Raw genomic sequence first — 71,043 nt, forward strand, 5'->3', positions numbered from 1 at the left:
AATAAATTCTTAATATTTTATTGCACACAATTAAAAACTTTATTTTATTTTATTATAATTAGAACTTTAATGATATAAAATATCTAATTTTTTTGTTTAAATTTTTTAATTGAATAATTTAATTTGTAAAAAATTTTTACTTAAATTTATTTGGATAGGCCAAACAACAAATATTTAAGTGAATACTATTTTAAAAACTTTATCAATTAGACGTTATTCATCTAATTTTAAGATTCAATGAATAAAATTATAATTTTCTAAAAAATGTGTATAATTATAATAAGATAAAGGTTTATAATCTTAATTTTATATAATAAAAACTTGAGATCTTGTTTGCACTTTGAAGTATAGTCTAAGGGTTTATTTCGATATTAAACCTTTTATAAATGTTAATGATCAAATTGTAACTTTTTTAATAATGGGATATCAAAATAAAAGAAAAAACATTTAGAATGACCAAATGTGTAATTTATACTAAAATGGAAGTATGTAAGTTTGGCTATTTAGACCAAAAATTTTGGTTTCAAACAATTAATATTTGTACTCACAGTGTAAACTCAAAGATCAAACTTAGATTTTAAATTTCTAGCAGCATACTTCAGATTTAAACTCCTTGAACAAAATAACTTAAATTGGGAAGTCAAACTTAATTCTTGTTGAAGGTAAAGTACTTTGCAAAAGAAAGCATCAAAAAAAAAAAAAAAAAAAACTAGTATAGAAAAGATTTTCCTTTGTTGCATATAAAGATGCAATCGATCAAGTTTAGTTAATACAGTATTAAGTTTAAATTTGAGTTCGATTCAAAATTTGAGGTCTAAAATTTAATTTGAACTCGATTAAATTTTATTTTTTTAACTCAAACTCAATTTGAAATAAAAATCAAACTATTCGAACTCATTTGATTAAGCTCGATTAACATATAAAAATAAATTTGATTATTATATTTGATAAAAATTTAATTATTTGTGCTTGATCTTGAGTTCGAAATATTTTATTAATTAAAATATATTAAAATATAAAAAGCTCGATTAGGTTTGCGAGCTACTCTACTCAGATATAAAAATGCTTGAACTCGACTCGATTAATAAATTGAATTACTCGAGCTTGACTCGATAATAATTAAATTTTATTCGAATCGAACTTGAATAGCTTATAAGTATTAATATATTATTTATACTCCAAATCTTATATCTCTTATTGGTTCAAAGTTAATTAAGAAACCTAAATTATCATTAATTTAATTATTCCAAAAAATTTTAGAGGACATAATCTTAATCAAACTTAATAGAAAGGAGAAAGCTGATTCAAAGAACATTAGAGACAACAAGAGAGATGGCAATCCCTCTTACATGTCAAAATGAAAAATAAATATAAAAATAAAAAGTGACAATCTCCAAAACAGAGATATAAAATATGTAGCAAACTTAACGCTCTAGCGTTTAACATGACCAAGGCAAAGCAGAAAAGCTTCAATTCCTGGGAGATGGGTTGCTTGGATGGTTGGTGCTGGGGTTGGCTGTGGGGTTAGGGTTGGGGGCATTGGAATCATTGTCAGCACTGTTCATTCCCAAAGTGTTCTTTACTGCATCAGCTGCTCCTTGTGCCATGTGCTTCATTTGCTCTCCTGTCTGCACTTAAAACAGGTTGAAAAAAATTGCTCACACTAATTAATATCACGAAAAAAGGAAGAGAAGTCATGAAAGATTGATTATTTTAACTAAAAGCAACATAAATTTAAATTTGAAATAGAAACAAAAGAAATTGGCTGATGCCTGCTGAAGGAAGTTAGTGGCCTGTGAAGTATAAGTGGGGTTCTGATCAGAAGACTGGGAGTTGGTGGCCTGGCCGTGGGATGCCTGATTCATGATCTCATCCCTCTTTATCTGTATAAGGAAAAGATATTCAGGCTACTCAATTCATTGGAACAAAAACATAGGTAGAAGAAAAAACTATAATATGTAATGTGTTATACTCTGTTGTCAGATATATAAGTGAACTGACTACATTAATGGATGGTGATTTAACAATCAAGATATTGATCAGACAATCAAGGTGCATTATTAATTGATCGATAAATGTGAAATATGAAGAGAACCCATTTAATTAATTAGCCAAGTGCATATATTTTTGCTACATTTTTCATTTCTTACATTATCATCTAGATCATCAAACAAAAATTAATGTTTTTTGATAAGAAATAGAATTGTTACCTGAGCTTGTCCAGTCATTTCACCAGCCTGGTGTGCAATAGTCTGAGAGGTACTTTGGCTCGACATTCTTCTTAATCACAGCTTAAAATGTTTTAGTCTCAACTGTCAAGTGATGATAAAGAAATTTATAGGCAGCAAATGTCCCCTATTTTTGTAACTAGCAACCTCAATCCAAGCATTCACCGGCACTTGGCAAGTTATAAGTAGTCCCAGTTGAACATGGGACTTTATACAACGATGGTTGGAATAAATTGCTCGGTCAAAAGAGAGGAACCTTCGCCCTATATTAAGCAAAGAACTCGTCTTACATCTAGCATTAAGCATAGCCATATAGGGAGATTAATTATGGTTAGTTCTTTTTTCTTGAGTTATTTATTTATTTATATAGCATTGTAGTAATAATGGCATGGTGAGTTTAATTTATTTGGATGACAAGGAAAATATCAAGGAAAATTTCCTCGACAATACTGTACAAGTCCTAAATTCAAGTGCAAAATTCTCACCAGCTACAGACTTGAACATAACACAAATCCCTGCATAAAGAAAGTCTAAGCAACTTGATATTTGAAGAGCCGATTCAAAAGTTGAGACTCTAGATTCAATAAGCTGCATAAAAAACAAGCATTCACAGTATGAATATTAGTATATGATTGAAGTTAGGGACTAAAAGATCTGAGTAATGATTTATTTTTAGGGAAAAATAATCATCAGATTCCCTATCTAACCTGATATAAAGAGTTCAGAGCAAGCAGAGAGGATTCGTGGGGCATAATTCCACTAGCATGTTGAAGAAGTAAACTTTTTATCCATGGGAGGGCACATGCCATTATAGCGCCCCTGCTGTGAATTATAAACATAGCAGATATGTGAAAAACTACGTTATCTAACAACCTAAAGATAAAAAAGGCCCTGTCTTATTTATTTTCCTGAGACGTTGCAAATATCACGGCATCAAGGTTCAAGATCAGGCCCTATGGATTCCCAAGGACCAATCAGCAAGAGAGGCCAAGTTAAACTAATGTTTTTGTTCTGAGCTTAGAAATGATAGTTATCTAAGCCAATTTGGTCTGTGCTGCTTAGCATCATTGTCAAAAGTTACAAGCTGATTTAGTAACTTAATGTTTGACAAAAAGAAAAGAATAACAAAGCTTCTTGGAAACCATGAAAATTTCTAATAGCTAAATGGAAGACAACCGCAATTACCCTCTCCATGCTTACAAAAAGTGAAAACTTGCAGTTTAGACGAGTTAGAATCAAGTGTGGCAGAATCTCAGGAAAAGTACATTTCTGATTTGGTTGACAGCAAATACAAAAAGTTCCCAGCCCCCATCTTTTTTTTTTCCAAAAAAAAAAAAAAAAGGGCCATAACACATCATAGAGTATAAAATAAGCAATGAGCCACCATAAAGGAAGTGAATAGGCTTTGTTAACATCGTCACTCTTTTCACCAGAAGCAGCAACAAGGGTAACTTCACATATAGCTAAATTAGTAAGAAAAAAAAAAAAAAACAGAGTGCAAGCATCTTCAATGTAATTCATAGTACAACCTTAACTTGATTGAACATATAATACTTTACCTTGATTGCATTATAGATACAAGAGATTGTAAAAGCTTGAGGACATTAGATGTATTTAATTGAGAGACTGAATTTGCAAAAACCTGAAAAAGGAGAATGTTATCGTATCAGCATTGCTATTATACATATACGTCAAGCATACTTCCATCAATAAAAAACCCGTCTGTAGGACAGGACCTTCTGATCTTGGGTGTACAAGCAATCTAACAGAAGTGCACGATCACCACCATGCAGTGCCTGCATAAGTAGAATATCAACTGAATCTACAATGGGAGACTTAGCACAAGGAGAGGTTCTTCTCTTTCTTGCTTTTCATGGGTTTGCTATTAAATTTAAACTCACAAGTTTCTCACCCATGGTAGGCTCATTCAGATCAACACAAGTTTCTCTTCATGACCTATTCCAAAATCAAGAATGAATAAAATCTCCACGGAAAGAAGCAAGGGTTTATTTCAGCGACAATTATAGAGATCTGATATGTATTAAATTATGTATAATATTGGCAACCAGATGATTCAGTATGTTATATATACTGTGTTCTTGTTATTGCCTCATCTGACATATCACAATATGCTCCCTCAAAAGAAATGTTGGTGCATCCTAAGATGAAGGTACAACTATGAATATTAAAATCAATACCATGTAGCACACACACTACACAGATATATTATATTTTAATATTTTATTCTTCTTAAACATTGATATGTTGTGCATACGAGTATATGACATACACACGAAAGTGATATGCTAAGATCTTTATAACGAATATAGTTTGAAGCAAGATTGTTAATATTATAATAGATAACGTTTTGATTTTTTATAAAAATATGATATACATCGATATAAATTATTTCGATGTATTACTTCAAAATTTTTGATTTAGTATAAATATATTTATAAATATGCATGAATTTGTACACTAAAATATTATTAATAATCTACACAATAAATATGTAATATTTTAAAAAGTCAAACAAATAAATTTAAAAGTATAAGAAATAATATCATAAAATTTTTATGATATTTTTAAATATTTAATGTGATCATATGATATTTAAACAAATATTAATCAAAATAAAAACAAAGAAATTAAAAAATTAACTAAGATTTTATGATTTTTAAACTTTATAAAAGGAATATAATTAATTTCTTGAAAGTGATTAAAATATTTGGTTTGAAAAAATAAGGTATAAAATTACAAAATTATAAACTATGATTTGAAAAAATAAAATATAAAAAAAGTTATTATAAAAAATAAAATACTCAATTTTTAAGGATTATTTTATCAATTAATTTTATTTTTATTAGATTAAAAAAATTAAACAATAAAACACGTTTTATGTGCGCTGTTAGATCCTCTGAGAGGGAGGGGGAAGTGGAGGTAGCACATGTATTGGGAACAGATGTCAAGTTACGTAAAAGTTACCAAGAAAAACTGTTATATAGAAATAACTAAAATTATTTTTTTATTCAATATCGGGGCTCATTTGTTTTTTTTTAGATAAAAGGTTTCAGCTTATCTAAAAGTGTCGGTCTAAAAATTTAAAAAAAAATTATAATTTATAAATTTGATAAATTAATTAAATTAAAATTTAAAATTTAAAACTCATGCATCAGAGCATCTTATTATGCCCCTAACTGACTTACCTTCGTTTAGTACTCTTTAATTATTTTAGCGGGTTAGATTAAAAGTAATTTTCAACTTTAATATTAAATTAATCTTTACATTTTTTTTAAGATCAGAGCTTGTAACTACGAAAAATTATTCTACTCTTATTTTACTATGATAAATAATAAATAAGATGATAGAGTATTTTATTTTGAGAACAAATTCTAAATTTTCATGACGATTTTTTGAATACCTAAATTTAATTTATGAGCTTTGGCCAAAAAAAAAAATTACTTAATATAATTTATGAACACACCAACAGAAATCGTGATGTAATTTAGCTCTTGAAATTTGGTTTGATGGATTTTTTTTTCTAATCTTGGGGGTCATTTTTTTTTCTCAATAATTCAGTGGATCGTAATTGTTTTTTTTTTTTTTTTTACTTTAGGCTGAGTTTTTGAAACTTACCAAATCCCAAAGGAAAAAAAATCGTACACCTATCCAAAATAGGTATAATTAACAAAATACCCAAAAAGTCCGTGATAGAAGAGCGATAGGCAGGGACTTTTAAGTACTTTCAGTTGTTTCGTCTTCTCGATAAATAGTCCCTCTCCCTCGCTCTTTTTTCTCAATTAATTCACTTTCCATCATCCGGCCAAAAAATTTATGTACTTTCCAGCAAAACTCTAACTTCAAAAAGAATACAATTTCCTGTTTCCAGATAACTCTGGTAAGTTTGAACCCTTGGTAAAATCTATTATCGAATTTCACCTTATTTTTAATGAATAATATATTGATTCCTTTAGATTCAATTGAAATTTCATCTTGGTTTTGATTGATTTGCTTCTCTTGTTTTTTCTTTTTTTTTTTTTGGGAACTTTGACCCATACTTATGAACGAGGGAATAATTTACTTGTTCTTGATTAATCTCAAACCTGTGGTTTAATTTCTTTGTTTTTGGATAAAATGTTATTTTTTTTAGCTTATATGATCATAACTTTATCTGGGTTTGTTATAATAGGCTTGAATTTTTTGTTTTGACTAATTTTTCATGCTTAATTTCATTAAAATTAAGTGAAAGAAAGTTGAAAAAAATAATTCAAATAAAAATTTTGGGATTGAAGCATTGCAAATTTTACATTATTTTCGTGCTCATAATTTATTTATATATGTGACTTTTGATCTCATAAGTTGAATATCATGATTATCTAGGGATTCAAATATTGCTGTTTTGAGGTGTTGGAAAAAGGCAGATTTTTAAGATAATTGTTATTGATAATTTAAAGTTCCAAAAAATGCAAAAGGATAGAACAGTTGGTTCTTTATCTTTTGATCGCTCTAGGGTATCTCCTTACCCGTGTAGTTCCAGGGATGCCAAGCAATGCCAACCTGAGAATCCATTGGGATTGGGATTTGGATCAACCGATGATTTTAAAGAGTGGGAGGATGCAAGGTGCCCCATCTGTATGGAACACCCGCATAATGCGGTGCTTTTGCGGTGTTCTTCCTTTGAGAAGGGCTGTCGCCCTTTCATATGTAATACAAGTCACCGCCATTCAAATTGTCTGGACCAGTTTAGTAAGTCATCAGTGTCATGTCCTTCTACAGCTGTGTTACAGGAAATTCCTTTCGGAAACATGACCTCCACTTCTCGTAGTTGGAGGGGTTCGTCACCTTTTTATGATCTGACAGAAGCAGTTTGTGGTTTGCTGCCAAAGCTTCATTGCCCTTTCTGTCGAGGAGAGATTTATGGCTGGAGTGTAGTAGAACCGGCTCGTGAGTTTATGAATTCCAAAGCCAGGAGTTGTTCTTCTGAGACCTGTGATTTCAGTGGGACTTACAGTGAACTCAGGAAGCATGCTAGGTCTGATCATCCTTTGGTCCGACCAAGAGAAGTGGATCCGATACGACTGCTTGATTGGGCTAAGTTGACGCATGAGAGGGATTATGAGGACATGCTTAGCTCAATCCAATCAGTCACAGGTGAAGAAAGTAATGGAGAAAGCTTTTCAGATATAGGGGAGTTTCTTTCTTTGTTGGCTTCAAATCCTGCATACATGACATTTGAACCTGAGTTCATCAGTGATTCAAGGAATACAGAACAAGTTCAATTCAGTAGGAGATTGGGAAGTAGGAGCTTTAGGTATGATCGAGAGTCTGATCGTGGTACTAGGGAGCACAGTAGTTTTGTACCAGATAGAGCTTTCCTTGGGCAACGCAACAATCCTCGACCAGTAGAGAGATTTCACGGTAGACACCGCAGCTCACAGGACATGCTCCATTGGAGGCACCCCACTTCACCATCAGAGAGAGTTTTCCAAGGAAGTCGTCGTAGTTCACTAGCTGACAGAACACGTCGTAGCCAAGGATTGCAACGGAGGACAGCAAGATGGTCTACATTCAATAATGGACAGTGATTGGAGCACGTACTTTACGTGTGTCTCCCTGGTACAAAAAACATTTTCTGCTTGGTTTTGCACTGTAAATGGAATCAAAAGCAGGAAGCTAGAGTTATTGTTTTGGTCTATTAAGTTATGTTAGATTTGGAAGTAAAAAGTGAATCATTGTTATCCCTATATATATATATATATATATATTTTATCACAGAATCAATGTTTAATGTTACATGAATTTCCTCATTGAAAATTCTATTTACTCTTGCAAGAATTATATCCTTTTACTTGTGACTTAAAATTTTATTGATTAAAATAAAATTATATTCAATAATATGTGCAGGAAATAGTAATCCAATTTATATTTGGCAAGAGTCTTTCGTTTTTAAATTGCCATTACATCCATGGAAGTGTCGTGTGGCAAACAGACGTGTCACACTTTTATACCAAAAAATTTTGAGCTAAATTGCCCCCTTGCCACTCAATTTTAACTTTTTGTCATTCTTCTCCTCAAACTTTTTATGATACAAATTAAGTCTTTATAAAACAGAGTTTTTTGAATTTATCAATTAAAAGCTTTTGCTTTTTTTTTTTTAGTTTACAGCCAGCCCTAGAAAAGGTTAACAAGCAACATTTTAGGAAAATCAAGTGCCACAACATCCCCTAGATTAACAGGTTAATAATGACTTCTTGTGACGGTTCTTCAAAGGTGGCTTGCTATAGCTACGGATGGTAACCCAACTTATTTTGGACGAGTTTTGACTTGAACCGATATTTTGGAGTTAATTTTTTTTTTAAATCAAATTTTAGGTTAGGTTGAGTTGAATTGGGTAATAGTAAGAAAAAGTTAAGATTGAATTTTAAACAAATTTGATCTAACTCTATACATATAAAATAATTTATTTTTAATTATTTATTTAAATTTATTGTTATATATAATTTTATATTTATATTAAAAATAATATTTTATTAATTTTAGGTCGGATTAGATTTGAATATGAAAAAAAATCATTGAAATGGATCAAGTTTGAGTATTATGAGTATAAAATCAAATTAAATTCGAATTAAGTAAAAATTCACATTGACTCGACTCGTTATTGAGTATAGTTTCATTTAGCCATCAAGTCAACGATAAAATTTTGTTAACTTAGGAATATACTTTTAACTTCCAACTTCAATCTTTTATCAAATACTCCTCGATGATCACGATCAAGCAGAAGTGAGGCATTAAACCCTTTCTTGATCATTTTAATTGAGTTGTTGGAGCCATATTCAATTTCAGTAGCTCTAAATCCTCTGTTCCAAGCGATAGCAATACCATGGATTAAACACTTTGATTTAGTTAAAGCTACAAGAGACAAATTATCTTTATTTTTTATACAATACTAGGACTGTATGTGAAAAAAAATGCTTATGAGGTTTTTTTTTTTTATTTAAGAGGTCGTAATTTGAAAATAGACGAAGGCATTACAAGTATCATATTTAATATTAAATATTATCTATTAAAGATAGGTGTATTAATAAATTAATTTAAGTTTTGAATTCTAAAAAATGCTTGAGTTGCTTGAGCCTCCTCTGTCTCTTTGTTTGGAGATTGAAAAACTATTGAAGAAAAGAAAAAACCTAAGTATCAAAATAATGGAGAAATGATGTCATAATACAAAAAACAAGTTTTTCCCTCAAACAATTAGAAAAACCCTATGGAAAATATCATATAGCAATCAAATTATTATTGCTTTATATTTTTCTTCTTTTAAAATTAAATTAATTAACTATATATATTATACAGCTGTCATTGTCAAATTAAATTTAATGGAAATGGGTTAACAATTTTACCAAGGGAAGGATTAAATTGATGTGGACTGCAAAATTTAGGAACAAAAAAACACTTTCAAAAAGTTTGAGGGCAAAAAAAAATTTAAGTTAAACTTCAGGTACTTGGGTGAAATTCCCTCTTTTTCTTCGGACGACGCTGTAATAAACACCTCATCGCCCCATTGCCCCATCATTTCTCTCTCATCGTTTCTCTTTCTAAAGCCCTAAGCTTTTCCCGCTTAAGCTCTTTCTGTCCGGTAAACAAATGAAATCTCCGCCGTTCTTTTTGTACTTCTTCTGTCTTTCTGTCTCAGTTGCTATTGACTAATTTATTTATTGAAATGGTGTAGGTAATTTGAATAATCAGAAGTTGGAAGGTAATGGCTAGATTATTATCAAACGCTGTGTTCAAGGGCATCGCCACTCTTCCATCTGTTCGCTCTAGTAGAAACGTAAGTGCCCCAAGCTAGAGACCATTTTGATCTTAAATTTCTTGCTTTGCTTTCGTGATGTTTTGAAACCAATTGTTGGGTTTCACAAGCAGATGCTTCAAAACATTTCTTTAAAAAAAATTCAAGCATTTTGTTTATGACCAGAATATAATAATCTTTCTGAATTCCAATTTATGTTTGTTTTGGACCCAAATTGATGAACAAGCAAAAAAAAAAAAGAAAAGAAAATTTTGAGCTTTCCCCTGGTTAGATAACCGTCTAAACTCAACCAAGCTTTTTACTTTTGGTCTAAATTGTTGGTGATTGTCTTAAGATTCCGTGTGATGTAGAAGAAATCAAGAGATGAGTTTTTAGCAAACTATTTCATGATTTGACTGCTTCAAAATGTGGTTGCTTAGCTAAATCTTTGACTGAAGTTTAGCGTTTGATTAATTATTGCTCCTTCTGGATTTTCTTGTGTTGTTTTCAAAGGTTATAATTTGGTTTATGCTGTTACTAGGCACTTGGATCTTTCTATGGGAATAGGTTGAAATACTCCGCAAATGGCCCCAGTGACCCTGATACACATGAAGATTTTAGACCCACTAATAAGGTTCAGGGTTCTGCTGTTTCATTGGAGGATGTTGTTGAACAGGTAGATATGTCCTTTTAGATGTTTAATGTTATAAAGTTGAAGCATATGGGATCTTTTTGTTTCATTTCTGGCTAACAAAAGTTCTTTATTATGTTCTCTATAGTATTATTGATTGTGATTAACTGCTATCGTAGGATGTCAAGGAAAACCCTGTGATGATTTACATGAAAGGGGTACCTGATTTTCCTCAATGTGGATTCAGTTCACTGGCAGTAAGAGTTTTGAAACAATATGGTAGGTGTTAATTTAATGACCCCAAGCATTTCGCCTTTTCCCTGTTCAGTCTTTGATTGGTATTTTAATCGGTTCAGGGATAAGTTTGCATTTGATTACATTGCTTGTCCGTTTGTCTGTGTACATACACAAATGTCTTTTTGAGATCTGCTCCTTTAAAAGAAAATTATAAAAAGTGTTAACTATGAGCTTTATGACAGAAAATAGGTTTGTTTATGTCCAGTATTTGCCCAACAATTCCATGTGTGCTTGTTTCCTCTTGGTGTAATTTTTGAGGCTCTGATAGCAAAAGCATTTAGCAGTTTTGTATTCTTATCAAATTTCTGGCTGATACAGGTATTCCTTTAAGTGCAAGAAATATTCTGGAAGATCCTGAGCTGAAAATTGCTGTTAAAGCTTTCAGGTAAATTGGCACTTGCTGGTGTTTTCCTCCAAAGGCTAATTATAGTATTAGCATAAAACAAGTGAACATTCAAACTCTACCTCTTAGTCTGAGGTGCTCTTATGTATGGTTTGGGCATGATCTTTTCTTGTTATTTTTATTTTTTCATATAAAGATGCTAAATTTATTGTGTGAAGGCAATTGATTTAACATGTCAAAGTTTTGGTACATGACTTGCCAACTGCTGACACTTGTCAGTTAATGAAGCCTGTGTACAGGGTTTGTGTCAGCTATTAGTCTTTGTTCCGTCAATGTTTAATGTATCTAGTGCAAAGTGGAGAATCCCTTAAGGCTATAGATTTCCCACTGGTTTAGAAACGACCAATTCAGTAGTAAACACTTTAATGGTTTGCCAAATTTTCCTTTTGTTCCTAATCCTTTCCTTTTTGTTGATCTTGAGAAGTTTAGTGTGTCTTATATCTTAAACGTCTATCATTTTGCTTTTTGTTGAAGCAGAATTAAATAAATAGCAGAAACAAACTATTTTGTCTGGAATTCAATTCACATAAACAACTAAAATGCTTTTATTCTTCTACATCATCTTAGTTTGAACATGGGCATTTTGTGTACCTCTAACATGCTCAGATAGGGAAAAATATTTGTTTCAACAATTTTTGAGTAAAAATAGGTCCTGGTTTGAATACTGATATATCCATATATTGTTTGTCTATTTTTCCCTGGCATCAGACTTCTTGCCGTTTAGATCAATAAGTGTTTCTATTGCTGAAAAGTTTACAGATATGGCACTGTGTTGTTTTATAGTTGAAATTTCTACATAAAGTGTTCTTATTAGATGTAATTACGAGTAAGATGCCAAATTCCACATTGAGGATTAGCTGATTAGGCTTCCTTGCATTCAGTTTCATGGCTTAGATATAAACTTTTTGTTTCTAATTGTATTTGATGGATTTTTTTTTTTCCCGAAGTAGTCATTGATGTTAGTTTTACATTGGTTCATGCATAATATTATTGTGATAATATTGACAGATTTTCACCTCTCAAATGGTTAATTATTAGTTAAGAAGACAGGATGATAATCAAATGGTGTGCTTATTTCCTTCCATCACAAATTTTTTTCCTTGCAGCCACTGGCCCACATTTCCACAGATATTTATTAATGGGGAGTTCATTGGGGGTTCAGATATAATTCTCAATATGCACCAGGTTAATTCCTATTATATTTGGCCTTTTGCCTCCCTTTGTGTAACTTCACTTTTAACAGACCCCCTATGGACCATGGCTAATGCATTTGTGTATGTCATTGTGTAGACGGGGGAACTGAAAGAAAAGCTCAAGGATATTGCAGCCAGCCCCAAGTCCGAATAAATCATTGTTGAATGGCAAAAACCTTTTTGTTTGCTCCTCTTCTTGAGATGATAAAATGGGAGGTTTATGTACTTGTGACCTTGCTTTGTTAAATAATTTTCAATAGTAAGCTTATTGTTTACCTATTCTTTTTCCGGTGCCACATTTAAACTTTTGCTTCTTGAAAATAAATTGTTTCCGACTTCACTCCGGTCCGTTAGCATCATTCTTGTGCTTCAAATTGGAAGGTGAACACAAGATTTTATACCTAGTTGCTTTGCTTGTTTGATTGAAACTAAATTTGAAGGGTAATGTGTGATTCAGCTTTTAGAGCATCTCACATTTCATAATTTGGTATATATATATATATATATATATATATATAAAAACTTGACTTTTCATCATTTGATATTTAGAAAAAAATATTAACAATTATCTAAGTCAAGAATTTTATTTCCACATTAATTTTGATTAATGGTAAATTGATGTGATAAAACATAACAAATAATATCATATGACATCTTTATCGGCCACTATTTGTCACCGTATGTCGATATTGCAAAATGCTTAACGACGAAAATAAAATTTAAATGCTTCATTGTGATTTTTTATTTTATAAATATTATTAAATCATTAAAAATATATATATAATTCAAGTCAAATTACATATTAACCCTAAATTTGAAATCCAACCTATAAATTTAAAGCCGAGGCAAACATTGTAGAAGCTTGTAAAAGTCTAAAACTAGCTCAAATATTTCTGAGCTGTTCGCACGAGCCATACAAAAGGGGTTAAACCTGGGCATCAACTGAAAACGTCTGCTATGACTTGCATCGTGTTAAAGCTGCAAGGTTTACATGGATGTCATCTAATCACTCTGGATTGTTGCTGGAAGAGTAGGCAATACTTTCTAACTTCAATGATGCTGCAACATGGGATCCGAACACAGCATGTTCCTTTCAGCTGATTAATGCTATCAGGGTTCACATTAAAGTATTACAACACAACGCACGGTAATTATCTTTCCTCCAATATTTTTTGACAAAGTTTCAACCAATTAAAGAATGCTCAATTCATTTATTGTTGCCAACAGAGCATAAATATCGAAGCATATATTCATTGGAAGCACATATATCTGCCAAATCCTGATGGATTCTGGTGATTGCCTTCTGTAAAGATTTTAAAGCGGGCAGAAGATTTCTGGAATTCTGCTGAATAGAGTTACCATGAACTTTGCAGATTTCCTGCCGTAAAACAATCCAGACCTTGTCAGAGCATAACACAAAAAAATGTTAATTTATCTGGCAAAATGACAGAAAGCTACCTGACACCACCGAAGAACGAACTCTAAGTGTGGGCATCTTTCCAGAAGGTCAGCTAATGCCTCAATTAACCTTTGCAAGTATCTGTAGGGGACTGATGAAGCAACTGCTGGAATATCTACTGGACTGACAGCGAAAATACTTTTTTTAATTAGTGTATCCTCGTTCAAACGCAAGCTAAGAATTAAAGCTCTGCTTGGCTGATCTTCATTAAGTGCTGCATCGATGGCCTACGTAAAAATGAAGAAAAAAAAAATCATAAACCAAAAAAAAAGATAAAAGAAAAATCACTTTACATTTGAAGAAACATAATAGGCAAAATTTGTAAAACTCAAAGATTTAGAAAAGGAAAGTACCTCTGGCGTAACATCAATGTCAAGATCTGTGGGATCAAAAATAAAGGATTCATCGATTGAATAAACAAGAACACCTTCTGTTGTTGCTGCTGAAAAACTTCGTCCTGTGGGTGCAATTTTAAGGCACTTTGTCTGGATAACAGGCCTTCCATGATTAGGCATGGATCCTGGTAGATTATATCCTATATTTCCTCGGGTCTGTTTGGCAATACCTTCTTCTGTATCACTGTTATCGTCATCAATTAAATCCAATGGGCCAGCTTCTGTCATATTCTTTGAGTTCAAGAAGTCAAGAACTCCATCCAAAGAGAGGTTATGAGTTATTTGAAATCGTCGAAGTAGAACCTGTTCAATATATATAATTGGATTTATCATATATCCAACATTTTGACCAAAACAGGAAAAAAGGGACTCTAGGTGGACAAAAAAGCATTGGTTGAAATTATCACCCAGAGGAATGCGCATTGTATATCAAATGGAAAGGATGAGAGAGGAAAACATACTATAAGGACCGTACTGATGAAGAAAGTATGTAATGGAACAAGGTAACAAGCATGCATGCCCTAGTACCTCTTGGTTCAGAACGAGACAAATATAGGAAGAACACTAAATTCTTCTTGGTAACAAAACCCAAGTTTCAATTACAAAAGTGATTGCCATACATATTCTTCCTTCTGATTCTCAATCAGATATATTTGACTCTTTTATAAGACAATTAATGGTTGAAAATGATGTCTCCAAAATAAGAGGGCATTTCATGATGACTTTATTCTGTTCTGGATGTTGGACACATGGAAATTAAAGAGGGGCAAGATATAGATGTCAAAAGAAAACTATTCTCTAGATTTCAACAGTAAAATTCACAGGAAAAACAAAAAACCCCTTGCTATCTGTGTGGTTTTGAATGCCATTTTCATCATCAGATTATTCACGCACAGAGAAATAATTACTCAGAGCTCTATGATATCATGCAGAAAACACTATAAACATTTAAACTGCTGAAATAATAAATGGTTTAGTGACACCTAAAATAATCCAAAAATTATAATTATTTTTAAATGTGTAAATATGCTTCAAATTAAAGTATTTTTTAATTTTTATTTGGTAAACAAGGATTGTCTTTAAACTTACCTGATCAGCAACATCATACATACAGATGTATCTGCTACGTCCTCCAGCTAAGATGTAACTCCCATCAGCAGAGTAGCATAAGGTTGTGAAGCACTTTCCTGAACTTGAGTTAACTGCTGATCTTCGATCAGTCATGAGACGTCCTCCAGCAATATCCCTACGGCCCTCAATGGTGTACATTAACAAGCCATTAATAGGGTCCCAAAAATGAATTTGTCCATCTAATGTGCTGCAAGCCAATTGCTTTCCATCTGGACGGTAAGTAACTGTCAGAACGTCATGGGTATGAGGAAATGTTTCAACAGCGCCTTTTCCTTCGAATACATCCCACAACCGAACGGTTTTGTCCCATGATGATGAAGCTAATATTGCCTAAATATATATTTAAAAAAATTGAATCAATTGGTCCGATTAAAGGTAAAATAAGAAAAAAAAGAAAAATTGTGTATATACAACATATAATCATGAGAGATAGATTCAATCTATAAATCAGAGATAAAACATCATATCTTTAGGGCACATTAATGTAGATGACAAACAGCTAATAAACAATGTTAGGAGAAGACACAAATCCATAATAAAAAATAGGATCGAAGAAGATAAACAGAAAACCTAAATTCAAATCAGCAGAAAAGAAAGAGTGAAAAAAAGTAAGCTCACATTTGTAGGAGAAAACATCAACCCATGAACAGGACCTTCATGACCACTAAGAACATCCAATAAACGGCCCGTCTTCATTGACCAAACAAAAATCTGTAATACACAACAATGAATAAAAAATTAAGAAAAGTGAATGGTATGGGAATGTCAAAATTGTGCAGCACTGAACAATGTACCTCAAACGAATCCAGAGTTCCTGCACAAATCACTTCACCACTTTGATCAGCTGCCAAAGAAACAAACTGCCTAGAAGAAGGGGTAGTAAATGTTCTAAAATTTCGATAACGCAACAGATCCCATGCACGAACAGTCCCATCCAGGGATGCACTTAAGAGGCAATGGTTATTGGCCATAAAATGGAGTGCAGTAATTGCATTAGTGTGCTCCGTGAATGTTACAAAGCAAAAGCCGGACGAAACAGTCCATACCTGTAAAATATAAAATCCAAAATTTCAAGAGGTGTAAAAGTGAACTACATGAGGAAAGCAGCAGTGAGGCAATGATGTAGTACATATGAACATAGAATGTTTGCTCAAGATTCTTAAAGTGAGGAACCACAACCATGAAAATAGTCAGCCAAAAATGCATACCAACCATGTAAGATCTAAACCACCAAAACATCTCTCAAACATTCATTTACCTTCACTTTATTATCATCAGCTCCAGTAGCCAAGAGTTGTGAATCTGGCGAATAAGCCAGAGTATTCACATCAAAGTAATGTCCCTGCTGCTTTAATATATAACTCTCTGATCGCCACTCCCACACCAACAACTGCCCCAACTTTGCACAACCAAATGTCAACCAATTTCCAAGGTCATTGAACACAGCCGTTGTAATCTTCTCCCTCGATATAGACAACAAATGTATGCACACAAAATCCGGCATTTGATATAATCCGAAAACCCCATTTGAGAATCCCACCACAACAAGATCAAGCCCCCTATGATAATCACATGCAGTCAACTTCGCTGGAGCCTGCATAAAACAATCTTTCCTCATCAACTCCCATTTCCCTCCACTCAAATAGCCCTGAACTTCACCAAACCCACTTTCTTTACCATCAAAATCCTTCCTTTTCTTCACACTCCCTTCCCCACCTTCACCATCCCTCTCTGGTGTTCCGGGGGAAGGCGGCTCCTCATCCTCCAGACCTTCATCTCCAAAGTCATGGTTACCATCATTGCCACTATAACCCCAACTAAAAATAAAACCATCACGAGCAATGGTAAATGCCTTATCAACCCTATTACTCTTCTTATCAACACCAAAGAAGCAACCAACAACAGAATCTCTATGACCCAGAAACAAAAATGGTTTTTTATAACTACCCTTTATTTTATCCACAAAAAACAACCTCCCAGTCAAATCTTTAGACCCAACAATCAAATATTTTGATTCATTATCCCAATCAATTGCCAATATCTTATCATTACAATCAGCAAAAGTTCTAACCAATTCAAAACCAAAAACTTCTCTTTTAAACCCGGGAGATTTCCATATTTGCAACAATTTACCTGCTGCTACAGCTATGTATTTCCCATTGGGGCTAAACTTGAGGGCGTTTACGGGATGCTTAAAAGTTATGCGGTGCAACACCACACGTCGCGGGAGGTTGATGAAGAGGCAACGATTTTTATCGTCAACAGTGACGAGGAAAACGCCGTCGGGTGATGCGGCAATCCGAAGGATGTTGCTGGAGGACTGGATGGGTAGAGTTAAGGTTTGGGATTTGACAAGGTCCGTGACAGAGACGCGGTTGCCTACTGGAGAGATTAAGTTGGAGTTTTGTGTTATCACGGCGTTTCCACCGCGGTAAGGGGCGCCGAGGAGGTTTTGGAAACGGTAATTCATTTGGTGCCGAAGTGCGTTTGGACGGTGGGAAAGTGTCGGATTTTTTTGGGAGCGGTCAAAAAGGGCTTTAAGTAGGGTTTAAGAGGTTAGCAGAGAGAACGAGAAACCTTATTGGGCTTTCCATCCCGACCCGAAAGTATCTAATGGGCAATGAGCCAATGAATAACCCAAAAGCCCATATTAAAACCCATTTTCTCTTGAAATAAAAGGATGACCTTCCCGCTCGGAGGAAGATTTTAAAAAGCAGAGAAGGAGAGAACCGTGGATAGAGAGGATATTGTTTTTCCATGACTTTCTCCAGAAAATCCTCCAATGAAAAAGCAAACATTTTCCAAATCTTAATAACATGGAATCTCCTAAAAGTGATGGAAATTCCGTTGAGGCATGCGCTGCTAGCTCTCCATCCGCACAAGTTACGATCTCTTCATGCATTTTCTCTTCAAAGATGATTCTTTTAAAATGATCAATTTGATTCTTTTGTGTTTGTCTAACCATATATTCGTTTGCTTAAATTATAATTAAAGTAAACTGATTACTCATTAGTCTCAGGTTCACTGAAGCAGAGGATTTGGTTTCAGATAGAAAAGGATCATTATAAATTTTCTAAATCATTGTTAAATGTTTCTCTTTTTTTTTAATGAAATTTTTACTTTGATGGGTTTATTACATTTGAGTATTTTTTTAGTAACTGATTATGGTGGGTTCTTCACGTATGAAAGCATTGGGAGTAGTAGGTTTCAATTTCAAAGCAAAGTTTTGGTGTTTCTTGGCTTATCAGAATTTTGATGTCCTGTTTGATTCATAAGAAACCTCAAGTTCTATTTGGAATTTACTAAGGCTGTGTTTGGTAAGAAGAAAAGAAAGGGGAAAGAAAAGAAAAGTTCTAATCTAACTGTTGAGCTACAAAATAGTATGGTGTTATGTAGGTGTTTTTTTTTTTTTTTATCAAACAGAGTGTAAGGCTTTTCTTGACAGCTTACTTTTTATCTTTTATAGTCAGTTACCACATGTTCTGTTTTGTTTTCAGCATTGATCCATGATGGTTTGGATATCTTCAAAATCTTGTCACTTTGCTCTTCCTCGTCTTGTTCATATTTTAAACGTAAATCTGTTAACCTGTTTACATAAAAAATAAATGATGTTTTCTTTGTTCCTCCCTTCTTTCCATTGTAGAAATCTCCCTTTTCCAAATTTCTCAATAATCTCTCTCCGATAAAGTCAGCCAGGGCATCACGGTATACACAAAGGCTTTCTGAGTCTAGTTTCCCGACAACTCCATTAGTGTTTAGCTCACCTCATTTAGACTTGCATCAAGAAACCAGCTTCCTTAAAAGGTTTTGTCTTAACTCTTAAACCATTTTACTCTGAACAACTCTTGCTGTCAATTGAAAATTCATTTTTACATGTCGATAGAGAGGAGATAGCTGCTTCAAGTTCACAAGCTCATGGAAAATGTTATTCCCCATCAAACTCTGCGCCCATACCTTGCAATCAGAAGCATCTCCAGTCTTGTAGTCCCTCTGACTTTGTTGGTGAATGCCTAGCTGATCCTTTGAAAGCCGACAGAGCACAAAATGCTGAAAGATTGGTGCAGTCAGCTACTGATGTACCTCTACTACCAAGTTGTTTTACTGCCTCAGAGGTGACCATTGGAAAAGTTGATGTTACTAATGATGTTATTATAGAGGTTGGGGCACAGACATTGCCACATCTCGCCAAAAAACACTTGCTTTCAGGATCATTGTGTTTGGTTCAGGTTTCTGATGATCAAAGCATAGATGAAAGATCTGATAAGATCTCGGAATTTTCATCTGAAAACATCTGTGATCATGTTGAGTCTGATGATTTTCTAGAACATAATGTGGGTCAGCTAAATGATTTTCTCTCTTTTCAGTAATTTAAATAAAATGAATGTCACAGTGTGAGTCATGTAGTTAATCGAGTTTTCCATTATAGTAGCTTCTCTTGGAATTTTTGCAATGTTTATAAGTGAAGAGGTGACTTCAAAAGCATTGAAACTTGCAATATATGTAGGATTAAAGTAGTTCATTAGTTTGCAGGGTAAATTCAGTAGTTTACTATTAAATTCTAATACCATCGTTTCTGATTCATCTTTCTCAACCTGGCATGGAACGGATGAATTCAAGTATTTGTGAAATATTTTTAGGGATATTAAACATATCTCTTTTCTCCCCTCTAGTTTTATGACTAGGGAAAGACAGAAATAGACTCATTTCTAGTGGGACAAGACAGAAAAGTTTTTTCCTATCTATTAGTCTAGAAAAAGGTACAGAGAGTGAAATTCTATATTGTTTTTACTTGTTACTTATAAATTCATTTTTTGCATGCAAATACAGGAGGCATCTCAGCACCAACGAGGTATCCGTAGACATCTTCAATTTGAGGCTACATTGGACTGCAAATGTGATGCTGCTTTTAACTGCCATACTTCTTCTGGACCAGGGACTGCAGTTCCATCTCTCATTGAACCCAAAGGAATCTCTAAGGGCCTTCAGGCAATCTGCTGTAGTCAGACCATGGCCGCTCGGGCCTTTTTCCTTGGATCTAACTCTGTTAGTTCCACAGGCAATGGTGGAAATCATTCCATCTCAGCTCAGCTTCCATCTCATATTTTGCAATTAAATAATGTAGCCGGATCTGTATCTGTGGGCTCAGATGTAATTTCAAGCAAGAAATTGGCTGTCTACCAAAGTGAAGAGAAGCGTACACCTGGGAGGAGCAATAATTTATTGAAGAACATAAATTGTCTCTTCAACTCATCAGCTACCGAAGTTGGTGATCACGTTGTTATTGATCACCACAGCAGCGAAGCTGTTGTGGTAGTCAATGGAGGTCACCTACCCGACAATATCGAACTTCCATGGGATTCTCAGAAAGTGTCATGTTTTGACCAGCAGACACTTTCATGTAATGGGAAAATGCCTGGTCAGCAATTTGCTGACAGGGTTGAGGAACCATCCCAATGCCAAGATAGCTCAAAAGGAAAGAGGCAAGTCCACGTTAGTCTTTTATTAAAAATTTGGAAATTAATTTTCATTTTCACATTGCTTTATTATTATTATTATTATTATTATTATTATTGTTCACATTGCTTTATTAGCTTTGGGATTTCTTGTATTCAGGAAGAGGGAAACATACACAGACGAGAGTGAGGGCTGTAAACTCTGCAATTGCAAGAGGTCCAAATGTTTGAAACTGTAAGTTCACATGACATAAGAATAGACAGCTTGTTAAGCTTCAAAGTAGTAGCTTGCATCTTTTGAACAACATATTGGCTTATTTGATATTTGACTTGCACAATGAAATAGAAAAAAGATAGATATTTTAAGGAAATTGAAGTCTTTCAACATATTTTACATATATCCTCGTCGACAAGATCGTGTCAAGATGCATCCACTTAAATGCCATTCAAACATCTAACCAGGGATTTTCTGCAAACTCCTCTCATGATCTTACTTACGATGCTAGAGTAGATTGGAGTGCGCTGCTCTGTTTCTGCAAGACACTCAGACAGACCTAACTGGAAAAGAGATTAATTAATTAAATGTTTTCTTTCTGAATGGAGGCAATTTAAGGACGAATTGCATTGTGTATGACTTTATAGCATTTTCATATTTTCGATAAAAGAGGCAGGTATATTTGCAGTCTGTTTCAGCTGTGTCCTTTGTCATTGTCAGTTATTGCGAGTGCTTTGCAGCAGGAATTTACTGTGTAGATTATTGTGCATGTGAAAACTGTTTCAACAAGCCTGAATATGAGGATACTGTTCTTGATATTCGACAACAAATTGAATTGCGTAACCCTCTTGCATTTGCTCCAGCAGTTGTCAAGCAAGCCAATGATTCTCCAAATGTAGCGGTAATACCTTCTAGAATCTTACTTTTTAATTAAAATTGTGTATTTCAAATTATTTGACATGATAACATTGCAGGACGATGGAAACTCGATGACCCCTTCCTCAGCCAGGCACAAAAGAGGATGCAAATGCAAGAGGTCAAAGTGCCTAAAAAAGTATTGTGAGTGCTTTCGGGTATGCTTTAACTTGATAGCTGGATGCGTGGTGCTGCTAGTTATTCATCTGTTTTTCCTTTTTTTTTTTTTTCCTTTCGTTTGGCAACTGTATTATTCTTTCTGGCTGCTTTTATCCGGATTTCATATCTAAGCTGATGCAGCATGGAGCTTTAAGAACTAAATTTTATATGGCTGTCATCTTCTACCGTTTCTCTTCTGAATGGAAAGTGGAGTTTGACTTCGTTATGAAGATTCCTCTGATCATTCTGACTGCACAAATATTCTCCCTTATTTTAGGCTAAAGTTGGATGCTCTGATGGATGCCGTTGTGAGGATTGTGAAAATTCTTTTGGCAAGAAGTCAGGTTATTTCTAATCTCTTCCTCTTCAATTTTTTGATCAGAGATTGCCTTCAGGCAATGAAGTAATTTTCATGAACCTTAGTTGGTTGATAAGCACATAGCAGTTTAAACCAAATCAGGATCATTATGTATTGAGATGGAGAAAATGGATTCCCTTGATCACTTTCTAATAGGCTTTTGGGGTGTCTCCTCCAATCCCACCAACACAGTGAACTTTAAGTACTTATTTTTCTTGATTCGATTGTTGAATCAATTTTGATTTTTGTTACATTACAAACAAATGTGCAAAAGTTCTAATTTACGGAATTATACCAGATATTGTTCAATTGATGACAAGTATGTGAGGAGCTGACACCTTAATGTCATGCTTGCACGCTTGTCTTATATGCACCTTTTTCTAATTGCTAACTTACTACACTATGCTGAAACTACAGAACCAATATTCCAGAGAGAGAAAAAATTGAAGAATCTATCTCATGAGAAGCTGAATACAGCAGAGATTATGTCCGGTAGCATCAAGGTTGGGACAGCAAATCAGTTCTCACCAACATGGGAAGAACTTGTCGACATAAGCCATCCCACCCCATTGTCACATTCTCACTCAAGAGCAGTGCCTTCTTTGACATCACCTAATTTGGGGGACTGTCCAAATGACTCACAGGCTCAATCACAAAAGGGAAGTGGCTTACAGTTGTCACCTGGTTACCTTCATTGGTGCTCTTCTGCCTTGAGTCGTACACAAGGATGTGTGAGCAATGTGTCGCGTGAATTGGATTCTACAAGTGCACTCTGTGACATAATGGGAGATGGTTCGCCCGAAATCCTCATGGAAAATTCGAACCCCACCAACATAGTGAAAGCTGGCTCACCTAATCAGAAACGTGTCTCCTCCACAGCTTCAATCATATAAGTTAGGTTCAAATTCTACACCAGGTCTGCAAAGTGGCCGTAAACTTATTTTTCAGGCTGTGCCTTCTTTCCCTCTTCTTACACCATACTGTAACTCTGAAGACCATATTAATCAAACCGAAAATGATCATCATGGTAGCAGTCATGACAAGTGAATGGGGTTAAGTTAAAATTTTGTTATTTGAATGGACTCCGCAAGTAATTGGTAGAATATAGGCTTCTTAGAGAGAGCTAAGTGCCTGATCAAGATTTTACTGCTTTTCTCATTGACATGCCTAGAAACTGCTTCAATTTGCAGCTAAGCATAGCCCTTTACATTGCAAACAGGGCTATGAGTTTCAATGCTGACAGAGATGATGGTTCTTGGCCTTCTCTGGTTATTTATTGTTGCAGGTATTTGATGAAATAATGCATGTAATTACAAATTGTAAAATGATTTATAGGTTTCAAATAATTTAAAGAACTGAATCCATCAATATCTTAGAATCTGGTCAGTGCGCTTTACTTGGTGGTCAGGATGATTCTTTTACTTCTGGTCTACTCCCCCTTTAAGAAACATGGTAACAGCAATGCTGGTACTTTCTATTGATTGCTATTTTTTTTTTTTTTCTGTATATGGACATCTACTCCCTTTCTCGCAAAATTTATCAAGCAAACCCTATCTTTCTCCTCTATTCTCCAGCAACTTTTGATTGGAAAAGTCCAGAAAAATCAACAGGGATGTGTAGATCAGACAGATGCTCTTCTTATGGTCTGTGATATCTTGCAACTCAGTTCCTATTGTCACATAGTTCTGAACAACATGAAGAAGCCTCCATTTTTATAAATCATTCGACAAGGATAACACCAGAAACTGATTTCATAATTACTAGACACAGCTTCCATGAATGCTGACAAGCAATCAAGACAGGAAAACAAATGAAGATAGAAGCCAAAAGCCACTAGTTTTAAATATCCCGTTAACTAATACCAAAATGCTATGAAAGTACAATAGACTAGGCTATTACAATCTACATCCTACATTTAAAATGAAAAACAAATCCAAGACTTTATTATAAGGACAGGGCAAAACACAAAAAGGGATTCAAGAGGGCTAATTCAACTATACCATATGCCCAACAACCCATTTTGTTCACTACCTACTTGTACATAAGCACTTTTCTATCTTTTTTCGCCATTGTTGTTTCCCTGTTCTTTCTTCTTCCATTAGCTCCAACTATAAACTGATGCTGTGCTACATTTAGCGGAATCCCTCAAGCCCCAGCCTTGCTGTAAGCCAATTGCAGACCTCAGCCATCTCCTTAGGGACGGTGTAACGACCAATCCTGCACAGCCAAATTAACCAAAACTTAGAATGGTGCATGGTTTGTCAATTAACAATGAGCTAATTACAGACTAACAGTTATTGTAAAAGCCTAAATAGTTACGCTTCATATTTTTTAAAGGTGAGGTTCCAAAATATTGCTATATTCAAGGAATGGGCAGATTTTTCTCCACATTTGTAGGGGACAACATCATCACCTGCAATAATATTATAAGAGGATCAGTTCGGTTGACTAAACAATAATATCGGTTATGTTAATAACCGTCAGTATATAACATATTTATATTAACGGATAGTCATATTCATAAAAAAAAGTTTATTTATACCGACGGTTAAATAAAGTATTGGTATAAGTATAGTATATTCTTACGATATTAATAATCTGTCAGTAATAGGCTCTTTTACTGATGAAATTTGATCGTCAGTATAACCAAGAATCAGTATATGAAAAATTGTTTGTAGTGTGATGATTATTGCTAAGTTATACTAATTATATTTAAGCTTTCAATGATTAATTATTAAGTTATTAATTATATACTATTATATTATCATTGATTTATATATATCTAAAAATAAAATAGCCATAATATATGCTAAATGATATAATTTGTAAGATAGAGAAAGAAGATGCACAAATGACATGAAAAGAATGAGTAAATGGTTTTAATTTATTATTAGTAGTTTAATACGTAATAATATGTTAAAATTATAACTTTTTATAATAATGCAAATATTAAAACTAAATTAAATAAATATATACAATATAAATTAAGTCAACATTTTAAAGATATTTTTAAAAAATTTTAGTTCATGGTAAAATATTACATATTAAATAAGTTTTATTGATGATTTGATTGAATTATTGGTATTTGTTTTCATACCTATTAGCGAAATACAATTGCTATAAAAGTTTAAAATTTTTGAAGTGTTCTATCATCAATTGAACTAATAAACTTTGTCTTATATTTATATATTTAAGTATATAATTTTGGGTAAAAATTCTATTATATATATGATAAAAGTAATGAGAACAAATTTACTAAATAAAATTTATAAAAATTAAATAGACAATAATTTTAAAAAATTATTAAATTCACAATAATTACCTTCACATTTTTCATAAAATCTTCTTCTACTAAACAAAAAGAGAGTATATTTCTAATTGTTGCTTCATTCTTATTATCATCATTCAAAATGATTTTTTTTAATATTTTGATGTCAATTAACTTCTCCATTTGAAAGAGTAAAGTATATTGTAAGGGGTCATAATGACTCAAATAATGTTTAACTCTATAATGTTTTTTTGAATGAGTATACACTATATATCTCTTTCAAATGAAATATTTGAATTGTTTCCCTCAACTCTAATAGTATCAACTTGTTAACAAATGAACGATTACAAACTCATTGATCTAAATTAACACTTCTATAATACGAATTTCAAAATCTTTAAAAAGAAATATATCCTTTAATCTCTGCAAGACTTGGACATAAAGATTTTCTTCTAGAATTATTATTAGTAGGATTTTTTTCTAGAATTATTATTAATATCTCTATCACTTTTACACTTAATTTATTCATTGTGTTGTGTTCTCATTTAATTTTAAAATTTATTACTAGTGTCATAAAAGTATAGCCAAAATAACATAAATTAATCAAGTCAAACTTGAAATAATTCAAAACTCAATTTGAGTACAAATAATTTTTTTACTCATTTTAAATTTAAATTTCATTAAAAATAATATAATACACATAATTATAAAATAAACTAACTTGATTTGATTTCAATTGATTTTAAAGTTAACAACTTAATAGTTATTTAAAACTTGAAATGATTGAACATAACTATAACGCGAATTGAAATAGTAACCCAATCAAAATTCAATATCTCTTTTTTATCTTCCATAACAATTTAAAAGTTTCTTATTTAAGTTTTTTCCCTTTACCTTTAATTTCTTATTTTTATTGTCTTTATGGTTGAATTAGTTAATTAATTTTAAGAGTATTTTTTAAGTGGAATTATAATTACAAGTAATTGAAAATACTCATTTTTATTTGGATTTAGGACGATTTGAATCCAACTTTTTAAACAAAAGAAGCATGCACAAATTATTAAGTCAAAATTTCTAAGTTGCATAAGTGAATAATTGAGTACACTATAAATAAAAGTAGATGATAGAACTTAACTCAACTTAATTGGTAACTAAGCCAAAATTTTTTTTTTTAATTGATCACCAATCCTAAGTCTAAAATCTAACTTGAAATTATGAAAAGTCAAAATTCAAAATTATTGAAATTCTAAAAAAAAATTAAATAAAGATTTATCAAATAAATTTTGCTAATAAATGCCTTTAAATCACTTTTAAATTTAGTTAAATTTTAATTTATAATAACATTTTATATTAGATGTAATATTGATAGTTAATTTGATGAATTTCAATTATTCTAAACAAATATTACCTAAAATGGTAACCTTAAAAATTTTGATACAACAATGAATATTCTTTAACTGATATAAATGAAAAAAATGAAAGAGCATATAATTTTTTTCCAAATAAAAAGAATTTCATATTAATTCTAAAAAATTTGAAACCAATATATTTGCATATTTTTCATTAAAACATCATATCATACTAACTTTCATTGTTATAGAGAGAAGATGGAGGTATGCATAACCAATCATTCTTTCATCTCATTTTTCTTTTTAAAATAATCTTCTATTGGTGCTTCCATCAATTGAAAGTAATTATACATTTTATTGCTGAGCAAAAAAAAAAAAAAAACTTAATTGATCGATGATCCTAAATCTAAAATCCAACTTGAAATTAGGAAAAGTCAAAATTCTAAATGATTGAAATTCTAAATAAACAATTAAATAAAGATTTATTAAATGAATTTTGCTAATGAATGCCATTTAAATCACTTTTAAATTTAGTTAAATTATAATTTATAATAATATTTTCTATTAAATGTAATATTGATAATTAATTTGATGAATTTCAATTCTTCTAAACAAATATTACCTAATATGGTAACCTTAAAAATTTTGATACAACATTAAATATTCTTTAACTAACATAAAGAAAAAAAAATAACGGAGTATATAATATTTTTTCACATAAAAGAATTTTATATTAATCCTAAAAATTGTGAAATCAATAGATGCATATTTTTCATTGAAATATTATATAGCACTAAATTTCTTTGTTATAGGGAGAAGATGGAGGTATGTGCATATAACCAACCAATCTTTCATCTCATTTTTCTGCTTAGAATAATATTTTATTGGTGCTTCCATAAATTGAATGTAATTATACATTATATCAATTGAAAGCTTAATTTTTTTTTATTTAAAATTTTTATTATATACAAATATTAAAATACATAATTTTAAAAAATAAAAATAAAATAAATTCCTAACCTTGATATTTGTCATGTTTTCTTTAGAAATTCTAAATTATAAGATAACGAACTTCTTATGTAATACCTATACAATTTATACTGATTTTATTTCTTGCATTAACAATATAAATTTTGATGAATGAATGTAACTTTGGTATAAATACAATGAAATGATAGTTATAATGAATTTTGTCACACATTGAAAGAATTCAAAAAGATCAATTATTTTTACTTTACTTGATAATTTTTTTTAAAAAATAATTCATATTAGATCATTCAACCACCTGATTGACTTAATAAAAGCGAGTAATTTAATACAATTGAAAAATGTTAAATAATTTTGAAATATAAATGAATCATATATGTATGCATATTAAGATAAAGTTGAGAGAAAATTAAATCAATTATTGTTTTAATTTAGGTGAAAATTTCTTATGATAATTGGACGGTATTCAATTCTAAACTACTAGTAACTCGATCACCTCCTAAGTCGTCTAATTCTATAGGTGAGAAGTCTAATTAAAGTGTTCAATGAATCAAATAATACTAATTGTTAGTGGAGTGCGTGCAATTGATTTACATTTGATTTGATAATAGTTTTTGTTAATGTGAATAAGAATTAAAAAATTCTAGAGAAAAAAATACAAAAAAAAAATTAATTATAGAGATCAAACTAAACTATAAGAATGATATATTAAAGAATTATTTCAAGAGAATAAAAAGGTTTAATTATGTTATTAATAATCAGATAATCAAGTTATAAAACATATAAATAATAAAATCATTAACATATATATAATTAATATATTAAAACAAAAAATTAAAAAAATACAAATATGCTTAAATGACTTAATTATGATTATTTTTAATGAATTTATATATCAACATAAATTACATAGACAATTGTTTTTACAACAACTAAAGAAACAAATTACCTATAATTATTTTATTCCTACGCCCATCAAGCTTTGATGTCGTTTTATTTGTATTTTCATTTAATGTGAAAAGTCATTCTATTTGTGAAAATGACAACTAATAATAGAAATAAAGTCATTTAAATTTAAATTTTTTAAAATTTTATTAATGATATTTTAATCAATCACTTTTAATATTTTTTAAATTAAAATTTCATTAATGGTATTTTAGTCAATTATTCTTAGCATTTTTTAGTCTAAGTATATAAAAAAAGGAGTCTAATAATAAAAATTTTATTTAAATTAAAATTTATAAAAAAATTTACTAAGGTTATTCTAGTTTATCACTTTTAACAAGTTTTGAATTAAATTTTTAAAATGTTAAGTAGTTTAATTTCATATAAACTCTATTTTTAATTTTAGTTGATTTAAATTAAATTTAAATAAATTAATAAAAATTAAATATTTAAGGATAAATTTACTAATTTAAAAAATTATAAAAATATTTAAATTGATTACTATTAATATTTTTAAAATTGACACTTTTATATGTAAACGATATATATATATATATATATATATATATATATATATATATTGGGTCCAACCGTCCAAGTATATATATCACTTTCTTGACTTTTCATTTTCGCCCTGTCCGTCTTTTTGGCTTCGATTTGTTGTTTTTAGCTGGAAATTGTGTATGCTACTTAATAAAAAAAATTAAGAGGAAAAGATGATCAAGAAAGTGTGTTAGTTACCTCCTTAGTTTTTCAAAAGATGATCAAGAAAGTGTGTTAGTTACCTCCTTAGTTTTTAGACTGTTTCTATAGGAGAAGAAAAATGGGAAAGAATTTAAAAAAGCCTCGAGTTGTTTGATAGAAGAAACAATTTCTTCCTCTTTCTTTCATCGCTCAATATCTAGATGAATTAATATTATTAGTTAATATCTAAAATATAATTTTGAGCCTGATGACATCTGAGCATGTACTAAAATGTTGTGCAATGACACTCAAACCTACCTCCTCTGCAGGAAAGGAAAAGTCCCTATTCCAAACTGTCAAAAGGGAATTTGAAGATTGAACTAACCGTCGAAATATCATGGGTAATACTGTGAGATCTTTGGTTGACTAAACCAGCTAATTAAAATAAAATACAAACTGAAACTGGTAGTGTTCTAAGTTAATAAGGTTCCTTCAAAACTTTAACACCAGGATGTTTCATGAAAGAATGGAAAGGTAGCCATATATTATTTGGCAACGCTTTGAATTTAAACCTAAAAAGATCCATAGTTCAAAAATATGACCACCCTGTGTCTAAAAGTACCACCAAAAAAAAAAAAAAAAGGCGATACCATCTCAAATGTTTCCAGTGCATCAGCCACAGTAGCCGAGGGCCAACTAAAAACCAAACATGACATAAAACTTTTTTTAACATTCGAAGGTGCACTGTATACCGGACATCATTCCATCTTACTCCAATTTTATTCCAATAGGAAAAACTGAAAGGGGCAACTAATGATGATCATTTTCGTCACCATGTCCATCTGGAGGTCCTCCAGAGCCCACAACTTCCAGCTGCCAAACATCAACACAAATAATTAAGAAAATCCTAAAATGCTGGAAACAACCGAGTAGTACTTCTGTATAGGTTAAATATATATATATATATATATATAGGCTGTATGCGACTTCATTCATGTTATATACTTGAATCACAGGGCAGTAGCCTAAGGGTATGGGATGAACTGTCTGTCAACCTTAAAGTCCGCACGACTCATTTTAGTCATGGCATTATGTCCCCAACCTTAAATCTATTCATGTAGAACTCAAAATCAGACCTTGGTCTTTGGGCAGTAAAAATCAATACAGACAGCAATGTCATTGTAGTTTCAATTATGTCCTTCAGGGAAGGTGTAGAAAAATTATAAAATATCTTATAGCTCAACATTTGCAGCTGAATCTGATAGATGATTGTTAGTAGCATTCCCTGATCACATTTACAGAGTTACAGACGAAGTAATCAGAACCAAGATGACCAATGTAACATCCATGTAAGTAAGCTATTTATTGCATAAACTGGTTGGTCAATCAGGCTGTTGACTAGAGCCCACAAGGCTTGCCTGGGAATAAACTAACACTGTTTATTTGTTCCAAAACACCCCAGATCATTAACAATTAACTCAAATCTTCAGAGTTTTAGGTGAATCCATGTGTGGGCTAACAGAAATATCTAAACTGGATTCGGATCCAATGAACGCAAAGAAATTGACATTTAGATGTGAGCTCAAATACATCTACTCAACATTAGGAAATAAGGAATGAATGTTTTCTATTTCAAGATATCTACTTACCACAAAATACTGTGAGCAAACTGGGCACTCATGTGGCTTGCCTTTCTCCAGCCAAAACCAGACAACATCATGCTCATCCTCTGCAGTTTTTAAATAGTCAAATAAGCTCTAGTATTAGTTCAAGCAGAATGACTCAATTTTGTACAAATCAAGAAAAAGCATACTTAGTGCTTAGAAGAGCAGAAACAGAGAATTGATGAAAGAAACATACCCCCTTCACCACCTGGGCATCCAACTATTCTCTTATCATAGTAGGACTTGATAACAGCAGGGGCTTCCTACAAGCAGATAAAATCACTTCTAGCATCAAAAGTCAAGTAATGACATCACCCTTATGATTTCATAAAGGTCAATATTTCTGGTTTCCAACACACAAAAAAAAAGAAAGAGAAAAAACCATGTTATCACCTATGAAGCATGGACACAGACAAGTAATACAAGTACAACACAACACAGACTCGATGACACTGCAATTTTTAAAAAATAAGAACACGGACACAGAAAGACATGGCAAAAAAATTATTTTTATATATTTTTTATGTAAAATTATGGGATATAAATCTAAATATTAATACTTTTCATAACTATTAATGTAAACATATTATATATTAATATTAAGTAATTTGTTTTAGATTTAAATAAGTACTAAATATTAAGTAAAATTATTTTTGAGATTTAAATATCTCCTTACTCGCAGATCCTTTCTCTCACTCTATTTTTTCTCCAATTTTCGTCCTACCGAATGCTTCCGCCCCTCCTCTGCCATCATTTCACTAACTCTGACTCTTTTTTGGATGGTCTAGATTTGTGGTTGTCTAAGTTGCTTCCTGCCTCCTGCCTTAGTGTCATCACTCTCAGGAATTCAACAGATTATTGAGTGAGAAATTTACTTCTTTTTTTGTTTGGTTTTGGGATTTGATTGTAGCTGCCTGACTTAGTGTTCTCTTAATTGATCAGAGATGGATTAATTTTTGGTGTGGGCTTTATGATTCTCTGTTCAGAGAAATATTTAGGAAAAAAAATTTTCATCCCATGTCCGTCTGTCTGCGTCCAATGTGTCTTGACCATGTCAAGACCATGTGTCCCGTAAGTATTTGGCCATGTCGATGGTGTGTCCATGCCAGACACCAATACGACACCAGTACGCAGGGGTTTCCCGTTTGTCTGTGCTTCTTAGGTTATCACCATAAAATAGAGGTCCAAACTCAAAACAATAAATTTACAAAAGAAGATTATCAGTTAGCCATGATTCAACATAAATGGATAAACATTGAAGTAAATCAATATAGAAGAAAAAAATTGCGTTCAAAACAAATTTAACACATTCAGAAAACAACGCATTGAGTATAGAAACAAATTTTCTTTCTCCACCATGTATTATATCTATAATATTCTAGTATTTCCAAGAAGTGGTAGAACTATGACTAAGGAAGCAAAATTAAACCAACCATATTAAAGTTGTTGAAAAATATAATATTTAACAGCATGGGTTTGGCAAATGAATTGTTACCTCTCAATGGAGGGTGAAGGTTCACAATTGAACATGCCCTTCCCATCAGGCCTAGTGTACTAGTGACCAGAAGCCCACTGGGCACCGATGAGAGGACATGCTGAAGAAAGAAAGAAAGAAAGAAAGAAAAAAGAACCCCTTACTTGAGGAAAAGTAAACCTAAGAACTTGTTTAAGTTATATCAAAAGTTGGGAATATTCTTTACTTGAATCCAAAAATGAATTAAAAGCCAAAAGATAACACAAATGCTAACAAAAAACAGGAACAAATCACTGGGCAATTCCAACTAGTTAATAACATTGAAGAGAGATGTGGAAACATTACCAAATAATGCACCTGGTAACACCTTTTGGTATACATTTTTAGTTACATTATGAAACATCAAATTGACAATCTAAGGATAATAATAGTTACAGGATATATCAACATCAGGAAAAATGAAAATCATTTAAATAGAAGTGCAAAAAAAATCCAAGCACTTGAAGCCATACAAACAGAAAAAGGAATGAATGCAAGAAAAACATGGTAAATTTTTAACAAAAAAATAAAAGGGTCAGACACCATCTATCTTTGCTTCCATATAAGATGATAAACACGTGGTCAGATATGAGTTCTCCAATTGTAATAGACTATGAAAGACATTGCAAACCGTACTAACCTTTGTGCCAAAAGGACCAACAGGATTGTTAAAATCTTCAAGGATTTTCTTTCCCTAAATAAAATAAAGCAAAAAAGAAATATCAGAATGAGAAAGCACCAGCCCATAAACTAAATGAGATTTAGCCATAACGCATAGAACAATATAGCCGACAATTGAAATCATTTAGCCATAGCGCATAGAACAATATAGTCGACAATTGAAATCTTCAATCGAAGAACAATAACATCACAAGAAAGTTCTCACGTTTTAAAACCAAACAGAGAGACGGCGGAAGAGGAAAAATCACCTCAAGCTCAACTTCAAGCTCCTCGCGCTCATGACCAGTGGCGATAGGCATTACATTCTCAACCCTCTTCTTTACAGCAGTATCCACTACACAAGCCAAACCAGTCCACAACAAAAATAAAGAACCAATATCGGCTATGCCAACGAACAATATTAATTTCCAACAAAATTAAATTTAACTTTAATCTCCTTTAATAATTTCGAAGAACATTAACCAATGATCTAAAATATTCATATAGAAGTTAATGAATATTTAAAAGGCTATCTAATGGATGCAAAGCTTGAAATCAAAATGACTCGTTGACGAGGATTTCAGGAAATTAGGGTTACCTGACTCCGAGGAGAAGTGGCGACTGAGGAGAGAAGCGGAAGGCGATGGAGAAATGAGAGATTTGAATCGAAGTGGGGCCGTTTTACAAGCTGATCGGCATCGAGCTGTGGCTAGGGTTTTGAGCTGTGAATTTAGTAGCCTTCTCCACATATTTCTGAATTCAAAGACTTTAGGTTTTTTTTTCTGATCTCAGGTCACGCCCCGCCTTCTGGCTAGCGATTGCCCTTTTTTTTTTTTGTTTCTCTCTTTTTGTTTTTCAGTACAAAAAATGGGAAATTTTGGGAAATGAGGTTTCCAAGATAGGCGAGGCGGCGGATGATGGGGTTCACTGTTGGTTTCTTTGGGTCACTTTGGCACTTGTCAATTTTGTTACAAGTGCGAGCTTTGTGGAAATTTTGGGTTTTCATTTCTGTCCTTATTTGATTTTTTTATCAATTATAATATCATAAATTTTAAATTTTGATTTAGATTTTAATTAATTTTTTTAAAATCGATTCGATTATAATTAAATTTTATTGATTTAATTTAATTTAATGGTTTTCTAAATCTAATTTATTTTATTTTTATATGTTATTGTAGACAATCCGTTTGGTTTGAGATTTAAATTAATTGGGTTCAATATAATTTCCGACACAAAGACCCAAAATTGATTAAGCTCGGATTTATCCAAAGTACAATGATTTTTATGTGATTTTTTGTTTTATTTGTCTATATATATATATATTATCTGATTTATTATCTTTCTTTTATTATCTTTTCTTTATCTGTTAATTATTTTTAATTTATCTGATTATTTCAAAATAAAAATAAAAAAATCAAAAGGAAAAATAAAAAATTGGCTTTGTTGAATTAATAATTTTCAGTTTCAAATTGCTGAGTTTGATTTAAACTGAAATTTCCCTAACTTGCCCTATGATTACACACAAAATCAAGGAGAAAAGACACGAATTAGGGGGCAAAATTACTTAGAAAGCAATAGAGAAACACACAGCAATCACCAGAAAACAAGAAGAGAATGAATAGCTAATTTGGACACCACCCTCACCCTTCACTGCCATCGCACTACCATCACCAATCAAGGAAGCTAATAAGCCAAACACTACCATTCCTTTTTCCATTTTAGACTTTTTATGATAGGAAGTACAACGGGAACTAGATACAATCAACCCAAATAGAATTCCTTAAATACAAGAAGTTCGAATCTTTCAGCCAACGAGATTCAATCGCAATACACAGACACAATAGAAAAAGGCAAATGAAAATTTCCTGTTTCAATAAACCTGAAACATTTTAAATCAAACTTTCCAGCCATACTACTTTCTAGGGCATTCATCGTGCATAATCACTAACAACTCACGCCTACCACAAATTCAACCAAACAGCCACTACTTGAAGCTATGAACCTTGCAAATAGAAAATAAATCCAATCCTCAAGAAACAAACAACAATTTTATCATCTCTGAACCACCATCTACGTCATTGCCAGGACTCAGTACAACCAAATCCTTTCTCCACAAAAAACCTACACACAAACAAAGCGAATCAAAGGAAGAAACGAAGTAAAATAAAAAACAAGGAATCAAACCAAAAGAAAGAAAAAAGAAAAAAGAAAAAAAAAGGAGCACCTCCAGCCGCGATAGTGTAAATGGTTCACGGTTCACGACGGTAATTGAGTTTTAGGAGATCTGTAATGGGGGAAGTGTGAAGATTAGTAAGGGAAATAATATAATGAAAACCTAGAATGATCGGACAGCGAAAAGGAATGGAAACAGTGGAGGAAGACTGTAGTTTTTCGCTTTAGATCAGGACCGGATGAGGACGATTTCCAAGAAAGCAACCTCAGATTTGAGGCAAGAAGGCTGAGAGAAAGCGACACTAAAGCTTTGGGCTTGAGTGAACTCGACCGGCGGTTGCGTATTGACTGGAATTTGAAAAATAGGATTGATGTTCATTTATTTCCTATAGAGAGAGGGAGGAGAATAAAATTGGAGAGAAAAGCTGGGCAGAAGAAATGAAAGAAGAAGAAAATTTTTAGCTCTGATCGCAGCATGAACGTTTCGTTTCAATTAAGTGAAAAAAAACCCTCGCCTCAACCAGGATTTGGATCCGAAGTTCGCATTTGAGACCCATACCTGTTCTGCAAATTCAACATAGAGCTGCGAAGGTGCGCCACTAAGCCGAGCCAAGATCCAAGTCTTTCCAAGTCGGCTTCTATTCCTTCAACCGAGCCGTTTCCCAAGCCTAGCCAAGCCCCTTTTTTTTGTATATATAATTTTTATTATTTATTTTGTTTTATTTGTTTATTTTAAAAATATTTTTTCCTGATTAAGTTTTTAGAAAAAATTATTAGGAAGTTATTTGAAATTAAAATATAAAATAAAATTTTAATAAAATTTTGAGAATAAATAATAATTATCTAATGATGAGATTTTTAAAAATTATAAATGGTTAATTTTTACAAAATTTTTAGGTGAGAAATTTTTTCTAAATTCAACCTAAATGAAGGAATAGTTTAGATAAAATTTTAGTAACAATAATTAATATTTATTTTTAATTTTCAAAAAAATAAAAAAGTTTAATAAATTTAATAAAATTCTTGGAAATGAATTAATAATTATTCAAATTATAAGATTCATAAAAATTTCAAATATTAAATTTTTGAAGAAATTTCTAAGTAAAAAATTTCTCTAAATTTAACTCAAATTGTGAAATAATTTAGATGAAATTTTAATAAAAACAATTGTATTCTTTCTCAAATATAAAAAATATAAAAATATAAAATTAACTTTAAAAAATTTTAGTATGAAAATATTTAACAATTATCCAATGATAAAATCTCAAGAAAAATGACAAATGGCTGAACTTCTATGAGGTTTCTGGGTGAAAGGTTTTTTTCTAGGTTCAACCTAAATAGTAAAAGAATTTAGAGCAAATTTAAAAAATAATTGTCATATTATTTTCTTTCTAAGGATTAAGAAACAAATGACGAATAATAAGAGGTTAGGTTCTAAATTTAACCCAAATGATAGAGAATTTAGAAATGAAATTTGTAAAGTATTTTTAAATAAACTCAAATGATAAAAATTGAGAAATGAAATTTGTAAAATAAAAAATAAATTTTGAAGATAAAATTCTAAGAGGGCATTTGGTTCGAAGGAATTCATGCATTTTCTCGTAGAATCTTATTAATGATTATTTGATTCCAATGTTTAGTTTAAGGTAATTCAATTCTAGGGGAAAATAATAGATTTTCAATAGTACCTAAAGTTTTGAAATAAAAAACCCAGATTTCCCTATGGTATTCTAAGATTCTGGTGAGAAAAATTACGTTATTTTCAAATTTGACTTGAATACAAAATTATGAAATAGCCATTAGCATTTAAAAAAGCATATCTGAAAGTGACTGTGAGTCAGTTATAGGTTTTTACTACTAAAATTTTTTTATATTGTAATTAATGATGTTTGACATGAAAAATACTTTAAATAATGCTGATCAATTTTTTAAAAGATTATTTAAGATGTTTTCTAGCTAAAAATACCTTAAATAATCCATTAAAATTTGATTAACATTATTTAAAATGTTTTATAGCTAGAAACACCTTAAATAATCTAAAAAAAATAATCTTATAAGTAATCCCAAAAAATAAGCATTAAAAGGGAAGGGTTGAACTTAAAACCTTATGATTAATAGCTATATGCTCTAACTTACTAAGCAACTCTAGTTTATATATATTTTATCTTTTAAATCTTATAAGTAATTAAAAGAATTATTTAAGGTATTTTTTGTCAAAAACGTCTTAAATAATATCCTTCAAAAAATTGAAAAGTATTATTTAAAGCATTTTTTATAAAAAAAAAAAATGCCTTAAATATGCCCTTCAAAAACATTAAAGCACAAGAAAGAAGACTCAAATCTATGACCTTATAGTTAATAACTACATGCTCTAACCGACTTAACTATTTCAGTTTTTTATATTTTATCTCTTAAATCTTATAAGTAATGAAAGTGATTATTTAAATAATCCCTTTTTAAAAAATAAAAAGGATTATTTAAGGTATTTTCCAACTAGAAATGCCCTAAATAATCCTTAATTTTTTATTAATGGTATTTTATAAATAAAAATAGCAATAAAATAAAATATATCTTTTTTTGCTATTAAAAGCATCATTTGTCCTTTAGGTATTTATTATTAATAAAAGTTAATAAAAAGTTACCATCATATATGTCAAGAAGCTTATGGTAATTATTCAAAAATTAATATATGTGGATTCCCCCTAATAAAATGAGTGAATCTAAATACAAGATGCCTTAAAAATAGAAGAAAACCTCGAGTATCGTGCTTTCTCGATAATCACATTTTTTCTCAAAATCTAAGATTTTGCGAACCAAACACCCCCTTAGTAATCGTAAATTGATAATTATCTAAGACATTTTTAGTTGAGAAAATGTTTCTAATTTTGACCCAAATGGTAGAAGAATTAAATATATTTTCAATAAAGCAAATTTTAATAAAAATAATTGATTAAATTTTTTTCAACAACAAAGCCTCTTCAAAAAAATAAATGAGATTCTTGAATACTCTTGAAGTAAAGAAGTATTTTTAAGAATTCTATCAAATTGACGAAAAAAATCTTAAGAATTATTTTTAATATTTAAACATTAAAATAAAATATCATTAAAATCAAGATGATTGTTAAGATAATTTAAAATTAGATGATACTATCTTAAGATAGGCATTGTGGAGGTGCTATAACATTTTTCACATATAACTGAACTCCCAAATCCTATTTTGAAATACAGACTAAAACTTATTCTTTTAGGAACCCTTAATTAAGCTTAGGACATCTTTTAAAGGATAAATTCATTAGATGTAATCACACCTTAATAAAAAAAGTGGTGACAACTCCTTTGTTATGTGTAGTTATAGGTCTACAAATCTATATGTTATGACAATTATTTTAATATAATTTTTAATATATTTAAATAGATTTAATATAAAATAATTATTTTTATTTTATAAATTTTAAAAAATATATAAAAATTAATAAAAATATATCAGTTTGATTTAATTTTTTTTAATTTTTTAGTTTTTGATCCAAACATAATATATACATTTAATATCTAAATTTAATCCAAATCAAATAAAAAAAATCCAAATTGAACAATATAATTTTGAATCAATTTTTCATTTTTCGAATTTTCTCACTTCTAGCTTTTAGTGCGATCCGAGTTTTATAAGGATTTTTTTTGTCCAAAGAGTTTTGTAGAATTGATGAGATTGGGTTGGAGAAGTTGCCCTGTTAGCAAAAAAGGTTGACTCTGTTAAGGTCTATTTGAATTTTGAAATGTTTATATAACTTGAAATATTTTGACTCAGTTTATAAAGTACTAAAATTTAAGGTATCATTTAGTATTTTTTTTTTAAATTATTGTGGTGATTTATTTATTATGGTAATAATTTGATCAATAATAATTTTAAATTTCTGTATTTGATATTAAAAAAACAACAACAAAAACATTCAATTTGACAAAAAAATCCAAAATAACTTTATTATTAATAATAAAATTATGTAAAACAAAGCAACAATTTAAGTTGAGTTATTAACCCATGAGTCTCCTCAGGCTCTAGGTCTATGGGGGAGAGTCTTTTGAGTCTTGTTTGGATCCAAGAGTTTCACTTCCTTTAGGATCGTCATCAGATTGGTCTTTGAGGGTTTGGTGGAGTAGGTTAGTATAAAGCAGCGTTTGTGATCAATAAACATCAGTAGGTTTTAGAATGGCAGAAGAATTAAAGGATTTGTGGGATTGGCTAAAGTTCATAAAAGAGGAATTAGATGGTGTAGTTGTAAAGGATGAAGTGAGGGATGCAGTAAATGAGAAAGAACAACGATGGATGGTAGGGAAAATTATGTCACTACGGCCCTTCAACAAGGATGCCATGATGAGCACATTCAAAGTAGTATGGAGGCTAGCCAAGGATGTAAAGATACTAGTGTTCAAAGAGAACTTGTTCCCTTTTAAGTTTGCGACAGTGGCTGATAAGACTAGGGTTAGTAACGTAGCCCCGTGGTCCTTTGATAAACAACTGCTAATGATGGAGCCATACAAAGCTAGTCTGCGACCAGATGAATATGAGTTTCACAAATCGCAATTTTGGATCAAAATTTATGGGCTTCCCTTAGGTATGAGATCACAAGAAATAGCCAAATGCATTGCTAGCTTAGATATGGGGGGATGAGCACAGCTTCTAAGGATTCGAGTATAAATGGATATTATAAAGCCGATAAGAAGAGCAATCCTAATACGAAGCGGCAAAGAGAACAAAGAGGTATGAGAAAAAAATCCGGTATGAACGCATGCCAACTTTCTATTATAGGTGTGGAATGATAGGGCACAGTGATACATAGTGTGAAGGCAACAACAAAGCCAGTGAAGGGACGAAGCTTTCAAACCAATACGGTGATTGGCTTAGAGCATCACCCCTAAGGAAGAAAAACTATGATTGGAGGGCCGACCATTCCCAAGCAGACAATAAGTCGGTGTGGCGTGGAATGGTGTTCACATCAACGGAGGGGGAGTCACAGGGTAAACAATCCTGGACCGGCGATGAGCACGTGAATCAGAATATCCTGAAAAATCCGGTAAAATGATCAGGTATCATGGACGAACAAGGAAGAGGGAGCAAATCTCGGATGGAAGGGAAAGATCATAGAGACCTGCACGAAATGGAAAGAAGAAACGAGATTTCAAGGGAATACAACCAGCAGAACAATAAAGGGACAAAGGTGATTAGGGAGTCACAAAATGCTAATCACGTGCATTATGAGGAAGGTTACCAAAATTTGGGAATAAACATCGAAAAAGATGATGGGACCACATTAAATGGTAATAACCAAGTTGGTGTTCTCGGTTAGAATGCAAACTGGGAAACGGAAGAAATTGCTAGTTTTTAAGGGCCTGAGTTGGACGTTGCATGCAAAAAGGTGCTAACGTGGAAAGCATTAATGAAGTATTGGTAGGAGATCGGTAATTTTAAACATAATATGGTAATATGATACGAAAATAATATAAAAAAATTATATGTTTTAATAAAAAGTATTTTGTGTTTATTTGTTTTAACACGAATTATGATATGACATAATTTATATCATATATATATTGACTCATCTAAACACATAATACAATACGAATAATATGTTTAATTTAATATTGTCATATAAATACATGTTTAACATATTTTTTTATATTTATTTTAATTTAATACAAACATATAAAGATTATTTTAATTTTTAATTTTTTAATTATAATACTTAATTAGTTATTTAATATCATATAAAAATTATTTTAAACATTTAATTATGATACTCATTTAATAATATTATAAAATTATTTTTTTATATTAATAATATAAATACAATATAAATATTAATATTAGTCCTATACATTAGTATTTTGTTTTTTAATCTTTAATAGTTTATTATTTTGAATTTGATACTAAAAATTAATATAGTTATTAATATAAATATAAATATAAATATATATATTATATACATATTAAATGAGTATTAAATTTTTTATTTTTTTAATATGTAAGTACTTTTATTTATTATTAATATGTCAAATTTATTAAATTTTAAATAATGAATAGTTTATAGTTATTGATTATTTTATTCATATTCTTATATATATTTGTGTTAATCGTATCTATTCATGTATATTCGTATTATTCGTGTCACTTTTAATCAAATTTATTATTTGTATTAATCGTGTTGTATTACGTGTAACACGTATATTAAATGTATTGTGTTCGTATTTATAATTTAAACACGTTTTATAATTCTTGTCGTATTCGTGTTTTAATAATTCATGTCATTATATGTGTCAAACATGACATGAAATACAACATGAAAACACGAATTGTCTAGTCAAATTGGTAGCATAGTGTGGGCAAATCATGTAACACCCCAATCTCACATCGGGATATTTAAAGGATCTACTTGATATATATATATATATATATATATATATATAAGTTAAAACTTAAAACCTAAAATCTATGAGACTCCTTTTGTGGGATAAATTGTAATATCTTTAAGTCAAAACATATAATACCTCTCAGATTGAGTACGAATCTTTATAAATGAAAAACTAACATAAGTTGAGTCGAACTTGCCCACTAACTCAACTATGGACAAATCTATTTCTTAATAATCATTACCATTTTTGGAGACTCATATTCAACTTATGAGTTATTGTCTACTTTGACTTAAAGGTCCATGATTTTATTCCACAAAAAGTGTCTTAAAAATTTAAATTTAAGTATCAGCTTATATATCATAACAAATCTTCAAAGTCTCTCGATATAAGTTGGGGTGTTACAAACCATTTATGGAGACCCGCACCCAAGTTACAAGGTATTGTCCACTTTAATTTGAAAGTCTTACAGTTTTGTCCCACAAAATGCACCTAATAGATTTTGGGTTTTAAGTCTCAACTTATATATTATAGCAGAAACTTAGAATATCTTGATATGAAATTAAGGTGTTACAAACTTCCTCCGTTAATGCTTGATGTTCCTGTTACGCTTAATACAAACCACACATATCTACCAAATCATATTAATCATTGGACAAACCTAATACAAAGTACACACAAATCACAGGATCACACAAGATATTGAAATTCTAAAAGTGGCTCTCACAGTGTAACATTTAGCTTTCGTCAGACTAGTGATTGCTCTAATATTATTTGTGAAGACCCACATTCAACTTGTGAAATATTATCCACTTTGACCTAAAAATATCACAATTTTATCCTACAAAAGACTCATCTACATATATATCATAGTAGATTCTCAAAATATACCGATGTATGATTAAGGTGTTACATATCAGAAGTATAATATTAAAGTTGTAGAGATTGGAATAAAGTGTCTCATCTTCCATTTTTTACTTTTTTTTTTGTTTTATATTTTGTTACTTTATATTTTTATATTTTTAATTTTTTATGCACTTTTTCATTTTATTTTTTATTAAATAAATTTTGTCAAAAAAATGTTAATAAAAGTAAGATGATAAAGTAATTTATATTCTATTGATATTGATTTGCATCAATCAAAGATAAGTGCCTTTTTTCTAAATTGAGATCAAATCAAAAATTTTATTTTTTTAAATGAGGTTCGGTTGGAGATGGATTTAAGATGTTTTGTCTCGTCTCGGGTGTTCATTTGGCACTTCCCTTATTTTTTTAAATTTTCTTTGTTTTTTAAAGCTTTTTCTTTTTTGAGTTTTTTTTTTAATTTTTAAATTTATATTTTTATTAGATAAATTTTATAATAAAAAAGTTAATTGAAATGAGATGAAAAATAACCATATCCGATAAGTTTCGATTTGTTTTAATTCAATTAGTGCATTTTCTTTTAATTCGAAATTATTATGTTGAATTTTTTTTTAAAAAAATCAAGTTCACATCAGAGCAATGTTTTGGATGTTACCTCTCGGTCTTAATATATGTAAATATATATTTTGTTATTTATTTAATTACATATTTATATATGTATTTTATTAAAAAAAATTATTTAATATCATAATTTAATAATTTTATGTATCACCCGATTTGACTTTTTTTAAAATTTCTATTTATTAAATAAATTTTGTAAAGAAAAATAACTGGATGTAGAAATGACAAAATAACGTATATCTAATAGATTTTGATTTATCATGATCCAATCGATGTAGGTTTTTTTTTTTTTTTAATGAAGATTAAGTTAAGTTTTGCTTTTTTGAATTATTTGGTTTAAGTTGGGATTGGGTTTGGGTGTTATGCCCGGACCCTTTTCGAGATATATAAAAAAAAATATTTTTTATTTATTTAATTTATATATATATTAAAAAAATTATTTAATAGCTTATTTTAATACAAAAACTACATTTAAATAAAATTAAATTATCATTTTATATTAAAAAATATATTTATATTTGTCTATATACCGTCATCTAATTAAATTTGATGTAAAAATTTTACTTTTCTCATATTTAAAATATAATTTTCAAAAATAAAAATAATTCCGAAACATAAGTTTAATTCTAGTAATATATAATTTTATAGCTAATAATAAACGAGTAAAACGACATGTAAACAAAATACGAGAACGACAGGGCAACGGGTAGCAGGATCATCTCGACACATCCCAAAGTCCACTAGTGTAGAAGTAGAGCTATTAGCACTTAGGGATGGTCTTAAGCTTGCTATAGAAGTGGGGGTTCAAAAACTTGAAGTGGAACTGGATGCCACTGCAATGATCAACTTGAAAAACAACTTCGACCATACAAATCATTTTTTGAGCACCTTAGTTTCTGACTGCAAGACGATGTTGAGGAGCTTTTAATAGACCGTGATGAAGCATATTTTTCGTGAAAGAAATAGGAGTATGGATGCGCTTGCCAGGAGGGGAAGTGATCGATGCAAGCTTGCAGGCTACTACCAATGATCCTGATTCTATCTTTTTGAAACTTTTTCTGTATCACCATATTGTGATGGAATCATGTCACCTTTATTATTATTTTTATTACATTATTACAATTGTTTAATTAAAATAAAAAATTATATAGAGGTCCATCACTTAAAAATGTGGATCCTATATGAAATTTTGATAAATTTTAAATAATTTTAAATTATGATTAATTAATTATATTACAATTATTATAGATAATATGCTTCTTTTTTGATAGTTGAGAGTAATGGGATGGTTATGTGCCGAACTATGTTATAATTAGTGTTCATTTCCAGCTACGAGAGGGTTAATTAAATCATTTTGTCATTTTATTTAATGAGTATTCATCATCTGGATTACATTTAGAAATATTTTTTATTTAAAAATTTATCAAAATTAATTATTTGTGATTTTTAAGAATTTTATTATTGAATTTATTATTATTTTTTAAAATGTCTAAATTTTAATTTATTATTTTTATAAAATTTCAGTTTTATGTTATTATTGTTTGAAAATAAATATCAATTATCATTATTGAGATTTTATTTAAAATTTTTCATCACTTGGATCAAATTTAAAAAATATTTTCGTATAAAATTTTTTTAAAAAATAATCATTTGTGATTTCTATGAATTTCATTTTTTGAAATATTTTTATTTATTTTCAAAATTTTTATCATCTTTGAAATGATTTTTTTTCAAAATTTTAATACATTTTATTTTTGGCTCAAAAATTAATGACAATTATCATTATTAAATTTTTTTTCTAAAATTTTTCATAATTTGGGTAAAATTTTAAAAAAATATCTTATATAGAATTTTCTTAAAAAATCAATCATTTTGTGATTATTAAAAATTTTATCATTAGAATATCTTTTATTTATTTTCAATTTTTTAATACATTTTTTTCAAATTTAAAAATTATTACTTTTAACTAATCAAAATATATCTTAATTTAAAATTTAAATAAATAAAAATTAAATTAAAAAATACAAAAATAATAAAATAAAATAATAAAAAAACCAAAATAATAAATAAGAATATGATAATAATTTAACAGGATTAGATAGGTGTCATATAAAAATCTTTAGAGAATTCCTTTAAATTAGTATGGTATAGATGATTTTATTTAAATGCAAAATTTGAGAATGAGATTAAAATGTTATAATGATCAGTAAAATTAAATTTAATAATTCGTATCATTTCATCGTATTTTAAATTATCAAATTTAAATAAGATATATTCATGTCAACATGTGTGCACTCTACCACCTATTATTGCCAGTGGATGCTTTTATTTTATTTTCATTAATTATCTAACAATAATTACTTCTATACACAAACTTCATTCTAGTACTTTCAGTTTTTACTTCCATTTTTACGATATTATTTTGATATTAAATGAAATTTATTAATTGAACCTTTATATAATACTCCTAATATACCAAAATTTGGAATAAGATGAAAAAACCAAAGGTTGTGGAGTGAAATTTATTTAATGTCAAATCCTTGTATAGTATCAAGGTTTTGGAATTCTTAAAAATTAAAATAATAAAAGATATTATTAATAAAGTTTAATAATTAATAATATAATTTTAGAATATGCCAATTTTTTTTCAAACAGGATACTTTTTTTTTCAAAATTCAAACTTCCGAAGCAATTCAAACTTTTGAAGCCAAAAAAAAAAAAAAAAAATCATAAAAGTTAAAACTATTAATTTTCAATTTTTTTCATGTCTTAAAATATACGGTTTTTCAGCCATTTTCTCACTAGATCCCCTCCCTCCTCTGTATGACTTTTGCGTTAGGATAACAATGGGTCAGGTTGAAATGAATTTTTATTCGTCTCAAATTCGATTCGATTTTGTAATCATAAAATTCATATCCGTATTTGATCCAAAATTTTTTTATTCGAATCCGATATTGTATAAATCATACTCGATTCGATTCGACCTTAAATTAATAAAATATTATTTTTAAAATATAAATATAAATATAGATAAATAAAAAATTAAAAAATAATTAAAAAATTAATTTTTTATATAAATATCAGATCGGATCGGATTTATCTAAAATTTGAATTCAACCCGAATTCGATTTCACTTATTAATATCCGATCCAATTCAAAATTCGATTTAAAAAAAATGATCTTATAAAATCGAATCGAATCGAAACTTATCGATTTCGGATTGGATTAACAATCCTCGATTTTATTAAGGGAAACTTTTTTTTTATTCATTCAGTTTAGCCTTTCAATAGGTGTAATTTTTTTTTTTAATTTAACCTTTGAAATTTTGGCAGAGATAACTCGCATCTTGCTATTCCCTTTATCTAAAAAATTTTAATTCTGTTCTTAGTATTGAACATAATATGAATACCATAAATTTTTTGAAATTGGATTTTTATAAATTTGGTCTGATTGTTGTGTTTGGTAAGGGAAGAGAAATTTTCAAGTTCTATCGATGAAGAAGAAAAAGGAATGGAATACTTGATTTGGTTATTGGTGTCAATCAATCAAGTTTAGTTTAGGGAGAAATAAAATGAATTTTAATTAGGGAAGATTATTTTTTATTATTATATTTTTATTTTGATCAAAAATAAAATAAATTTTTTTTTTAGGTAGGTGTAAGTAAAGGGTTCCTTGAAAGAAAAACAAAAGAAAAGAAAAACAATCACGTCCAATCATAATTTTTTATTCTTTTTGGGTCCCACGATTTTGATTGTAATTTTAATTTGTAACCGGAAAGGAGACTTCTTCATCCTTTTCAGAACTCTTAACGGCCTCACCTAACACCCAAGCATCCTGACCGTCAGATCATGTAATCCCTCCTTCTTTGCCGTCCGATCATTATCATCTCTTTCAATCCAATTAGGAAGTCCCTGGCCCTTGTATAAACCCAAATTCAACACTCTTTCCCAAAATTTTCCATTCTTTGATTTCTTTCACAAATTCTGTTCAATTCTTTTCTCCTCTTTTTACTGATTCTGAGATTCAAGAAAGGTGGCAAAGTTGAGATATTGACCAAGAAGGACGTTCCAACCGGCGGGTTCCGCTGTGCCGAGATTATCTCCGGCAACGTTCACACGTGCAGCGTGAAGTATGGTTGGTTTCCGATTGTTGGCGAGGCGGCGGCGGAGGGAGTCCCTAGGAAAGCGATTAGGCGTTGCCCTCCTCCGATAAACGAGACCGATGATTGGGTTTCTGGCGATGTTGTAGAGGTGTTCGACAGGTTGTGTTGGAAACCGACGGTGATCGTTAAGGTTTTCGGTGTAAACATCTTTTCTGTCAGGGTTGTTGGATCGAATAGCGAACTCAAAGCACATCAATGTCGATTGCGTTTTCGACAATCTTGGGAAGTTGGCAATTGGTTCCTCGTTGGAAAGGTAATTTTTTAATCCTGTGTCTTTTTTTTTTTTAAATAGTAATTTTCTTTATTTATTTTTTATACGTTACCTGCTCATTAATTTTGACAACAGGGTTCGTCAAATTCCACTGAACCGTTAAAGAGAAAAAGATCTTCGCTTGGCTTCTCAGCTGTTGGTTGGCAGAAGAAGAGGTAGATTGAAAATTGTTGTATTGGTGGTAAAAGAATAATAGTTCGGCTTCCTTTACCTGCCTCTGAAAAGGCAGAATCGTTTGTTTCCCCCAAATATATACTGGGTGAAAGATGTATGCCTTCTTCTTTTCATAGAATTGATGATACCACCGGTTGCGAATCTTCTGCTGTTTAGGGAATAATGGTCTTAACATGTCTCCGAGTTCTGTAGCAACCGTTGTGAAAACTTAGAGGATTATAGTAGCGATGCTGACTCGTGTTCTGAATGGAGATGTAGAGAAGAAGGAAGTTTTAGTTCCACAAGTGTGGAATTGGGAACGGATTTTCACAGGTCCAAGCTACATGCCTAACAGCAAGCTCTTGAGGCATTGTATGCTTCTGGGCCTTTGACTTGGGAAGAAGAAGAGAAGGTGACTAATCTACTTCTAACTCTTAATATTTCCAGTGATGAACATTCAAGGGAGCTAAGAAAGTTGAGACATTATGATAATAGGGTTTTGTTTTGTTGTTACTAGATTTAATGAAATAATTTTCTATCTGGTTATGCAATAATGTTATGTTTTACTCCAATGGTGTAGATATGTAAAGATACTGGATAGTTTTGATCTTTGTAAATGGTTTATTTGTTTTATCTCATGTTTTTATGTTTGAAGTTTTTATTCTGTTCATTTTCTATCTCCTTTGCCAATTTTGTAGGTGCGGTATATTATTAGTTGGATGTGAATATTAACTCAGCAGAGTAGAAAGCTACTTCCTCTAAGGAATATTGTTGAGTAATAGCATTTAAATGCAAAGAGGTGATATATATTTTAGTTACTGGGAAGGATACTGTATGATGAATTCCACTGTACAAGTATCCAAGTTTCTGAAATTTTAAGATGTATAGCCTGGTTACTCAGAGAGTTTAAGTTTCAACAGTTTTTGTCTCTAAATTTCTGTTTGACCTTGTCCATGTTCACCAACTTTGCACTTGTAAATTGTGATGTGTTGCTAGCTGGTTTATGGATTCTAGCTGGAATTGTATATATTTGCAGTTTTATGCATTTACATCATCTCATGATGTTGGGTATGATACTATAATTTCTTTATTTCAGCAATATATGGAATTTTTGTTGAAGAATGTATTGATGCTTTCTCAGAATATCTCATGGCCAATGTTGGAGGCAACCATACCTTGCTTCAAAAGCCATAATGGGGTTAAGTTTGTTACCTCTTGCAGTTGACCAGGGGGAAACATCCATGGTTTATTCCCTAATGGAACCCTTAAGCCTTGCTGTTCGTAAGAATTTGCTTCTTATAATCTTTTCAAATTTGGATTTTCTATGAAAATGCTGGTATAGGTTATAGCATATCTTGTTGCATATAATCAAGATAATCTAAAAAATGCCCTCCAGTTCTAATATGTGAATTGATAGGTTGCATTTGTACTTGCAGAAAGAGAGTTCTTTATTTTTTGGACAATACAAGAGAATTCAAGTTGTGCATATCCAATAATGGAACATTTATGCTGGATAATTAATAAATGGCTCTCAACCTCCCTCCACATCCACTCTTTCTATATGCAAAGGCTTCTCATATTAAATGATTGCGTAGACAAGAATATGCTACTATCTTTGAACCTTATGAGATTAATTTTAGTGTTCTGAGGCTCTATTCTAACTCTGTCATTCTCTGTTTAAACAACTTTGTCCATTCTGATTATTGATGATATGGATCAATTAAAATCTCTATTTACGTACTATGATCAAATGGTGTTTTAAATGCATAGGTTTTTGCTCAAACTTGATAGATGGCTGCTTCTGAGTCCCTTTGATGAACTCCAAGTTCGAAAACCTTCATGCCCATGAGAGTGATGTGCTATGTAAGAGAATTTTTTCTTGCATAATATTATCCTATTACTTTTCTTTTTCATGGATTCTGCATGACAAAAAATCCTTTCTGCGGTTAACATGTCCTTTTCCCCTTGTCATATACAGTGGATGAGAATCCATGCTGCGAGTAACAGGTTCTTTTCCCTAATCTTGTCCGGTTGGTGATGCTTTGAGAGATGTGTATGGATTGATGTTTGATGAGAAGAGTGTTTGTTATATATTCAGATTTTGGATTCTTATTCAATATTGTGGCATGCAGCATGGACTGAAAGAGTTGCTTTAGTCCTACCCTTTTGTAATAGGTAGGTTCCTCTCAATTGCTAAGTCTTGTTCGCTATTTGCTATTTACATGTGTTATGCTACCTTTGCCATTTTCTTTGAGACTGGGGAGAGTGCTGGTTTAGGGTTTTAAAGCATTTACTATTGGGACATTTTGTGCTTTTAGATTTTAGCCCGATTGAAGTTTTAAAGTGATTGAATATATGTAGTTACCTCAGTTGTGAAAAATCTTGATGCAATACTTGATTTGGTTCATAGATATTCTAGTGAAGATTATTGGTCAGAAATATCAAAATATATATTAGAAAATTTTCTACAGACTGATTTCTCGAACAAAGTTCTAATGTCAGTCAGTTTTATATGTCATATGATTATGGTTCTGTATTTTAAATGTTTACTTGATAGCCGGAGATTATTATCTTATGCTCCCAATATGCTGTTTCAATTGCAATTTTTTTGTTTAAATAAAATTCTAGTGGTTACAATAGAACATTCTGTTGTTCTCCTTCCTTTTTATGATATTTTAGCAGCACAAGGCCCAGGAGTGTACACTGCTGATCTCTGTGATATATTTCCTTCTCACTATAGCTGCAGGCTTGAGCATATTGATATGATGCCAGCATCATCTGATTATTCTCAGACATATTTGGAGGGACCCAATTTAGTTCTAAACTTAGGGCCTCGATGTTGCAGACTGTAATTCTATAACTGGGTCTTTTTAGTAGTATGATTGTCTTGTTGAATCTGCTCGGTCTCGTGTGTGTTGACTGATGTAGATTTATTTTAATATTATTGTTGCTATTAAAGAAAGTTTGGATTGAGAAAAATGTATTTGAATGGTGCTATGAGAAATTGATGTAAAGATTATTAAAAAATGTGTGAAAAGTGATGTAGAAAAGTTATTTTGGATAAAATGTAAGTTAAGTGAGATTTTCTAGTGTTCATTATTACTATAAAAATTTTAAAATATATTAAAAGAAAAAATATAATGTTTAAAAAGTAAAAAATGAATAAAAAATATAATAAATATTTTTATCATGTTTGATATATAAAATTACGATAAGATATGATAAGATAATGTTATGAATATGATTAAATTAAATAATATCATATTATTTTATATTTGATGCATATCAGAATTAAGATAAGATAATTTATTTATTTATCAAAATTATTTTTTTTTAAAATTTATATAATTTAAGTTATTGATGTAATTTTTAAATATATAATTGTATATGAAACTTAAATTTTATAAATTAAAAATAATTGTTTACTTGGAAAAAATTAAATAATTTTATATTAAAAGGATATTAATTTTTTTAATATAAATTAAATATTATATAAAATAATAATAATTTTATTTTATCAATAATATTACGCTTCAAACGTCATCTTCTAATATTTTTATATATAAAAATGAAATTGTAAAACCGCGCAAGCACTTCCGTCTTGAAAGGGCAGGAGGTGATAGGAAAAGAGGTTTTAATAATTTAAAAATAATTAGATTTTGAATTAAAATTTAAAGTTGAGAGAAAAGACGACGTGTCGTTTGAGACTCGGAGAAATTTTAATTTATAAGCCGTTCATTTTACACCAGTAATCTCTGATGCGCGCGGCACCTCTTCTTCTTCTCTCTCTCATTTCGTTTTAGCACTTGTCACTCATTTCTGCGACAGCAACCAACGTGGTCCGTTTCTCCCTTTGAAGAACAGTGAGTTTTCATTCATTCTCTCTTTCCTCTGTTACAATATATTTACTTATGTTTCTATTATGATTTCTGTGCGTTTCCATTTTCACCTCCACCCCTCCTTATTTACAGGTTTAGGCCAGAAGATCAGGACCGGCATTCAAGCTTATTTCCTTCATCTTTACTCTCTTTTTAAGACTTCATTTTTGAATATATATAACATCCATTCTTTTGGTTTTAAAATTTTCTAAATTTTGAATTTGGTATCAGCTTTCTTCCGTGGCTGGCTCGCCGAACTCACGATTCTAAGGTACTATTCTCCTCCTCTTCGTCTTAATCTTCACCTTCATCTTCATCTTTTTCCTTTTTTCTTTTTTAAATTTGAAGCTTAATTTACTGTTAGGTTTTAGGATCGATTTTGTTTAGTGTGGTTTCGTCATATATCTGTAGAACTAGGAATGTTTGTAAGTTATGAAAAATTGCAGTTAACAAAAGGGAGAATTGCTTCTAAACTAATACAAGTTATCAAACTAGAAAAGACTTCAACAGAGAGTAGAATAGCGCTTTAAAAAGAACTTGCCTTTTTGTTTTTTCAATTTATCAAAGAATTTCAAAAGTGCTTTTTAATAAACGAAAATGCCTGTAGCTTTCTCCAAACTGTCTAGAAATTAAATTTATTGTTCAAAACTCGGTAACAGGCTAGAGTGGTCAATAAGGATATATTTGATTGTAACTGTCATAAATAATTTTTTTCTTATAAGTCGATTGTTAGACATAAAAATAAGGAATCTTTATCAATTTTAAGTGTGATTGGTTATCAATTTCATCTTCAAACAAATCCTAAATTTAATTAAGATTTATTTAAAAAATCTTTTGGTCTACGATTCATAACAGAGTTTGAAAGTACGGTTATGTATGAAAAATATTATAGTATTCTCATAACGCTCGTATGAAGATCATACTGCTTAATTTTGTATTACCTATTAAGCTGGATGGAATTTCTTAAAAAATATTTTCAAAAAAATTTAATATTAAAAATTATTCTCAAATTTCTTTAGTGTTTTAGCAGCAATTCAAGAATATTTCTTCACCACAGAAGTATTCCAGATATTTATTGATACTCTTGAAGAGACTTCGTCGTTAGATTTGAAAATAAATATTTATTAGTTATTTTCTTATTGAAACTTTTGATATCGGATAATTTTTTAAATACTCTAATATTTTAGTAGCATTTAGAAAATGATATCTTCCTTATGAATTTATGTAAAAATTGCTATTGCAACTTTCTAGTAATTCCATCATTGAAAAATTGAAAAATTTTATATTTTTTAGTTTATTATAAGGAAAACTTTATATTAACTTTCCCTTGATTTTGCTTATTTTATCTTATTTTATTTTATTTTTGTTGAATTTTAGAAAAATTTGATATTTCAACTTTTTTCTAAATACTTTTAAATTTTTATCCTAAGAAAAAATTGATATTTTTACTTTTTTCTTTAAATTTTTATTTATCTTATTTTGTTTTTATTCTTAAAGAATTTAGGAAAAGTTGATATTTCAATTGTTTCCTTATATTTTTATTTTGTTTTTATTCTTAAAGAATTTAGAAAAAATATTTAAACCTTTTCCTAAATATTTTCAAAATTTTATTCTAAAGAAAAATTGATATTTCAACTTTTTCCTTAGATTTTTTTAAAGAAAAATAGGGGTTATATATGTCTAAGAAAAAATTTTAAGAAAAATTGATATTTAAACTTTTTCTTATATATTTTGAAAATTTTGTTCCAAAAAATTGATGTTTAAACTTCATAGTATCATTTTTCAAATTTAATCTATTTTTATTAACAAGTTCACACAAAAAATAAAATAAAAATATATAAAAATATTAAAAATATTGGAAAAAATGAAAAAAATACAAAAATTATGAAAAAGATACAAAAATGCCTTTAGTTAAAGCGTTTAACAGTTTGAAAGTGATTCAATCGATTTAGTGTTTTTTAGTTAGTTTGGAATGATTCGGAGCAAACCAATTGGTTCAGTGCAGTTTGGAGCGGTTCACAGCATGTTTACGTTGGTTCAATTAGACTTGTTTGGGGTTGAGACTCAGTCGGGTGCATGAATCTTAGGTGTTGGCATGCGGATCCTACTTTATTAAAACGGTATCGTTTCATTTTTTTTTAACTATAAAAAGGCAAAATTTTTTTAATTTCATTTTCTCTCCTCTTTCTCTTTAAAAACCCAACCGTCAGCAACTATTTGTCATTATCTGCCACCATTGTTGGTGTTGCCACCACCTATTATCAAAGTTGGTCAGAAAATTCTCAAAAAATCATAAAAGATTCCTTTTGATCCCCTAAACACGAATCTAGCCTCCATTATGCGAGTAGTGGCTTCAAACTACGTAGATCGAGCTTTGAAGTTTTGGTCAAAATATATATATATATTTTTGTTTTCTTGTTTGGTGTCGTTGCTCCCCATTCCTATAAGATGTGTGTTGTGTTTTTTTTTTCTTTGATAATGGAAATTTTGAAAAGGAAACAATGGGCTTTGATCTGTAGATTCTTATTTTTAAGAATCACTTTATGGGTTTTTCTTGTTCTCTGTTCTGCGAATTGCAAGCTCATTTATAGAGCTTTTTGAGCTTTCAAATCTTATGTTTTAAGGGATTGTAAACGAATTTTGTGGTTGATATCGGTGACTTTGGTTGTCAGATTTAGTGCTAAAAAAATTAGGTAGTGTAGAGAGACTTTTTGTGCATAGATTTCACATAGACTTTGGGAAAGGGGAAAAAATAGGGGAAAAAAAGAAGAAGAATGGAAAGATGTTAGAAGAAATGTATAATAATAATAATAATAATAATAATAATAATAATAATAATAATAATAATAATAATAATAATTTAAAATGGTCCAATATGAAATTAACTCGATACATTTGATTAAGGTATTTGCCCATACTCGGACAGAATAAAAAATCGATTCGAGGTTTATTTATACATAATATTTGGTTTTTTAAATAAAATAGGTGTTTATAACTATTCTTATTTGCACATTATTAATAATCAAGAATAGAGTAAAGACAAAAAGATAATAATTTTATTCGAAAGAATATGATTTTACAAACATGAACACCTTTGCTTCTTTTTTTATTTTTATTTTTTATTTTATTATTTTTTTGAAAGAAAGAAAAAAAGAAAACACAAAAAAACACCACACATTTTTTTCATCATCGATTGAAAATAATTTGATTTTTTTTAAAAAAAACTCTTATAATTAGAGTCTTTACAACTTTAAAGTTTGAAGAAACTCTTATAATTAAAAGCTTTATCATTTTAAATTTAAATTTTTGAGGTCTTATAGATTATGTCCTAAAGGTCTTATAAATCAACCCTGATCTTTAAAAGCTTTTTTAATTAGAGGTAGTGAAACTTTACAAACTCCTTTAACTAGATGCTCAAGCATTTTAAAAAACTCATCTAACCAAAGGTTATGGCACTTTGAAAACCTTTTCTAATTAGAGGCTATGATACTTGAAATAAAAAATCTAGGAGGCCTTATAAATTATGCCATTTGGTCTTACAAATCATGCCTAATTTTAAAAGAGTCCTCTAACTAGAGGCTTTTAAATTTAAAAAACTCATATAACCAGAGGTAATAAAATTTTGAAAAACTCCTCAAACTAGAGACTATGAGACTTTAAAGAAAACTTATATAACTAGAGGTTATAAGATTTTAAATAACTTCTCTAACCATAGGCAATGAAACTTGAAATTAACAATCTGAGAGGTCTTATAGATTATGCCCTTTTGTCTTACAAATCATGCTTACTTTTGAAAAAGTTCTCTAACTAGAAGCTTTTAAAGTTAAAAAGATCCTTTAACTAGAGACAATGAAACTTTTGAAAAAATTCCTTTCACTAAAGGGAACGAAACTTTAAAAACTCTTTTTATAAAAGGCAATGACACTTTAAAAACTCCTCTAATTAGAGGTTATGAAACTTTAAATAACTCCTCTAAATAGAGGGTATGAAACTTTTAGAAAACTTTTTTAACTAAAAGGCAATGGAATTTGAAAGTTCCTCTAACCAAAGGTAATAAGATTTGTAAGGTTCTTTTAACCAAATGCCATGAAATTTAGAGTATACTTCCAACTAGAGGTAATAAGATTTGAAATATTACTCAACCATAGGTAATGAAACTTGAAAAGGTCCTCTGGCCAGAGGGTTTACATTTTTTTTTATCTTGACTTTTTCCTTTTATTGGTATTGAATTGTCCCAGACTCGTGTATTTGTTATGACACATGTATGCATGAATGATATTTTCATATTTTTGCAATGTCATGCAATGAGTGATGATCATGATGCAATTGCAACTATGATCCAAATGAAAATACCATCTTTTTTATTTGCCCTTTTAGTCTTTGTAATTTCTCAATGTTTTTTTTTTCTCTTTTTTTTTATCCTATACATTTCAATTAGCTAGTAGAGTTTGTGTGAGGTTATTCTTAATCGATGATCATGATTTCTCACATGTTTATCAGTTTTCATGACCTTATAAGCTTTTTTTCTCATCAACCCTTGTTTTTTACTATTTTGTTTATCATTTTAAATTTCCTTCAGAATAATGTATACGCCTTCTATAGTTATTGTCACTCATCATTTTTCAAATTTCATGACAAGTATAACGCATCACCCTTTTGTTTTTTCAATGAGAAGGACAAAAGCGAAGGATGAACAAATATGTATTTTATTTTCAATAAAAGAAAAGAAATGTTTCATGCATTATCCAATAGTTTATAATAAGGAAAAACAAGTAATCACATAATGAATATTCAAATCATCATGAACCAATTCATCAAGGATTCTTCTTTGAAAACCTTTGATTAATGCTTTTGACTTTTCAAAAATGCAACAAACCAAGCTTGCCTAAAATCAATGAGATTTTTGGGCACATATTGCGAATTGCCTCACTCCATTCAATGTTTTTTTATTTACGTCACCATTTTAGGTTTTCAACTCAGATATCTCTTTGGTTCGTGTTGCTTTTTCACCTCTTTTCATTTTTTAGGCTTAATATTTCATTACTACATCGGCATTGATTGGATTTGGTAAATCATCCCCATCTATTCTTGCTAAGATCAATGCCCTACTAAGAAAGCCTTTTTTACCACATATGGGCTTTCCCAATTGGGAGTTCATTTTTCATGATGATCATGTTGGTTGGAAAGAATCATTTTTAAACTAGTTCTCATTTTTTAAATTATTAAGGGTAAATTTTCTTGTTATGAGCTTGCATCATTTTTCTTTGATACAGTTGACTATGGCAAAGTACAATAAATCTCTTCTCTTCAATGAGATTCAACTGTTCATCTTAAGCGTTCACTCAGCTTCTTCCAATTTGACTTTCATGAAAACGTGTAAGAAAGAAATTTCAACCTCAATAAGCAACATTGCCTTCATCTCATAAACTAATGAAAATAGTGTAGCTTTTATGGATGTATGAATTAAAGTTCAATAAGCATATAATGCAAATGGTAGCTTTTCACGCTAATCTTTATATACATCTGTCATCTTTTTAGCAATTTTTTTAATTTTCTTATTGGCCGTCTTGACTATCCCATTCATTTTTGGATGATGAAGTATTGATTTATGGTATTTAATTTTGAATTGAGTACATACTTCACTCATTATTTTGTTATATAAATAAAAAACATTATCTAAAAAGATTCTTTTTGAAAGTTCATATTGGCATATGATTTCTTTTTTGATAAACTTGCAAACCACCTATTAGCATGCGAAGCCGTCTCTACCCATTTTATGAAGTAGTTAATTACCACCAAAATAAATCGATGTCCATTTGAAGCTTTTGGCTTAAAGGGCCCTATCACATCTATTTCTCACATAGATAAAGATCAAAGTGTTGATATAGCATGCAAAGATGTTGGAGGAACTTGTATCTTGTCTGCATAAATTTGATATTTGTGGCATTTTTAGCATACTCAATGCAATTTGCTTCCATTGTCAATCAATAGTATCTTACTTTAATGATTTGTTTAGTCATCATATGGCTATTTGCATGAGTTTCACATACAACTCCATCGATTTCTTCAAATAACTTTTTGGCTTCAGCAGCATTCACACATCTTAGTAGTGTTTGGTCTTGACTTTTTTTACATAAAATTTCCCCATCTAAAAAGAAATTCATTGCTAGTCTTTTCAAAATTCTCTTATCATTTTTTGATATATGCTTTATGCGTTATTGATATTTGACATATTATAAATACCATGGTTTCTCATCCACTTCTTTTTTAATATTTGAACATGGTTTCCCACAAACTCAACTTGATGGGTTAGACCTTGGCATTTTCATTTAACTTGTACATTGTCGCTAGTGTAGCCAAAGCATTAATCATCTAATTCTCTTCTCAATGCAAATGATAAAATTGAATATTCTCAAATTGTTTGATCAATATTAATATATACTTTTGGTATGGAATTAGCTTTGAATCTTTAGTTTCTCATTCTCCTCGTAATTGGTATATAACCAAGGTAGACTCTCCAAGACTTTTAATGTACGGACCTTTCTTTCAAGAGTGGCTTAAAAACCTATAACACATGCTTCATATTTTGTCACATTATTGGTACAATTGAAACTCAATCTTATAATGATTAGGTAGTAATCTCCTTTCGGAGATATCAAAACTACTCCAATACCATGCCTTAATGCGTTTGATGCACCATAAAAATACATTTTTTATGCATCTTCATTAGGCTCTTTTTCATTTATGTGCAATACAGACATTAAGTCTTTATCTTAAAAATTGAATGTCATAGGCACATAATTTTCGTGAACACGTTTTATAAGAAATTTAGTAATAACATTTTCTTTGATTGCCTTTTAAGACACATACACAATTTTATATTCAAAAAGTAGTATTTGCCATCCTGCTATTCTTTTTAATAATAAAGGCTTTTCAAAGATGTACTTGATTGGATCCAATTTTGTAATGAGCCAAGTAGTATGATACAACATGTGCTATTTGAGCTGATGAGTTGTTCAAGCTAATGCACAACACATCTTTTCTAGTGGTGAACATTTGGTCTTGTAGTCAGTGAACTTTTTGCTCAAGTAATAAATGGCTTATTTTTTCTTTCTTGTTTCATCATGTTGTCCCAACACGCATCTCATGGATTTTTCATGCATCATCAAATACATGATGAGAGGTTTTTCGAAGATAGGTGGTATTAATATTGATGGATTTGATAAATACTTTTTAACTTTTTTAAATGTCATTTGACAATCGTTATCTCATTCCTTTGACTCATATTTTCAAAGAATCTCGAATATGAGGCCACATTTAGCTGTAAGTTAGGAAATAAAATGAGTAATATAAATAAACCTTTTTAGAAATCCCTTTACTTTTTTTTGCGTTTGCAGAGGTGGTAGCTCTTGGATGGCCTATATCTTATCTGAATCCACTTTAATTCCTCTTTTACTGATGATAAATCCTTATAATTTTTTTGAGGTCATGCCAAAAGTGCATTTAACTAGGTTGAGCTTAAGTTGAAACTTTCTTAATCTGTCAAATGACTTTATGAGATTAGCCACATGATTTTTTTTTCACAGGATTTGACAATCATGTCGTTCACATACACCTTTATTTCTTTGCGCATCATGTCATGGAATTGAGTTACCATGGCTTTCTAATAAGTTGTTCTAGCATTTTTCAAACTAAATGGCATGACTTTATAGCAAAATATTCCCTCCGATATTACAAAAGTAGTTTTCTCCATATCTTTTTATGTTATTTTGATTTGATTATACCTTAAAAATTCATCCATGAATGAAAATAGGGAGTGCCTAACTGTATTTTCCACTAAGGTATCAATATAGGGCAACGAAAAATTATTTTCGTGACTTGCTTTATTCAGATCTCAATAATTAATACATATATTCACTTTGCCATCTTTCTTGGATCCTAGAATTATGTTTGCCACTGATTCGAAATATTTAGCCACATCTAAGAATCCTACCTCAAATTGCTTATTTACTTCTTCTTTTATTTTTGATAACATTTTAGGTTTCATTCTCCTTAGTTTATATTTAATTGGTTTGCATTTGGGCTTCAGAGGTAGCTTAGTACTATAATTTTAGTATCCAGTCTTGACATATCTTGGTATGACTAAGCAAATACATCATGTGTTCATAGAGCAAATTTATCAACTTCTATTTTATTGGTGATGGCATTGAAGTACCAATTTTAACATCCTTTTTAGCTTCTTTGTCCTCTAAATTCACAACTTTAATAGTTTCTTGATGATGCATGATTTGCTTTTCTTCCTATTCCATCAATCTTAATAGTTTTGGGATATTGTATGGTCTTCCATATTCTCTTCATCATCGGGTTCACTAATATAAATAGAATTTTCAAAATCAAATCTTGAAATATTCTTATGATAATCTTCACATTCATTATGTGAGTATTAGAAAATAAATGAAATGGACAAAATATAGAGGAATATATAGTAATGTGAGGAATTGAAATGAAAGAGGCAAAAAAAATGTGATAAATGCATTATGCTTGTCATTTATTCAAATGAAAATAAGGAAACTAACACACATGCATATAAGAAACTTAATGCTTTTTAACAAAAGTATTTAGATTTAGTTCAACACAATACTTCAAAGAAATTTTAAAAACAACAGGCAGCTCTTCAGCATGCTAATTATTTAGCTTTGCACCAATAGGAGTAAGATACATCTATAGATATCCTGGATCTTCATTCACCTCTTTTCACCCACCATTTGTATAAAAAATTTAGTAAAGATATCCTTAAATTATGGTGTAAGTCCTTTATCCATGTTGTTTATCACAATTGGATAGATATAGCTTGCTGATATAAAGGTATCATAAATGGGTGAAAAAGACATGCTTTCAGTTTCTATTTCTCGTCCCATAAAACAAACCAACATTTTTTTCTCTTTTCTCCTCCATAAACTTTATCCTTTTTGTGTAGGCTTATACCCAAGTCCAAATTGATCATTCTTCTTAGGTATCATCCTTGGTTGTTTCGTCTCTTGCAAGTCAGCCTATACTTGTTACCTTTTTTTTGCCACTTTATTAGGGGTTATCTTGCAAACTTTAGATAGACATGGAGTAGGCATATTTGAACCTTCACCTACATAAGTTGCATTAATGAATTCAAAGAATCTGAAGGAACATTCTAGGGCTTCCTTAGCTATTTCAACATATAATGTAGTTGATGGTTTAGTTACTAGCAAATCTTCTTCACCTGTGACAATGATCACCTTTTCATCAATTATGAATTTTACTTTCTAATGTAAAGTGGAAGGGATAACTCTTGTTATGAATCCATGATCTTCTTAAAAGTGATAACTATAGAAGTGAGTGATGTCCATGACTTAGAAGAGTATATCAAAAGTACATAGGCCAATTTGAATTGGTAACTCAATATTGCCTATCATTTCACGACGAGTTTCATTAAAAGCCCTCATTATCATGTGGCTTGTCTTCACGTAAAACATGTCAACTATCAGTCTGGATAATTTAGTCATAGGCATGACATTTAAAGACAATCCATTATCAATGAGCACTTTGACCAATGTGTGATCTTTGTATCTTGTAAAGAAACGTAAGGCTTTAGTATCGTCCCTACCACTAGGTTGAATTTCATCATCGCTGAACGATATAAAATTTTCCACTATGATGTTTCTTACTATCCGATCAAGTTTCTTTATAGATATATTGTGAGTTACATAAGCCTTATTAAGTACTTTGAGTAAGGGATTCTATGAGGTTCAAAATTCAACAGCAATGAAAGCATAAAAATTCATGTTGGTAAATGATTCAATTGTTCCACCACACTATACTCACTATGCTTGATAAGTTTCAAGAATTCACAAGCTTTTTTTTTTTTTTTTTGTAATTGGATTCTTACATTCTTAGTCTAGGATTGGGACTGGGTGAATCTCTTGACCGTTAGGTGGTTTATCTTTTTTTTTTCTAAGCTTGTTTCCCTTTCTTTTGATTTTCTTTTTCATGCTCTTTCAAGTGTTTTTAGGATATAGCGCCACCCACTTCGAGTTATGACTCCTACACTAAGTATGTTTGCTGCACTTCTATCACATAAGCCATATTAAAAGGATCCATTGTCCAGACATTGTGATATGATATTATAATCATATTTATAAGAGACCTCCTTATCAGTTTTATACAAAAATAGATTGGAGACCTCAATTATCACCTTTGGCATACTCGTACGAACTGGCTTATCATCAATCTTAACACTTGACTTCTTTTCATAAAAGACGGTAATGATTTCAAAATTCATCCTACAAAGCTTGCTCTCTAGTCACAACATTCATTGAATTTTTTTCATATTCCTCGTAAAATTTGATCAAGAAAAAATTCATTTTTTGTAATTCTTATCTAAAGTCTTCTCAATTTTGAATGAATGACCAATCGCCCTAATATGGAATTCATAAGTATGATCAAGATTACATATGAAATATTTATTATCTGAGTCCCTAAGTTTTGGACAAATTATATTGGCTTTCATTGGAGCAGTAAATATTTGCTCTATAGGGATTTTGATGTCGCTTAATTCTCTTTTGATATTTCAAGTTATCTCGCTACTTAAAGTATTTACTGATCTTTCACCATGATTGGGCAATGGATTGGCATCAACAATTGGTTCGACTTTTGTTGTGAAATTCAAAATCTCGGCATCAATTAGGCCTTGCACCTTATGTTTGAAAGTTGTGTAATTTTCTATATAATGGCCCTGAACCCCATAATGATAGTTACAGTAAGCTTTGAGTTCATACCATTTTGGATAAAAAGGTTTTAAAGGGTCTATAAGTAGTTGAGCCACCAAGTGATTTTGAAATAGTTGAAGGAATAACCCCATGTAGGTTATAGGAATTGGATCAAATTATGGTTGCTCTCGATTGTTTCAAGGTTTCTTTTGATTAAAGTCTATGGTGTTTGACTGGGTGAAAGGTCGTGGTGGAGGTGTTTGGGGACGAAAATTGGTTTGAAAAGTAGATACTTGGGTTTGTACTAGTTGATAAGGGTCTGGATTTTGGAAAATGTTGGAAATGGTTGGGTAGGAAGATTGGTATGTGGGATATGAGTGGTATGGAGTAAAAAGTCTTGGTTTTGGTTTTTTAGTGGTGATAGGTTGTATTTTTGCTTTTTTTTTCTTGGGTATACGTCTTTTTTTTTTTATCTAGAAACATCACCTCTTTTGATCTTCCCATTCTTAATGGTATTTTCTATTATTTCATCCATAATCACCATATCAGTAAAGTTTTTCATGGCATGACCAATGAGCTTGTTATGGTATAGGACTTCAAGGGTTTTGATGAACAAAATAGTTGTTTATTTTTCAGCAATAGGAGGCTAAACCTGAGCAACGACATCTTGGCATCTTTAGGCATACTCTTTATAGCTTTTGCTAGCTCTTTTTTCATGTTTTGTAAAGATAATCTATATGGAACCATATCTGTAACATGTTTGTAGTGAGTAATAAACGCTCTGGCTAGATTTTTTCATGAATATATTTGGCTCATATCCAATTGAATATATTGTCTGACAATTGATCCGTAAGGCTATTCTGAAAACAATGGATGAGTAACTTGTCATTGTTTGTATGTTCGATCATTTTTCTACAAAACAAATGATATATGCCATGGGGCATTGAGTTTTGTCATACTTTTTAAATTCAAGCACTTTAAATTTTAGTGAAATTACCAAATATGGAACCAAACTAAGTTTGCTTATGTTAATTATACTAAAAATATTCACACCATTAATTGTTTGTAGCCTTTCTTCCAAGAGATCAAATTTTTATTATGCCTTTATATTATTAGATTATTCAAATGTGCCTTTTTCAGCTTCTCTTGTTCTCTCATATCATCAATAATTGAGACCATGATAGGTTCAAAATGACTTGCCCTAATGTTTAGCTTAACGTGTCTTTGAATCTATGGTTAGACCATGAAAGGAGATAAATTAAATTGAGTATGTGGTTGCCTTTCAGGCTATGCCATTTATGGATACATGTGATGAGAGGCTTGAGCATAGGAAAGAGTGAACCCTGGTGGGTATAATGGATTTTCCTTGTCATGAGTGTTTTCTTGAGCTTAGGGCTTTTTCTCGATAGTTAATTCTTTGGCTACCTTATTTCCCTTAGTCATTTTTTTTATAATGTCCATTATTGCAGCTAGTTCTTGTTGAGTCTTTTCTTGGGACTTAGTCATTTATTTTATCACCTCTTGTTGAGACCTAATAATCTATTCTTACATTTCAAACTAGGTTTTTTCTATCTTTTCCATTCCAACTGCTTGCTTGTTTTTCATGATTTTAACTTGCGAGCAAGTGTTGTAATGATGACGAGTGGGCTGTGCTTTGTTTCCCGATGTTATAGCTATCATTGTACCTTTAATACCACAATTAGATGTTTTAAGTGATCATGCAATAAAATTTTTCCTTTTATTATTATTTTTAAGAAAAATTTAATTATGATTTATGTATGAAATGCATGAATGCATGAATGCAAAAAAATATTTACCTTGTGACAATATTCAATAAGAGATCTTTCATTAATTCTAAGAACCTTTTTTTTTTTTTTTAAACTGAGTCTATTATTCCTACATTACATCCATAAAAATGCTTGATTTACTCATATTATTCTTTTGCCTCATCTAGAAAATTCAACAGGCATGTCCATGCTTTCTCATTAGGTTGACTGCACATTTCAATGTTCTGCTTCTTTAGCCATTTCCCCTGTTTCGTCCTTTGTTTTAGATATTTGAGTTGTCAAACAATATATCACTATCTTCCTATATTTTCTCTCTTGCCATACCAAACTTAGTACAACAATTATATTTGTTCCTTAACAAGTTTAACAATGTAATCCTCTTGTTCATCCATTTTTTGTCTCAAATCTTGAATGTAGTTACATCACATCCCATTGTCTCTATGAGTTTAAATATAAGCATATTCCATCTTAAAACATTATTTCCTTAGCCTTTCATTTTCGCTAGCTAGCCCAGTAACATTTATTTCCTTAGCCTTTACTTTGGTATGAAGTCTTTTGCATTTTTTATGTAATTTGGATAAATCATTGACATCTGTATCGCATTTCTTAGTTATCTTCCAAACTCTAACCTTTTTTTTTTCTATGTTATCTTTCAACTGCTTTTTTTCTTCTAGAAGTACTTGAATATCTTGTTTCATCTTATCCATTTCATCTTCAAATTCTTTTTTTACAAATTCCAATTTTGAAGGCACTTCTTTTAACTTTTGATCTACTATTTAACTAGAACCCTCAACAACACACGACTTGTTTCCCACACTCAACTCTCCAAACGAAATATCCATAAGTAACCTTATTAGTAAAGTGCCTAATAGTTAGCATTGGGGAATTTTTCCATGCTTGGATCACATTATCTATTTTTGAGAATGCTTTCAACTCATTATAAAGAAAATTCGCTTGGCTAAGTTTATGTGTCATGGGAATAAACTATTATGCTCCAAATTACCTTCATACCATGAGTGGGGCACAACTTATTGCTCCCCATAATCCTAAGAGTGGAAGTATAGTCTCATCTCTACATTGATATAACATAGGCTTTCGATTTATCCATGGGACCAATCATTTCCCCTGTGCATTGGTGAGTTATTATAGGAAAACCATCCATGCTTTCTTGGATTTTTGCTCTGGCCATTCACTTTGACAAAGCTCTCTAATTAGAGCCTAATTACAAAAGTACAGCTTCGAGAAGTCTTTTTTCTTACGTTCAAAATAGCTTTTCATCCATAACTTAAAGACATGATGGTTTCTGCTAGAATTGTCGATGAAGAATTACAGACTTTTTCCACATATTCGACCCATTCCATATATTGCTAAGGCAAACACATCTAGCCCTTTCTCATCATTTAAGTGCTTTATAATAAAGTTGTGAAAAAATTCCATGGCAAACAAACATGCTCACACTTTTGTTTTGTGTTCAAATCTATAGTCTCTTTATCAATGTTCATAAGATTGGCTAGCTTTTTACAAATTCATAAGATTGGCTAGCTTTTTACAAATCCTAACTTATGCTTTTTGACAAATATCTTATCTGGATATTTGAGTTGCAAACGCAGCAAAGTCGAGTATTCTTCCACAGTCAGTGTTGTGTCCACCTCATTAAAGATAAAGCATTTGTATGAAAGATCCTATAATTGAATAGCTGTTCTGACTAGTGGATTTTCAACTACCACTAAAATAAGGTATGCTATGTGTCCATCCTTTTGACAAAAATCTTGTTGTCTTAATGGGCTTATGCTTTTCCATATGTTGTCCAAGTCTTTTAAATCATTCTACTTAAGGCTGAGACACGCTTCTTTTGACAGAATGGAAACATGATCAACTTGCAGACAATCCCCCTTTTTTTGCTAGATTTTCTCTTATTGAATCTTTTACGTCATTTGGTGACTCACAGGTAGCGAATGCAAACAAAAGGCAAATCTGATGTTCTATGGATTCCATGAAAGCTCTTTGTCGAAAACTATCTTTTAAGGCAAATATTTTTTGATACAACCCTATAGATGTTAACATGAATCATGCAAGAAAAGAAAAACCAAAGACAAGATAGAAAATAAGAGTTGTTAGTGTTACAAAATAAAGATAAGTCGAAATAAATAAGTTATAGCAACACATATCACAAAATATGATTCCTAATTTTAGTTAATTCTAGGAAAAGGTAAGGCATGGCTCTACCTATTATCTGTCTCTTAGGTTTATTAGATGTGGTTCAAATTCAAAATCTAAAAGTTTCCAATTTTTTTTTCACTGTAGTCCATGCTGGACTAGTAAAGCACTTCAATCTTCACCCATAAAAGGCTACAAACAGAAAGGATTCAAGTTGAGTATGAGTATTTCGTTAGCCACTACGGAGACATTAGAATCTCATGAAAGCATAGGTACTCTACTCCCTTCTAAAAGGACAGAGTTTGAGTATAGAGCTCATGTTATGCATATACAAAATGAATGACAAAATATTAAATACTAAAATTAAAATCAATGAATAAAATAAAATAAAATACTGACAACCAAACAAGAAAAATCAAAAAGGTTTTTTAAAAAAAAAAAAAAATTCAGGTTTGAATAACGCAAAACCAATTATTGGCTTGATTTTCGAAGTTTCAATGAAGTCGTCAAATGTCATAATAATTTTTTTAGAGAGTCGATCGTTAGATGTAAAAGTAAAGAGTTGCCACCAATCTTTTTGGATGTGATTAGCCACCAATTTTATTTTCAAATAAATCCTAAATTTAATTAAGATTTATTTAAAAATCTTTTTTTGGGAATCATCGTTAGGTTTGAGAGTACAGTTACATATAGGAAATGTTATAATACTCTTATAACGCGTGTCTGAAGACGATACTAATTGATTTTGTATTAACCATTAAGCTTGATAGAATGTTTAAAAAATATTTTCAAAAGAATTTAATATTAAAAATTATTCTCAAATTACTTTAATAGTTTAGCAGTACTTCAAGAATATTTTTTTACCTCAAGAATATTCAAAATATTTATTGAAACTCTTGAAAAGGTTCCATTATCGAATTTGAAAATAAAAATTTATTAATTATTTTCTTATTGAAACATTTGATATTGGATAATTTTCTAAATTCTCTAATATTTTAGCAGTATTTAGAAAATGATATATTCTTTATGAATTTATATAAAAATTATTATTACAACATTTTAGTAATTCCATAATTAGAAAATTAGAAAATTTTATATTTTTTTAGTTTATTACGAGGAAAACTTTATATTAACTTTCTCTAGATTTTGATTATTTTATTTTATTTTTTAAAAAAAAATTTTTAAAAAATTTGATATTTCAATTTTTTCCTAAATATTTTCAAACTTCCATTTTAGGAAAAAATTGATATTTCAATTTTTCCTACATATTTTCAAAAATTTGTTCCAAGAAATTGATATTTAAACTTTATATTATCATTTTTCAAATTTATTTTATTTTTATTAATAAAGTTCACATAAAAAATAAAAAAAAATATAAAAATAGAAAGAAAATATTTTTAAAAAATTGGGTGAAAAAAATAAAAAAATAAAATAATAATGAAAAAAGTACCGAAAATACCAAAGTTTGGTCAAAGCAATCAAAGGTTTGAAAGTGGTTTAGTGTTTTCCAATTGGTTTGGAGCAGTTCGGATTAGTCCAGCCGGCTCAGTGTTGTCTGTTACTTTTTTGGGGGTTCAACGCAGTTTGGAGCGGTTCACAGCTGGTTTATGCCGGTTCAATTGGATCGATTTGAGGCTGAGGCTCAGTTGGGCGAACGGGTAGGATGCGCGGACCTTGGGGTCGACACGCCGACCCTCCTTTACTGAAACAGAGCCGTTTCGTTTTTTTTTTTTAACGATAAAAGCTAAAATTTTTTATTTCATTTTCTCTCTACTCTTTCTCTCTCTACCTCTCTCCCATAGACTCTCTCTCTCTAAAAACCCAAACGCCGGCCGTCGTTCGCCACCATTGTCGATTTCGGGACCGGTTGCCTTCAAGGTTGGTTGGAAAATTCCCCCATAAACCTAGAAAATTCCTTTCGATCCCCTAAACACGAATTTGGCCTTCGTTATGCGAGTAGTGGGCTCAATTTGCGTAGATCCAGATTAGAAGTTTCAATCAAAACTTTTTTTTTTGGTTTTCTTGTTTGGTGCTGCTGCTCCCCATTCCTAGGGGATGTGTATTGTGTTTTGTTTTCTTTGGTAATGGAAAATTTGAAAAGGAAACAGTGGGCTTTGATCTGTAGATTTTTTTTTTAAAGAATCACTTTATGGGTTTTTCTTGTTCTTTATTCTGCGAATTGCAAACTCAATTTATAGAGCTTTTTGAGCCTTCAAATCCCCTGTTTTAAGATATTGTGAAAGACTTTTGGGGTCGACGCTAACTTTGGTTGCCGGATTTGGTGCTAAAAAATTAGGCAGAGGGACTTTCCATGCATTGAATGCACAGGGAAAAAGAAAAACATGGGAAGAAGAAAAAAAGAATGGAACGATGTCAGAAGAAAAGAAATCTAATAATAATAATAATAATAATAATAATAATAATAATAATAATAATTTTAAATGACTTGAAATTAATTTGATATATTCGATTAAGGTTTTTGACCAGACTTCGACGGAATCAAAAATCGGTTTGGATTTACTTAAACACAATACTCAGTATTTTGAACAAAATAAGTGTTTAGTGTAGTAACTTTTGCTTTTTTTTTTTTTTTGACTTATGAACGCAAAAAGCAAAGCACAATGTTAGACATTTTATACACGATGCTGTATTAATATACTAATGAAATTTTAATATGTTGAAAGGATCTGTTATTTTTACTTTATTTTCATGTTTTAGTCCACGTGCTCATCTGAAAGTTTAGTTATTGCTTAGTTAAGTGTTAGAATAGCCATAGCCTATAATAGAGGGCTTCGATTAACCAAGTCACTCTCACCTGTTTAGTGCTTTGGTTGTGTAGACTTGACTGCATTTGAATGAGATAAAAGTATTTGGAATTGAATTTGACACTCAGTATATTTAGTGTTGCAAAATTTATGAAGCAGTTTGGAAAGACAGGGTGGGTGGGATTAGTGTCATAGGTCGATACTTAAGTTTTAGATTTACATAATTTTAAGACATTGGGATGATTTTTTTTGTGTCTTAAATGAATTTAACACAAGATCTACAATAACTTGTGAAATATTATTTGCTCCGACTCATTGAACTTTATATTGTTGTTTTACAAAAAATATCTCATAAAAAAAATGATATAAATATTTATATTACAAGATCAATTTTAATACAAATATTACTTTTTTTTAGGACCGTGACACTAGCACTTAGTTATTAGCACAATATATATATATATATATATATAATTGTTTATGGAAACATGAAAATGTCATGCATTTTTTATACTCTGGGGTGAAAATTGTTATTCCTTTTTTAATAGTTGTAAATCACTTTTTGCAGACTCTTCCAACCTTGCCCTACCAAGGCATAAAGCAGGATCAAGATAGAGTAGGACCTATTGGCGTTAATTCTTTGAGATGGCTTACACTCTTTGGGGCAGGGGTCTCAGGGCTTTTGGGTTGTGCACAATAGCTTATTCCAATGAGGCTGAACATGGTTTGGAGGTATCTTTGGCCTCATAAAGGCATACTCAGCTCATATGACCATTCTTTGTAAGTTGATTTTTCATCTCCCCTCCTTCTGTTTGCAGCGCAAAGGAATTGTTGTTTCTTAGAGAATATTCTAGTTGTCTGATTTTCGTGGTAGTTTCTTAAAATGCTTTGCCATCTTGATTAAGTGCCATATGATTGTGACATAAACATATTTTCGTGATTTCTAAATCCTTACAACTTGATTAATATGGATTAATTATACATGAGTAGCTTTCGTCGGGTTCACCAGCAGGGTTTCAAATAGCGATTGTGTAGTGGTATTGCGATCGCTATTTCATGATTTCGGTAGCTTCTGTCATCGTTATATATCCGAAATTGGATTGTGAATGAAATTTAAAAGATAATTAAAAAATATCATATAAAAAATTACATTCTAAATAAGAAAATTTTTTTAAATTTACAATTCAATCAGTAAATACAAACTTCAATCAAAATCAAAGAACATGTTGAAGTCAATCAATAACTATCTTAAACTTTAAGAGTTGAGAAATAAAATATTTTTTAACTGTCAAGATGAGAAGATGAGAGGTTTGGGTTCAATAGTAACATCGCTAGTGGCTTGGGTTGAGGAAAAAGACAAAGTTGACATGGATGGAACTTGGATGAGGTTAGAAGACAAAGAAAGCAAGAGATATGCCCGTCTATTTTTAGAGAGAATGAGCGACGGAGCGTATAGAACTCCCATTCGTACTGATACTGATTGTGCTCTAACAATTGGTGCTCCATTTGCATTCATCGACCATCTCTTTCTGAGCCCACCAAGCCGATCTCTTTTTTTCGGAGTCCGTTGAAAGGTTCTCTTTTTATTCTGATTTTCCT

At 30.6% G+C, this 71,043-nt stretch overlaps 7 protein-coding genes and 1 pseudogene across 10 annotated transcripts; 4 read left to right on the forward strand and 4 right to left on the reverse strand.

Moving 5' to 3' along the window:
* Positions 1-1,275: 1,275 nt before the first annotated feature.
* LOC111280630 (uncharacterized) lies at positions 1,276-2,439 on the reverse strand. The gene is made up of 3 exons (XM_022868056.2): positions 2,211-2,439; positions 1,773-1,883; positions 1,276-1,628 (listed from the first exon to the last, which is right to left on the reverse strand). The coding sequence occupies exons 1-3, from the start codon at positions 2,274-2,276 to the stop codon at positions 1,470-1,472; spliced, it is 336 nt and encodes a 111-aa protein (XP_022723791.1). The 5' UTR covers positions 2,277-2,439; the 3' UTR covers positions 1,276-1,469.
* Positions 2,316-4,144, reverse strand: LOC111280631 (uncharacterized). The gene is made up of 6 exons (XM_022868057.1): positions 4,141-4,144; positions 3,965-4,050; positions 3,788-3,870; positions 2,936-3,047; positions 2,714-2,816; positions 2,316-2,491 (listed from the first exon to the last, which is right to left on the reverse strand). Exons 1-6 carry the CDS (start codon positions 4,142-4,144, stop codon positions 2,316-2,318), a joined length of 564 nt encoding a protein of 187 aa, XP_022723792.1.
* Positions 4,145-6,018: 1,874 nt separating this feature from the next.
* Positions 6,019-8,045, forward strand: LOC111281217 (uncharacterized). 2 transcript variants are annotated; one of them, XM_022868878.2, is made up of 2 exons: positions 6,019-6,126; positions 6,609-8,045. In XM_022868878.2, the coding sequence occupies exon 2, from the start codon at positions 6,692-6,694 to the stop codon at positions 7,811-7,813; it is 1,122 nt and encodes a 373-aa protein (XP_022724613.2). In that variant the 5' UTR covers positions 6,019-6,126; positions 6,609-6,691; the 3' UTR covers positions 7,814-8,045. The 2 variants fall into 2 exon arrangements, with proteins under 2 accessions (XP_022724613.2, XP_022724617.2); XM_022868882.2 differs by having other exon boundaries at positions 6,022-6,126; positions 6,766-8,045.
* A 1,706-nt stretch (positions 8,046-9,751) lies between these two features.
* Positions 9,752-12,818, forward strand: GRX4 (glutaredoxin 4). Its single transcript, XM_022867608.2, has 7 exons — positions 9,752-9,861; positions 9,955-10,056; positions 10,556-10,690; positions 10,825-10,924; positions 11,261-11,327; positions 12,452-12,530; positions 12,636-12,818. Exons 2-7 carry the CDS (start codon positions 9,985-9,987, stop codon positions 12,690-12,692), a joined length of 510 nt encoding a protein of 169 aa, XP_022723343.1. The 5' UTR covers positions 9,752-9,861; positions 9,955-9,984; the 3' UTR covers positions 12,693-12,818.
* Positions 12,819-13,269: 451 nt separating this feature from the next.
* Positions 13,270-18,045, reverse strand: PWP2 (periodic tryptophan protein 2). The gene is made up of 7 exons (XM_022867606.2): positions 16,782-18,045; positions 16,318-16,569; positions 16,142-16,234; positions 15,482-15,853; positions 14,351-14,695; positions 13,997-14,224; positions 13,270-13,916 (listed from the first exon to the last, which is right to left on the reverse strand). Exons 1-7 carry the CDS (start codon positions 17,991-17,993, stop codon positions 13,746-13,748), a joined length of 2,673 nt encoding a protein of 890 aa, XP_022723341.1. The 5' UTR covers positions 17,994-18,045; the 3' UTR covers positions 13,270-13,745.
* Positions 18,046-18,339: 294 nt separating this feature from the next.
* LOC111280336 (uncharacterized) lies at positions 18,340-22,274 on the forward strand. The gene is made up of 8 exons (XM_089757085.1): positions 18,340-18,405; positions 19,297-19,886; positions 19,984-19,990; positions 20,351-21,003; positions 21,137-21,211; positions 21,692-21,872; positions 21,946-22,044; positions 22,254-22,274. Exons 1-8 carry the CDS (start codon positions 18,340-18,342, stop codon positions 22,272-22,274), a joined length of 1,692 nt encoding a protein of 563 aa, XP_089613211.1.
* A 1,976-nt stretch (positions 22,275-24,250) lies between these two features.
* LOC111280960 (Rubredoxin-like superfamily protein) lies at positions 24,251-34,441 on the reverse strand. Of its 2 annotated transcripts, XM_089756855.1 has the most exons (7): positions 34,072-34,441; positions 33,743-33,828; positions 33,454-33,507; positions 31,497-31,563; positions 31,286-31,365; positions 24,723-24,816; positions 24,251-24,620 (listed from the first exon to the last, which is right to left on the reverse strand). In XM_089756855.1, the coding sequence occupies exons 1-6, from the start codon at positions 34,220-34,222 to the stop codon at positions 24,766-24,768; spliced, it is 489 nt and encodes a 162-aa protein (XP_089612981.1). In that variant the 5' UTR covers positions 34,223-34,441; the 3' UTR covers positions 24,251-24,620; positions 24,723-24,765. The 2 variants fall into 2 exon arrangements, with proteins under 2 accessions (XP_089612981.1, XP_022724250.1); XM_022868515.2 differs by lacking the exons at positions 24,251-24,620; positions 24,723-24,816 and adding an exon at positions 30,151-30,509 and having other exon boundaries at positions 34,072-34,432.
* A 13,059-nt stretch (positions 34,442-47,500) lies between these two features.
* Positions 47,501-51,184, forward strand: LOC111281271 (uncharacterized; annotated as a pseudogene). Its single transcript, XR_016334956.1, has 7 exons — positions 47,501-47,947; positions 48,041-48,530; positions 48,817-48,917; positions 49,215-49,399; positions 49,889-49,981; positions 50,097-50,293; positions 50,859-51,184. The product of XR_016334956.1 is annotated as an uncharacterized LOC111281271 (transcript).
* Positions 51,185-71,043: the final 19,859 nt, after the last annotated feature.

This window comes from Durio zibethinus, chromosome 28 (genome assembly GCF_047325235.1).
Source record: "Durio zibethinus cultivar Kanyao isolate XHJ-2024 chromosome 28, ASM4732523v1, whole genome shotgun sequence".
Classification (NCBI taxonomy): domain Eukaryota; kingdom Viridiplantae; phylum Streptophyta; class Magnoliopsida; order Malvales; family Malvaceae; genus Durio; species Durio zibethinus.

What these genes read in the sequence shown, in the direction of transcription:
- LOC111280630 (XM_022868056.2), bottom strand. Translation starts at nt 2,276, where the DNA reads ATGTCGAGCCAAAGTACCTCTCAGACTATTGCACACCAGGCTGGTGAA. An exon ending in AAATGACTGGACAAGCTCAG is followed by an intron (nt 1,884 to 2,210) that starts GTAACAATTCTA and finishes TTCCTTATACAG; the next exon opens with ATAAAGAGGGATGAGATCAT. An exon ending in CCACTAACTTCCTTCAGCAG is followed by an intron (nt 1,629 to 1,772) that starts GCATCAGCCAAT and finishes TTTTAAGTGCAG; the next exon opens with ACAGGAGAGCAAATGAAGCA.
- LOC111280631 (XM_022868057.1), bottom strand. An exon ending in CTCTGAACTCTTTATATCAG is followed by an intron (nt 2,817 to 2,935) that starts GTTAGATAGGGA and finishes TTTTTTATGCAG; the next exon opens with CTTATTGAATCTAGAGTCTC. An exon ending in TATGTTCAAGTCTGTAGCTG is followed by an intron (nt 2,492 to 2,713) that starts GTGAGAATTTTG and finishes TGCTTAATATAG; the next exon opens with GGCGAAGGTTCCTCTCTTTT.
- LOC111281217 (XM_022868878.2), top strand. Translation starts at nt 6,692, where the DNA reads ATGCAAAAGGATAGAACAGTTGGTTCTTTATCTTTTGATCGCTCTAGG.
- GRX4 (XM_022867608.2), top strand. Translation starts at nt 9,985, where the DNA reads ATGGCTAGATTATTATCAAACGCTGTGTTCAAGGGCATCGCCACTCTT. An exon ending in TGGAGGATGTTGTTGAACAG is followed by an intron (nt 10,691 to 10,824) that starts GTAGATATGTCC and finishes CTGCTATCGTAG; the next exon opens with GATGTCAAGGAAAACCCTGT. An exon ending in ATTGCTGTTAAAGCTTTCAG is followed by an intron (nt 11,328 to 12,451) that starts GTAAATTGGCAC and finishes TTTTCCTTGCAG; the next exon opens with CCACTGGCCCACATTTCCAC.
- PWP2 (XM_022867606.2), bottom strand. Translation starts at nt 17,993, where the DNA reads ATGAATTACCGTTTCCAAAACCTCCTCGGCGCCCCTTACCGCGGTGGA. An exon ending in CTGATGATAATAAAGTGAAG is followed by an intron (nt 16,570 to 16,781) that starts GTAAATGAATGT and finishes TATATTTTACAG; the next exon opens with GTATGGACTGTTTCGTCCGG. An exon ending in TGATGTTTTCTCCTACAAAT is followed by an intron (nt 15,854 to 16,141) that starts GTGAGCTTACTT and finishes ATATATATTTAG; the next exon opens with GCAATATTAGCTTCATCATC.
- LOC111280336 (XM_089757085.1), top strand. Translation starts at nt 18,340, where the DNA reads ATGGAATCTCCTAAAAGTGATGGAAATTCCGTTGAGGCATGCGCTGCT. An exon ending in AGGTCCAAATGTTTGAAACT is followed by an intron (nt 21,212 to 21,691) that starts GTAAGTTCACAT and finishes TGTCATTGTCAG; the next exon opens with TTATTGCGAGTGCTTTGCAG. An exon ending in ATGATTCTCCAAATGTAGCG is followed by an intron (nt 21,873 to 21,945) that starts GTAATACCTTCT and finishes ATAACATTGCAG; the next exon opens with GACGATGGAAACTCGATGAC.
- LOC111280960 (XM_022868515.2), bottom strand. Translation starts at nt 34,222, where the DNA reads ATGTGGAGAAGGCTACTAAATTCACAGCTCAAAACCCTAGCCACAGCT. An exon ending in TTGGTCCTTTTGGCACAAAG is followed by an intron (nt 31,564 to 33,453) that starts GTTAGTACGGTT and finishes ATCTGCTTGTAG; the next exon opens with GAAGCCCCTGCTGTTATCAA. An exon ending in ATGCCCAGGTGGTGAAGGGG is followed by an intron (nt 31,366 to 31,496) that starts GTATGTTTCTTT and finishes TAAAAACTGCAG; the next exon opens with AGGATGAGCATGATGTTGTC.